Genomic DNA, 72,089 nt, shown 5'->3' with positions numbered 1-72,089 from the left:
CATCCCAGAAGGGACTGCAAAATCTTGAAGCGCATATTCCAAGAAAAGGTCGAATCAGGAGAACTTAACATGGGGACTGAAGGAGTGCACATACACCCTCTCCCGGTCAAGACCTTCACTCTCTCTGAGCCACCCGTCAAGGAAGCAGTTCAATCCTTAATCGAGCATGTCTGCGAATTGTTGTACTTATCAAAGGCTCAAAGAAGAGACATGTTTGCTGCATTGAACCACCTCGTGTCAGGGAAACGCTTATTGATCTAGGAGACATTTACTGAGACTTCAGCAACAAACAAAGAAATGTACTATTGGGGACTTCTCACCACAGTCCATCTCAAAGGAAATGAGTTCAAAACGAGCGTTGATTGATGTTGGTACTGCTGTCAATATTATCCCTATGAAAACTCTTAGAGCCGCTGGTATCACACGACAAGGAGACATTCATGCTCAAGTATCAATCATGGATCACGAAGGGACGCCCAGAGATGCTTACAGACACATTACTCTCAAGGTGGATGGAAACTCAACCTGCACAGAAACCAAATTTTACATAATTCGAGAAGATCCAGGATATGACATGATCCTTGGACGTGCATGGATTCATAATGGAAAGGTAAACCCAACTCCTTCAACTTCAATTACACATTTATCCGTTGAGGAAAGCTCTGATTCATAAGAAGAAATAGAAGATATTCCACCGCTTGAATATCTGAAGGAAGTCAGAACCTTGACAGAGCTGACATAAAAGCCTGAAGAAAACACAAATGCTTTCATTAAAAGGTTCTTCGCTCAGGCAATCCTTATTCCTCCTCATGTGTCCATATTATCAGTTTTCAAATATGCTGCTTTGGTTCGAGGACTTTACTCCACCAACAACTTAGCCATTGAAAAATGCTATGAATGGATAATCTCACCTCAGCAATATTTCACTAAGTGGTTGGATGCAAAGCCTCTCCGAGTCAAAGATTTCACCAATACTATCGTTGCTGAAATAATGGCTGAATTCAACGAGCAGTATCCCAAATATTCTCCTATCCACGAATGTCCATACATGCCGCAAGATTGGAGGGCTTCAACAACATGGAACTCCATTGCACGAAGAATTCCAAACCAACAGAAGATATTCAGGGCGCGGACAATCAAATTTAACAAGTTTCAGGAAGGAGATTTAGTTCTCAAAGCAACTAAGCGTAACTATCATCATGCAAAGAACTCCAACTGGGAAGGACCTTTTATGATCTCTAAATTTGTTGCTGGTGGATACTACAAATTAATCAACATGGAAAGCAAGGAAAGTGTGGTCGTAATACACGAGAATTGGCTCAAGGCCTTTGACGCTTAAGGTGTTGGACGTTCGAGGTACTGGGTGTTCAAGACACGAATGCCCAAAATATTTGGCATTTAGGATTTTCTTTCATTGTATTTCAATTCCTCCAAAATTTTTGCAATACTTGCATTTAGTAATTTGAATTCAACAATTTATCAAAATTCATTTTACTTAAAGAAAATCTCTATCAAATCCAAAGAAAATCGTCAATCATCTACCTATCCAAAACCAAAAAATAAACCTCACATCTCTCAAAAGTTCAGAACTTCAAGATATTATGGAAAGAAATCAAAGAAAATCAGCAAAGAAATATTTTTCGCTCCTCTGCATCCTTCAAGATTTGTAAAGCTGCCTTCTCCATATTCAGCTCTTCAGTCAGCCTAGCAATCTTGTCTTCCTTCTCCATCACAGCATCATTGGGAAAGGGTATGTTATTCTCGCATGAGTCCTTGATAGCATCTATCTTCTTACAAATCCAGTTCACGTTGAAGCCAAGTCTCTCAGAATTCTCCAAGTTGAACTCCCAATCAAAGAGTACATCTGGAGTAACAGTATATCTTTCCCTAGCGCATATATCACTTACAACACGCAAGATAATAGTTACTTGCATTTTTAAGGAATAAACACGCTTGGGATCTCTGGTAACGATGATGTGACCAAATATCCTTCATATCTTCTCGTACAAGCCGACATATCCAATAGGAACGCTGAATCCACCAACTAGTTCGTGGTATGGGAGTGATGCATCAAATGGAGGATCGAAAGCAACTCCTGCACTTGGATATTCATGCACCACTATACGATTCTCGATTACTGGAGCAACTTCCATGGTCATGGAAACAGTTTCTTCAGTTTCTTCTACTCGTGGTTCGGTTTCTTCCTCTACTGAAGTAACAATAATTGAAGTCTCGGTCTCCTTAACAACATCAGTAACAACCCTCTCATGACCTTGAAGTGCAGAAATGGTTGTCTCTTCATCAATAACCCCATGGTTGCTCGAGTTATCATTATTGGTTTCATTATTCTCAACTTCGGTAGTTGGCACCTAATACGAAGATTACATGAGATTAGAGCAATATAAACTTGGAAACCAAATGAAATCATAAATACAGCATATAAGTGATCTAACATCATCAAAGTTCATCATTATGCATTCAATACACGAGCAAATAGCGTGAAAGTCATAAAAAACACGTTTTACGACAAGCTCATCTGAAGAGATTTTACAGTTCCATGTATAAGACGACGAATTGGGAGAAATTGGTGAATTAACTAAGATTAAGTTATATACCATTCTCTTCTTATGTATATTCTCTATAACATATCAAAATTTCATAACGATTGGATGAACGAGTAAAAAGATGGGGCCAAAACATCTAACTACATGCCAGCTGAAAAATTCCTGAAGGTCTCCTGGAAGTTTATTGTTTCGCCGATTCCAGACCCTAAACATGCTCAAAACTCTAAAATCTTCTTTTTAAAAGCTTGGAAATTTCCTGGGCATAAAATACATGGGTAGGTCGCAAAAATCTGACATCATATGAAGATTCTACAGCGTTTTTGCTAAAGGGCTGAATTCTGGAATTTCTGGTGACGTATTTTCGGCAAAACTTTTTGTATATTCACATGAGTTCTCATTCATTCATTCATAAATCGACAAGTTTATATCTCTATGGATAAAATGCGAGAGAAATACTTACTTGGGTGTTCTCTGAAGCATTCAAGGAGTCGTGATTGCCTGTATCAGTATTAAGAGCATCATTACTCTCATTCGGTCTTGAGTTCTGAGAATCCTCTTCATCACCAACTTCCGAAGATGAACGAGCATCACCAGTATTCTTCACTTCCATGGCAACATCCTCCTAGATATATTTTCAACAATTAACATTTTATCCACAAAGCATCATAATTGGTTATACGAAGAAATACTTACGTCAGCCTCTTCTTCAACACTCGAGTCATAAACCGTTTTCCCAGCAACAGAGAATTGAAGTCCGTCAATACTTGATGGAGCAAAGTTCTGCAACGGAATAACAAATATGAGTTTTATAATCCTAATTATGCGGATAAGAAGAAGTCACGGCGAAAGAAATGTTGACAACTCACCAACGAAACAACTGGGGACTTTATGGTATTAGGTAACAACTTATAATTTTTTCTCCTTCCTTCTCCGCCATGAATAATCGCTTCAGTTTCTGAGAAGTCTACATGTATTCGAGGTCTTACATTACGGCCCTCCTGTGGTAAAATTTGATGCAATGATTAAAATACAATTATCATAATTTTATGAAGATTATACAAAAGGTACATACCTGTGAACATCCTGGAGACGTCTTTCGTTTATCACCACTATAGAGATGCTCCAATCTTGGTCGAGTAGAAATCATCTCAACAGAAGGAGGATCTTTCACCGGAGGTTGACCAACCATCACGAAATCATGTAACCGCTCAAGTTGCTGATTCCAAAAGTCTACATAACTTGGAGTTACATACGTAATTCTCTCAGAGTAAGGGAACCAGTAATCGCTTCCTTCCACATGCGTACGGTCTAAATGGGTCCTAAGTTGCTCGACCGATGGTTTCCTTCTTCGAAAAGTCGGAACACACTGATCCAAACCCATTTGTCGAGCTGCTCTATCAATGTTGTATTCCTCCACTGAAGGATCTCCATATATCGTTGATATCAAGTGACTAGGAGTGCAACTCAACATAAAAGATCTCTCGCCATCGCTCAGACCTGCACCAGACGCCAAGTCCATACTCTCTCCAATATTGAAAGTTGTCATCTGGGAAATATAAGAAGGAATTGACACCCATGGGCGAAAATCGAACTCAGATTCATTATCTAACACATCAATGAGACATGTTTTGAACCGAGGCTGCTTTGTAGACCAGCGCATGATCCTAGCATTATCTTTCTCAGAGAAAACATGACGAGCATCAGCATTCGGTCATTGCAAGATAGTACGTGGAATAGGTGCGTAATTCTTAAAATTTTCCCACATCAAAGCTTGTAGAAACATCGTATTGGCATAGCATTCAATACACTGGAGTCTATAATCAGGGAGTCTAAGTTAGAGTACAAAGAACCCAAGAATAGGCTACCTATTGGAAGTTGCTCATCTTGATCCATCTTGATAGCAAAGCGAATCACGAACGGCTTCAACAAATTTCCACTATCTTCAAATACGTCTCTGGACAGCCATAAACATAAGAAAGCAGCAATGGATAACACACCGTCAACGGGACTATCGGGAGCCTCATCTCTTGGCCACCAGCGTGTCAACCAGTGAGCATAACAACACTTGCTGGACACCTTGTTAATCATCTATATTTATGCTGCCAAGATGTTAGAAACTGTCGTCTCCTCAGCTGAGAGACTCTCAGGGAGATTGCATGTGATTGGGAGATGCAACAAAGCAACTACATCCTCTAAAGTGATGGTAAATTCTCTCCATCTGCATATGAAGGTATGTGTCGGAATGCACCAACGAGCAAGTAGAGCCATTATACCTCGCACATCATGAAAAATGAACAAGTCTCCAGATGCTTGAATATCCCTTGTCACTTGTGCCTGATTCAGCATAGCTCTGACGCGAGGGAAACCCAACATATGTCTCGCACATCCGGAGAATTTTTCTAAAGGTCGTCGAGAAAGCTTAAAATCTATAATTGAAGCAAGGAAAAGTCCTCGTTCAAGACAGAATCGGATCACTGTCTTAGAAGTCACCAATTTATTTTGAATAACACTTCTGGGATTTATCAAAAGACGATACGCTGGGGTTTTGAGACGTTTTTCGGTTTCATGCTGAACCTCGAAAAACGCATCATATATATTCGGAACATTCTTGATTCCAGGTGTTTCTTCTTCTTCTTCTTCTTCTTCACCAACGGAAGTTTCATCCATGCATGTATCGTCTCTGGAAACATCATTTTCTTGGGAGTCAGACATCCTTGCGAGCTGTAATATGCACACAAAATTTTACTTCAGTATATCATCCATGCAAGATGCGAACATCAACGAAACGATTGAATGAAGCAATTGGATGATAAAAATGCTCATGCAAGCATCTACAGAATGGTAACTCTTAACTCTTACCCGTTTACGATTCCATTAATAATAGTGATTGTGATAAAGGAGTTAACCTTCAAAACTTGCTCGCTTCTTCGAACCTACAAAGAATGAGCAAAACGTTTATTTTCAAAAATCGAAATCTGATTTTTATAAAATCATGAACATAATTTTCACTATGTGAACATTCACCACTGAGTTATGAGAAAACTCGCACCAAGGCAGTATTTCATCATAAATAATTGTTTTCTTTTAAATAATACTCAAAGTTAAGCTTTGATTTTCAAAAAATATATATTTATATGTATCTATAATACAAAACAGAATGAGTTTTTGACCTTCGATGGTCGGATAACATTTTGAGAGACAAACGTTGCATCCGACCATCCCAGTCTCATCCCAGCGAAATACATCTGAAGGTCGTCGTTTCTGTAACCCCTCACATTATGAATCAAAATTTATTAATATGTAATTATTACATCACCTCTTAACTCAATATATTCAAAGAAACATTAAATGAAATCATTATATATCATACATGCATTAATTGGATTTAGTGGTGGCATGATGAATCTAATGGGAAATGAGATTTATTTGTTTATTTTTATTCATAACTCATAAGTGAGATATGCATACTTATAGACATTATTTTTGCTTGAAACAAAATAGAAAACTATCTTGCAAAGAAACACGAGTACGAAAAAAAATATTATATCAGTCAGATGTCACTAGACACAGGTCTATATATATATATATAAAATCTCTCTTAAGTCAGGGATTATTACTAGTTTCTGAAACTAACGATCGAACGAACATACGTTTTTTCAAACAAGGGTTTTCTACAAAACTCACACTCATATATGCACATGTATATAACTTCAACATGAACAACTCATGAAACTCTCGATTTTTTTTTACGTACCTGTCGGTGTCGTCCGGAAATTGGCCGGACGGTGATCGGACGTCCGACGACGGTGATTTCCGGCGAATATTTCCTGCTTTCCTCTGCTGATGACGTGAAGGGAGGAAGAAGATGAAGGTGGTGGTCGGTCGTGGAGGTGAAATAAAAACCTAATTTCTCCTGCTTTTCGCTGCTGCTGACGTGAAGGGAGGAAGAAAATGAAGATGAAGGTGGTGGTTGGTCGGCGAATATTTCCTGCTTTCCTCTGCTGCTGAAGATGAAGAGGATTAATTCCTCTTATATCAAATTTTATTTCCAAAACCTAATTTCACAAGGATTTCCTTTTGGACCCGGACCCGTGAATCCTAAACCGACCAAGGTTCCATCACCAAATCAGCGGTGCTATACCACTTTACGCTTGTTAGACGATACTCTATCATGCCACTGGGATCTTCGTTCAAGCCATGGTTCGCTCGTGCAATCGAAAATCCGGTAACATCTTATCTTACGACTAAGTTCAATTTCTTATTTCGTTCATAACTAGAAAATCACCATCCAGTGCTGACTGAGGAACATGACCATCCCTCACTAAGCAGGGGACTTAATGTAGATGGTGGATTTTCGACAAAGGTTAAAATCGTAAAACCATAATTGTACATACTACTGATCCAGCAAACAGATGAGTATTGAGGCTCATGTCTCTCATTGAAGCATGAAAGTTCATTCTGCAAGAACCTCTGACTGAGAATACTGTCTCTCAGAGTATATGTAGATGTGTAGTCTCTCAAATGAGGCAACGACATATCTCATAAATACTGAGCAATTTCAGTAAATATTTCTATATAAAATCGATCGATTGGACGTCTCCTAGACAGATTGCCTGCTAGTATAGAGCAATAACGTCTTCAGGATGTAACAATGTTTTCCCTGACTATATAAAAGAAATATGACGTGTCAACAAGCTCATATTACTCGACTCTCAGATAATTAATGCTCCTAGACAGCATACCTGCTAGTATAGAGCCATCAATTAATTATCTCTAATCCTTAAATTCATTAACTGAATATTCGTAAATATTCTACGTTCTTCATAATATTTCATTACTTCAATTCGTGGTTCTTCCCCGCAGAATTACATGGGTTAGTGATAAATATTCAACGTACGGGCATCTGAGCCGCTATCGAGTAAGCCCCGACCAAAATGGTGCAAGTGTACTCAACAATAATGCACTAACGAGCACCTGAATGCACGAACGAGCATTCCAAAATACGAAGGAACGATGAACCTATGCAAAATAGGAAGAAAAAAAATAATAAAATATTAGCTAAGGCGCTAGGGGACTGGGCCCACCGGCTGGCCAGTCATGCCGTGGCTAGTCCCACGCCTAATTCTCTATTTTATTATATTTTTATTATTTTTCCTCGATCTCATTAAAATCCCTTCATTTGAACAAATAACCTTCATTTTAAGGAAATTCCTCAGTTTCATGGTGTTTCCTCCGTATCAAGGAAATAATAAAAAATTAGGAAAGGTGTCGCGGGACCAAGCTCACTAGCCGGCCGGTCATGCCCTAGTTGTGGCCGGTCCCACACCTTGCATTCCTTATTGTTTTATTATTATTATTTCCTTCATCCCGTGAAATTCCTTGGTTTCATGATATTTCCTTCACATCAAGGAAAAGATATAAAATTAGGGAAGACTCACGGGACCGGGCCCTAGCCGGCCGACCATGCCCTAGTCGTGGCCGGTCCCACACGCCTCTTATTTTATTATTATTAATTATCATTGTTTCCTTCATCTCATGGAAACTCCTTCACTGTAAGGAAAACTCATTTATTTCAACAAACTCCTTGATTTCAAGGTATTTCCCTGAAATCATAAAAAATAATATAAAATTAAGAAAAGTGCTACGGGACCGGGTTTATTGGCCGGCCGGCCATGCCTTGGCCATAGCCGGTCCCACACTTCATGATTCCTTATTTTATTATTATTATTTTCATCATCTGATGGAAATTCCTTAACCAACTCTTCAATTTCATGGTATTTCCTCCACATCAAGGAAATTACATAAAATTGGGAAAGGTGTCACGGGATTGGGCTTGCTAGTCGGCCGGCCATGCCCTAGACGTGGACGGTCCCACACATTGTAATCCCTTATTTTATTATTATTTCCATCATCTCATAGAAATTCCTCAGTTTCAGCAAAACCCTGAATTCTTCATATTTTCTCAAATGAATGCTCAAATGCACGCCGGAAAATATCAAAATTCTCAGGACCGAGACACGAACACTTTGGTGACATGAGCATATTACCTTGACCGACCAAGGTTGGCTCTCTGGCTTGCAAGAGGTCGGTCCCGCACATTTTCATCATTTGACCTAATTTGTTCACATTAGGTTCAAACTCTTCCTTATAGAAGAATTTGATTTTGGGTTTATATCAGTAACATAGATCGAAAAATTATACCCTTATAGAAGAGGGGAACATTCAGGACACCTTTTGATTATACATATTTTCTCTTTTCGTATCAATAGATACCATGTGATACCAATGAACTAATACCTAGCATCACTAATGCACAGAGCCTCAACTCTGTCGCACCATGTGTTCACTAATATGCATATTGATACAGTGGAGACTAACTGATAATAACTGTCTGGTGACTGTATTTTGCAAGTCGGTAGTAATGTTGAAGAACATTCAGCAATTGTACGTAGTCATAATGTGCTCCAACTTCGTAAAGAAATTCCAAGGTAACTATTGGATTGTTGTGGGTTAACTTTTTTGTTATCCGTGCTAGGTTGATTCTAATTATTTACAGTGCTAGGTTGGCAAGGAAGTACTTCCTGTCTTCCACTAATGGTATGAAGGCATATCCGTTAACCTTAACGTACCTGAATGTAAGTGATAACATGGTGTAAGAAATGGGTTATAAGATTTGGAAGTTAAATAAGTATTGGTAAAGAAGTGCTGTCTGTCTATCCGGATATATCCGATCATTGATTTCGTCATCCGGCGGTTCAGATTGAGAGTTGGGTGAGGGATATTTTCGTGCGTCGGATCCTTGGTTTCCCGATTCTGCTCCGCTACTGTTAATATATTGGGATTTCCAAAACGTATGATTGGTAAACATATAAGCGTGTTTCACGTCCCTTTGGTTTCCTGATTTCAATCTGTTTTTATAAGATTTCTTTATTATTACTCCCTCCGTCCCTAATAAGATGACTTAGTTATACAGGGGGTTAGTCCTCGAGTGATTTCTGGGGAGTTGAGTGTATTTTAAATCTCAGGAATTTTGAGAGAGTGTAGGGAGTTTGAGAGAGTTTGGTGTTTTTGAGTTCAGGGAGTTTGGGGGAGTGTAGGGAGTTTGAGAGAGTTTATTAGAGGGAGTTTGGGGGAGTTTGAGAGAGTTCACTCCTAACCCATTCTCTTTTAAGAAACAATAAACCCTCATTTGCAAATAACATTGATCTTTAATCAAAAGAAAAAAAAATAAATGAAAATGATCATATCTCTGTATCAATAGTATGTTATTTTGTGCTTTTCCCTTCAATTTAACGGTCTCCATACAATTCTAACTCCCTTTGTTCACGAACATTTTTCCACATTTTCCTGTTGAAGTTTTTACTAACTGTCCACCGAGAGCGACCAAATGTGTCACGTATTTTGATGGAATTAAAATTTGGTTCAAAATCTTTTCTCCGAGCTATAACATTTATTGAATCTTATTTATTTCTAAAATTAGGGTTCTTATTTGGGGTGGTTAAGGGAGTAGTGGTTGGTTATAGGTGGTGATGGTAGTGGTGAGAAAATAGTTTTGACGGTGGTTGCAGAAGTGGTAATGTAATTCAACTCAGGGAAGCGCTAATTGTGAAGACTTCTACATTTTTTTTTGCTGGTGCATCTTACGGGATATGTAGATCTAAACAAATCTATATATCCACACGTTTTCATGGACTCTAGATCACTATCCTAATATTTTCCTAGAAATGTTTCACTGTATCATAATGGCCATCATCTGACAATCATTTCATCATGTTGGGAACAACATTTTTGTTGGTGAGATTTGAGAAATCCGTATGATTTGAAAAGAAAGATTTTGAACCAAATTTGGTTGTGAGACCAAAATACACTAAAATCTCCACTCTTTTGAGAGATTTGTTGTGAGACCAAAATACACTAAAAACTCCTTCGAACTCCCCAAAGCAACCAACTCCCTAGTATTGTAGGGTTTTATGACTAACAGGGAGTTCAAGAGCTTTTTTTAAACTCTCCAGCGACTAACAGGTGTTTTCTAGGGAGTTTAGGAGACTCATCTAAACTCCCCCACGACTAACGGGGATTTGAAGAGACTCCCTCAAACTCCCTCAGGAGTCAGGACTAACAGGAGAAAACCCAAATACATTAAAATCTCTCGAACTCTCCCACGACTAACCCCCCTGATAGTTTGCACAAATTTTAAGACAAGGAGAAAAGTGGAGTATATTTAACTATTTTTTACAATTATACCCTTATGGGCAATAATTAGTAAAATTTAGAAACGATGTATATCTTAAATTATACCATGGTTTTTTATAAACTTTATACCGTTGAAAATCATTTTAAAACACCTATGCAACGAATATAAACATGACTATCAAATTATACATATTTCTTATAGAAAAAATAATCAATTAAAAGGGTAGTTTTAGAAATATCCCTTGATTAGTGAAATAGGTCATCTATTTATGGGACAAAGTTTAAAACCAAGTACGTCATCTTATTAGGGACAGAGGGAGTATATATCACGAAGAAAGATCCAAGAAAAACATCCAGCCTTATGTTTTGGTTTCTGAATCAGTACCAATTCCGCTCGTCGGAAGAAACGAACTCAACCGAGCAACAAAATCACTAATCCTTCTCCAAACATCTCTTTATAAGGTTAATTAGGATCTTGAATTTTCTTCTATGATCCTTATCCTCTCTCTGGCAGAAACCCTAGACTCCTTCTTCTCTGGTTTTCTTATGATGATTGCTCTTTGTGCTTTAGGTTTCTTTTTGTAATTAATTTGTATTGTTTGCTGCATGAAATCTAGGGGGAAAAGTTGAATTGGGAGGAAGAGAACAAGAAGGTAAACATGCAGAAACCTAGAATTTTCTATCTGCAATATTATTATTTTTTTGTTGTAAGTTGATGTTTTTAGTACATTAAAAATCAGATTGGGTTTTCAGATGAGTTTGATCCATTCTTTCTTCTACACTCGGTGAGAGGCACTACCACTACCAACACAACCCAAACTCTCACTTCAATCAATTTTGCTACTACCGGTTTCTTATATCATTCAAATTAAAGATTTATCTTAATTCAAATTCGTCAAACAGTGATGAATTTGATTTTGGGTTTATATCAGTAACACAGATCGAAAAATTATACCCTTATAGAAGAGGGGAACATTCAGGACCCCTCTTGATTATACATATTTTCTCTCTTCGTATCAATAGATATCATGTGATACCAATGAACTTATACCTAGCATCACTAATGCACAAAGCCTCAACCCTGTCACACCATGTGTTCACTAATATGCATATTGATACAGTGGAGACAAACTGATAATAACCGTCTGGTGACTGTATTTTGCAAGTCGGTAGTAATGTTGCAGAACATTCAGCAATTGTACGTAGTCATAATGTGCTCCAACTTCGTAAAGAAATTCCAAGGCAACTAATGGATTGTCGTGGGTTAAATTTTTTGCTATCCCTGCTAGGTTGATTGAAGTACTCCGTGTTAGGTTGATTCTAATTTTTTATAGTGCTAGGTTGGCAAGGAAGTACTTTCTGTCTTCCACTAATGGTATGAAGGCATATCTGTTAACCTTAACTTACCTGAATGTAAGTGATAGCATGGTGTAAGAAATGGGTTATAAGATTTGGAAGCTAAATAAGTCTTGAGGCTCCTGTTGAGTGCATCCATAACACCTATGTTCCTTGATGTGTATCTTAAGTAAGATAGTAAATTTTTATTTCTATGTTCCTTCATTTGGAAAACTCTACATTTCTGTAAGGTTTGAGAAATTGTTGAGAATCAACGCCCAAACTTGGCCAAGTGGAGTAATTACTGTAAAATGGTTTGTAGAAAGATCACTTGCATCAATAGAGCAATATGAATCATCTCACTTGCATCTATATAGCAAAATAAGCATCACCTGGTGCGTGGAACGTGATCATCCTTTAATGAAGTGGAAAACGACGTCTTTGGTGAAGCAACAATATGTGCAGTAAAGGTAGCATACTTTTACAGAGCAGATCATGGTATAATTTTCTGTAAGACAAAACAGTCTAGAAGATTTGAACGGAAGGCATTTCGTAAAACTCTTGGTTGATTCTTCTAGGTGATACAAACTTTCTACTGTTCTTGGACTATTTTCAGTGGGCATCGAGATACTGGGTTTGACTCGGCTCCAGATTAATTTTTTTTTTTCTTTGAAGCATAATTAAGTTATTGTAAGTTCTTCAACCAACACCTCAAACAACAAAAAAAGAAAAAGAAAACATAATAACCAGCTTTTTTTTGAAGCATAATAACCAGTTTTTTTTCTTCTTCTTTGCATATAGACACCGTATACTCCAATATACAACTCACTGTTCTTAATTTCATTTCAATGTTGTTATTGATGTCTTACACCTCTCAATTTGATTTTGTGATTATATTGCCCATTCCTCATGCGCCTCAAGCTATATCCATTTGAGGGGTTGGGAAAAAATGGAGAAAAACAAGAATATACCGTATTTGTTTTTTGAAAGTTACTTATATTGAAGCAGGGAAGACTACAAAGAATTATCTAGAGTGTTGGTTACTCTTACACTGCATTGAGATATTGTCTTCCACCAATATACTAGTACTCTCATTCATAGAATTACAGTTCTGAACTGAATTGGAAAAAGAACATCAAAAAGTAAAAAACTAGAAATGAAAACAGGCATATGCAACCAAACTTGTTTATGTATCCCTTTTTTTCGTGCCTCTTTAGCCAGAGCATCAGCTACTTCATTACATTTTCTGTTCTTGAAAGCAAACCCCAGAAAGTTATTACAGGTCTGAAGAATCCTCACTGCCTCTGAAACTATCGCCTGATTTCTCCAAAAGATGTTGCTGACCTTGTTCTGCGCAAAAAGAATGAGCCTCTCACAGTCCCCTTCAACCCAAAAATTACTTAACTCCATGCTCTTTGCCCAACAAGCAGTTTCCAGCAAGCTCAAAGCCTCTGAATCTTCTGCAGTGGAGGCTCTGATGGACCCAGCTTTAGCTTGTACAACTTCACCTGTTTCATCACGCAAAATCATACCATAACCAGCAAGAGAAAAGTTATCAGACCAAGAAGCATCAAAATTGATCTTTGATTGATTATGTTGAGGCTTTGTCCATCCTACTTCTTTAAGGTCAGTTAAAGTTTGAGCATCGCCATGAGCAACAGATCTGTTGTCAAGAGTAGAATTTTTCAGGGGAGACCAGAAATTGATATGTTTTGTACAACTAGAGACAATTGAATACTAGTGGTTGTTTTGGATTCGAAAATCCTTGAACATCGTTCTTTCCAAATCAACCAGCACTTGGTTGCCATAGTTTCTATTTCACCACTACTATACACTCCTGTGATCCAGTTTTCATACATTTGTGCAAAAGAAAAGTGGCTATCATTATTAGAATTAAAACTAACGACATGGGGAACATTGTAACTGATTTGGCATAGGGGCAATCAAAAAACAAGTGTTTCAGGGATTCACATTCATGTTTCACAGAAAATACACTTCATTGCTATGTCTTTCATATACTGACCTAGGTTTTTCCTAAATGGCAAAGCATTGTGAAGACATTTCCACAAGAAATTTTTTATCCTTTGTGATATATTTAGCTTCCAAAAGGATTTCCAAAAGGCTGTGATTTCTGTCCTATGTGTTATTGTCGATGGGTTCTTGAGTTTTAGATACATGGATTTGACTGTGAAGTTTCCATCATTGGTGAGAAGCCATCTAATTTTATCGGTTTTCAACCTTCCTTGGCAAGTATTTTTCATCTATATCAGTTTGAAAGTTATTCCTAACTTTCAGATCATTCCACTTCTTCGTATTTGAGTCAAGTAACTCAGATACAAGTGTTAAAGGGTTTAATTTAGATTCACAATATGTTAACATGTTATTTTCCATACATGGTATCCATTTATCCGACCATATATTTATTGACTTACCGTCGCCTACCTCCCAGCAACTATGTTTATGAACCAGAGATATCCCATGTAAAATACACCTCCACATCCAAGAAGAGTTATAGTGCTTTTTTGAAAAGAAAACATAAATTTTTTTAAAGTATTTCTCTTTTAGAACAGACACTAAAAGACCATTTTCGTTAGTTGCCAATCTCCAAGTAAGTTTTGCGATCATTGATTTATTCGTCTTGTTAGCTTCTTTAAACCCTAAGCCACCTAGTTCTACAGGATCGCAAAGAAAATCCCATCCAATCGGGTAGAAGTTTTTCTTGTTTTTTTGCTTTCCCCATCAAAATTCTCTTTGGATAGCATCTATTTGGTTTGTTATTTTCTTAGGAAGGGAAAAACACCCCATTTGGTAAATGGGAAGACTCGATAACACAGATTAATGAGAACCGATTTGCTAGCTTGGACCAAGGTTGTGTCATTCCAACTCTGAGCTCTATTTTCCATATTTGTTACAATTTTATCGAAGGTCTTAATTTTCGATCTATCAACAAATAAAGGTGCGCCTAGATAGGTGTCAGAGATGCATATTTTTTTTTATTTTTAGCAACCTTATCATTATTCTTTGATGTTTGGAGTGGATCTTTTTACTGAAAAAGATCCCTGATTTAGAGAAGTTTATCAGCTGACCTAGGCATTGCTAAATTGAGAAATTATGTTGAGTAAATTCTTGCAGCTAACCAGACTGTCTTTAGAGAAAATCAAACAGTCGTCTGCGAAAAGAAGATGAGATCAACACTTGCAGAATATATCGTATTGGTGCCAACCAAAGCTTACCGTAGTGGTAATTTGAAGTAAAATTACTACTTATAACTTTGATTGAGATCAACACTTGAATTCAAATGTACCATCAAGCAAATTAAATTTTCGATCAGGATCTGGGGAACAAATAGTTTTAACAAAACCTTTTGTTGATCTTTATATATATATTGACCGTAGTGATATTAGATTTCCTATTTTAATTCAAATTTCTTTAATGCCATATATTAAAATAATTTAAGGGCCATGGATGCGGTTATAAGCCCCGACTAATTTGATAGACCAACAAAACATTAAAGCATGATTTAGAGGCCACGGCCGGGGATGTAAGCCCCGGCTAAGTTGACAAACAAAAAAACACTAAGGCATGCTTTAGAGGCAACGACCGAGGCTTACAACAAAACACTAAGGCATGCTTTATAGGAAACGGCCGGGGCTATAATCCCCGGCTAATTTGACTCAACCAGCAAAACACTAAGGTCGCATGCCCCAACTAACTTATTGGCTCGATGTTTGACAGTTCTAAGTAAATCAGTTTTTTTAATGACTAAATTTTGTGGGAGAGTATTGACCAGCCGACCAAACAACAACAAAAAAATCGAAAAAGATTGAGCCCCGGCCATAGGCCGGAGTGATACCTAGTATATATATATATATATATGAATGTGCCCCAGTGAACCCGGGTTGAATCACTGGTTGAACCAATGATCCTTGACCCATTATTTATTCTGGTTCGATGCCCGAGCCGGTTTTCAGAACATTGGATGTGTAGTCTCTCAACTGACGCAACAACATATATCATAAATACTGAGCAATTTCAGTAAATGTTTCTATATAGAATCGATCGATTGGACGGCTCCTAGACAATTTGCCTGCTAGTATAGAGAAATAACGTCTTCAGGATGTAATAATGTTTTCCCTGACTATATAAAAGAAATATGACGCTTCAACAAGCTCATATTACTCGACTCTCAGATAATTAATGTTCCTAGACAACATGCCTGCTAGTATAGAGTCATCAATTAATTATCTCTAATCCTTAAATTCATTAACTGAATATTCGGAAATATTCTACGTTCTTCATAATATTTCATTACTTCAATTCGTGGTTCTTCCCATCAGAATTCCATGGGTTAGTGATAAATATTCAACGTACGGCATCTGAGCCGCTATCGAGTAAGCCCCGACCAAAATGGTGCAAGTGTACTCAACAAAAATGCACTAACGAGCACCTGAATGCACGAACGAGCATTCCAGAATATGAAGGAACGATGAACCTATGCAAATAAGAAGAAAAATAATAATAGTAAAATATTAGCTAAGGCGTTAGGGGACTGGGCCCACCGGCCAGCCAGTCACGCCGTGGCCAGTCCGACGCCTAATTTTCTATTTTATTATATTTTTATTATTTTTCCTTGATTTCATGAAAATCCCTTCATTTGAACAAATAACCTTCATTTTAAGGAAACTCCTCAGTTTCATGGTGTTTCCTCTGTATCAAGGAAATAATAAAAAATTAGGAAAGGTGTCGCGGGACCAAGCTCAGTAGCCGGCCGGTCATGCCCTAGTTGTGGCCGGTCCCACACCTCGCATTCCTTATTATTTTATTATTATTATTTCCTTCATCCCATGAAATTCCATGGTTTCATGATATTTCCTTCACATCAAGGAAAAGATATAAAATTAGGGAAGACTCACGAGACCGAGCCCTAGCCGGCCGACCATGCCCTAGTCCTGGCCGGTCCCACACACACATTATTTTATTATTTTTAATTATCATTGTTTCCTTCATCTCATGGAAACTCCTTCACTTTAAGGAAAACTCTTTTATTTCAACAAACTCCTTGATTTCATGGTATTTCCCTAAAATCATGCAAAATAATATAAAATTAGGAAAAGTGCTATGGGACCGGGATTATTGGCCGGCCGTCCATGCCTTGGCCATAGCCGGTCCCACACTTCATGATTCCTTATTTTATTATTATTATTTTCATCATCTCATGGAAATTCCTTAATGAACTCCTCAATTTCATGGTATTTCCTTCACATCAAGGAAATTACATAAAATTGGGAAAGGTGTCCCAGGACCGGGCTCGCTAGCCGCCCGACCATGTCCTAGCCGTGGCCGGTCCCACACATTGTAATCCCTTATTTTATTATTGTTTTCATCATCTCATGGAAATTCCTCAGTTTCAGCAAAACCCTGAATTCTTCATATTTTCTCAAATGAATGCTCAAATACATGCCAGAAATATCAAAATTCTCAGGACTGAGACACAAACACTTTGGTGACATGATCATATTACCTTGACCGACCAAGGTTGGATCTCTGGCTTGCAAGAGGTCGGTCCCGCACATTTTCATCATTTGACCTAATTTGTTCACATTAGGTTCAAACTCTTCCGAACAACTTGGAATTTCATAAAACGATCGTCAGTCAGTCCCATGACCAACCAGGGCCGAATTCATGACCCCTTGGTCGGCCCTTGACCAACCAGGGTCGGTTTTATGACATAAGGTTCAGACGAGCATTATTTCAATAAAAGATTAAACCAGCATTTGATCATCTTTTCACCAACTGGTCTTCAAGAGACTTTGGTATTTTGCTCACTGGAGCATCCGGGAGTTATATGGTCGACTCATCATCCCATGAATCCGGTCCCTCCTTCATTCCGTTGTTGATTTTCAATAAATCATCAATTGATCAAAATTAGGGTTTCGAATCCAAAGCTCTGCAAAACATAATTCTGAGTAGATTGAAACACTAATAATTTTACGTTGATCCCGTGATCAACATTTTAGTTAATTATACTCGGTTCAGTTATCGGTATTTTAAATTAATATTTTATTTGGTTCTGTTACCAATAATTCATCAAACGAGCGATATTTGCTCAGACTAAGGAATATTGGTTTAACTATCAATATTCAACAACCCATTGAATGAGCAATATTTGCTCACCTTAATTATCAACATTTACTCGAGAATTATACCTTAGTCTCAACAGACACGTTCGATTCATGAGTCTTAGAACATTTGCAAATCACGTTCGACTCAGCAATACAAGGACTCATCGTCCCATGAAGTCAGCAACTGACTAACTAAATACACGTCTGCCTTGCAGATTAACAATCACGATATATTAATCGTGTTACATGGGGGGATATTAACTAGGGTTTTCGTGTGGCGGTCTACGGCACGTGTGTTCAAACACACGATGAGAATGTGAGCAAGTCGTGCAATCAGTTGGAGGAGTTAGCAAAGTAGTGGATGGAAAATCAACCAAGTATCCGCACGATGAGAAACTGGTTTTAACACGATTTCCACTTTCCCACTCTTTGACTCCAGTAACTGTCACACTTCATGGGATCAAGGTGTTTACAATTCTAGCAATATAAACAAGTCTCTGAATCATGATTGAAACAACAAACAATTTTCGTAAAACAAGAGCACACGAACTCATCATCTGAAAAAATTACTCTCAATAGAGCAAATTCAATCAACCAGAACTTTTCTTATTTCTTTACGCAGAATACACAACACACCTATAATTTTGATCACCATTGATCTCACACATTTCTCAGCTTCCCTCCTACAGATCGACCCATCCTCTCTTGTGACCGAATTGTCTCTGGAATGGCCATTGTCTTGGTTTAGGCCGGATTCCTACAGATTGATCTCTCAAATTCAAAGCACTGCCTCTTGCAATGCATCTGTGTGAGGTTAGACAGTTCGCTCGGTTCAAGGAGTTTCCTCCGCACAGTCGTCTTCTCAATTCCTTAAAAACCAGCAACTCGTTTTTCCCCATCTACACTATGGACTGAGTCGAGACAATACAACAAATAGGTTCACACTTCGTGTGATCGTCTATGGATACGAAATCGAGACAATACGACAACAAGATAACTTGCGTGATTGACTATGGATACAAGATCGAGATAATACAACAACGAAGTATGATTACTTGATAATAGGTTCGGACTTAACCAAACACTATAGGATTGCTATAAAGTAATTAGGAATTAAGGTTTGTGTATTTTACTTCTAATTATAATAAATCAATTATAATTGCGTAAATAGAAAAGTAAAAGACACAATAAGATTCTGCTTACGAGGAAACCCCAAATGCAGAAAAACCCCGGTACCTTGTCCAGAATTGAATACTCTTAGAATTTAGCCGTTATACGAAATCTAAACCAACTTATTATAGTTGAGACCAAGCAACTAAACCTATAGTTCCCTCAGTATCCCCGCGCCTCCAACTTGTAATAAGTCACGCACCTGGAACAATTCCTTTGGTTTGTATTCCAAACAGTAAAGGAACAAAAAATTTGTTCGGTAACAACTCTTTTCAAACAACGTGATATGAGTTTGACAAAAGGCTTTTCCGTTTGACCAATAAACTCCTTTGTCGGGTTCTTAGATCAATCTATTCAACAACTACCAAAGTAATTGTTTAGACTATGCAATCAATACTATGAATAACAAAGAAATGTATTCATGCCGATCTACGCAACTAATCAATCCAATCTATCAAAATATAAACCGATTATATTTGGATCCCTAGCCGATCAAGTTTTGTGCACAGCAAAGATTATGAACTCAAATAAGAAATCTTCTTTGTCTTCAAATCTTCTTAGATATTCAATAAACACCTGCACATAAACAACTTGAATCTCTTGTGATCAATCACACACAGAACAGAGTCTGTTAACGATGGATTATCACAAGACGTCTTTAGATATACAAACAGTCTAAAGATCCCCGTTGATACTTTGATCTAGTTTTAGTGAATCTTATATCAGAAGAGAAGATTCTCAAGCATAAACAAACTAGGTGCAATCAAAGTTCAACAACCGTTAGTCAATCAAATCAATCAAAAACTAATAATAAACTGCAATTATCTAGTTTCCCACCAACGATACTCGTAGAGCTTCTCAATCCCAAAGAAGTCTTTAAAACGAGCGGTCGTAATAGATTTCGCCTAATTATCTATTTTCCCACCAGTAACAACACAACTAGGTAGTTTTGCTGGCTCCGAGGATTAGTTTGCTCGAAATGCAAACTTCAATATTAATAGACCAAGGAAATATGGACACCTAGGAATTTCCAAAACCGAATATTCTCAAAGATATGCAATAAAGCCAAAATCGGTTTTCATAATTCCTGGAAATGCTCTGTCCAAGTATTTACTGAAATCTCAGTAGAAAATCTCCAATTAGTAAATGCACATTACCAATTTTTATTTTCTAAAGATATACATTTAATTGCTAGAAATTAAAAGCATATAAAATTTAAAACCTTAATTAAAAGATTCTCAATTTATTTCGATCCGGGACTCTCCTTTAGTTATTAAGGAATATATTTGAACAATAATAGGTAAGAATTACTACACGTGTTCAAAGTATGTCGACATCTTTACTTTTTAAATCCCTTTTCATATTTACAATCTTGGAACCGATTTTCCACACTTCCAAACGAGTTTAGAATTGGTTCATCTGATTTCCAAGAACTATGTGATTGATCAAAAACATTCAATCATCATTCATGGGTTTAACGGTTCTACGAAACACAAAGTTCGGTTCTACCTCCAAGTGGCTACTAGGATTAGTTACACTAGTTTCCAAAAATGGCTAACTAGGTACTAGGATCGGTTACCACTATCTCATGGTATTACTTGTGATCGGTGGCACAAGTTATAGGATCAGGTACACCAATTACTAAAACTTGTTAACCTACTACAAGGATCGATTATACATATTGTGATTAGTCCCACCAAGTTCTAGGATCGCTTGCCCAATGACTAGGAATGGTCACACCAATTACAAATATCGTTCATACCATCTCAGGTAATTACTTAAGATTGGTTTCACTAATAAAAGTCATACCGATACATAAGTCAGGCATTGTGAATAGTTTTACCAAGATACATAAACAAGTTATGAGCGGTTATACTAAACACACATATTGGTAATCCAAAGATTTGCAATGAATAACAATACCAATAAGCCTAGCGATTTCCCTTTCGATTCACAAAACAAGTTTATGAATTGTACTTCCTTTAAAAGAATGTAAAAACATTGTTTCCTAGGACGAAATTTTCACCCATACCCATACATAATCACAATAACATTCATACGATTATGTCGATGTATTATATACGAAGTTCAGAAGATATGCGTTATACTTCGTATTATAATTCCTTAATACTACGTCTAACTAGAGTATAATCATTCACAGCTTCGCAGTTATGTTTTTAATATAGCTAATGTAATTTTTAATTGTTGTAGTAAAAAAGATTCGAACTCTAAGACTTGTGAAGATTAAAATTTAAAGATTTAAAGAAAGTAAAATAATATAAACAAAAGCGAGAGTTACTGGGACTAGGATTCCACCGAATTCATATCATAAGGCTAAATTATTTATTTTTCAGCAATTATCGCTTAATAAATAAAATAACATCGACTCTTATTTTTGCCAAGGTAGATTCTCAAAATATTAGCTATAAATCCTAAGCATGGGACATCAAAACATCTAAGCAAGCATGACCCATCTAATGAAATGATAACTAACTAATTAATCAAAATCATAATTCTATTTTAATTAATGCAAAAGTCATTTAGAGAATAAAATAAATCTACCCATGTATGAAATTCGGATTCCTCCGTCGAACCAGTGTAGGGATTTATCTCCACATCACAAAAACACACTCAAAAAGATAACTCATATCTCAAATGGTGTTTTCATTGAAGAAGAGTAATAATACAGGTAATTTGCAACGCTTTATTGTCGTCACAGAATCCACCGTTACAAGAGTTGCTGCAAATTTAAAATAAGCGTGCCAAACTGACTGTTACGAGTGCTAGAAGTTTCACGTTTTGGATTATCAGAATCAATTCTTTGATTCATGATGATTTCTTCTTTAGTTAACGATCCTAGTAGCTCAAATCAGAGCCATGCTAAAAAAGTTACTTTTGCTGAAAAAGGTAGGGAGCGTAAAACCCTAAACCCAACTTCAGTTGATATTTCATTGTTACCAAACCCTACTCTTGTTGGGGGTGAGCATCTCTTGTCATTCCTAATGATTTTTTTCAGGAAGGTTGTAAACCTTTTCAACATAGCTTCATAGCTAGGATGGATTCTACTGGTTTAAAGTTTATGGAGGTTCAAAAAAACCTTGAAAATCAATGAAAACTTCAGAATAGGTGTAAGTTTATACCTATGAGCAAGGGTTTCTTTGTTATTATGTTATCATCAGATTCGGACAAGGAGAAGATACGTGCTGAGAAGTGGTTTGTGAATCAACAAATTCTGAGGTTGATCGATTGGTACCCAGGTTTTAATCCTGATAAATAAAGAACGTCCCATGCAGCTGTTTGGGTACATTTTCTTGGTCTACCTATTGAGCTATGGACTGAGAGATCATTACTTTCGATTGGGAAAATCTTTGGAACTCCAATTGTGGTGGATCAAAGAATCCTAAATCTTGAATATGGTCACTTTGCTGCTATTTTGGTAGATATTGATTTCGCAAAGCATATTCCTGAGTGCATCTCTATCACTGCAGAAGGTAAAAAATTTTGGCAATATATTGATATACCAAACTCACCAAAATTCTGTTTAGCTTGCAATATTATTGGGCATGTTGAAGGTGAATGCAAAAAGAAGAAGAGCATGAAGACTACTGGTTAGGAAAAACAACCAAATAATAAACCTATGAACCAAGTCTGGCAAGCAAAATCAGCTAAAACTAGGGGTGTAAATTCGGGCAGGCCAGACTTAATGTTTGCGAACCCGTAAAAAAATTCAGGCCGGGTAAAAGTAGATAATTTTCTACCCAAAGTCCGTCCAAAGCCCGCTTTTTATACGGGCAGGCCAGATCGGGCCGGACATGCCACTATTTTGAAAATATTATTTTGTTAAAAAAGTTTAAATTTTCAAATGGATGATATTAAAGTTATTTATTTTTAATACAATATCATTTTCTTTCTAACATTGTATATCATAAGTGATAGTATTATTTTAAATTTAAATTACAATGACAAATTTCTTATTTTAGCCTATAATAAATAATTAATTAGAGTACAATTAACATTCTAAATAAGAAAATATATTACCATTAATATTTTGAGAAGGTTAATTATAAGTAAAAACAACTATACATTTTATTTTTCTAGATACACAATTGACAATTATAAAATGGTAAGTTTTAAGTCATTTAAGAGGATATTAAATGATTGATGGCATGAAGAAGGCTTTCAGGCCGGGCACCAGGACGGATATCAGGCCGGGTATCATTATTAATTGAAAAACCCGAGTCCGCCCAATAAATTAATCCAGGCCAGCCGACCCGCGACGGGCCATAACAGGCTTTGGGCTACTTCGGGTACGGGCAGGCTCAGGCGAGTATAGGCAGGTCGAGTGTTTTCGGGTATTATTTACACCCCTAGCTAAAACTGATGAGGAAAAAGAAATTTCTTTGAATTTGGATGAAAAGGAGGATAATATAATTGATGTTGTTGTGGATGATACTCAGTTGGAGGCGGAGCTTGCTAGCTCTGAATCTGAATTACGTGAAGCTCAGTTGGGATTATTACTTCAATGTAAAAACAAAATTGCAGCCAAGGAGGCGCTTGCTGCACGTACAAAATCTGTTCATGCAGACCATGCAGAGGTTACGTAAGTGATAGGATCTATATCTAATACGCAAGATCAGTGTGGGTTTAATCTTAAATCCCAGTCCGTGTTGAATTTGGAATCTCAGCCAAGGTCCGTGAACAAACAAACTTTTGTGGTTAAGCCAAATATAGAAACTGTGAATAAAGATGCATCCAAACAGGATGGTCTCCAGGCCGTAAACAAATCCAAGCAGGATGGAATACAGGCCGTGACTAAACCACCCAATTCTACTCCAGAAATTGTTGTTGGGTCTTCTAATGATGGCCGGACAGCAGTGAAGGGTAAGAACTCTCCTAACAAAGGCATTCCTTTTATTTTTACTTCTTTTACTCCTTTTGTGGATGAGCCAGAAAGAACTGAAGTTGTGGTCAATAACAAGTATGAAGTTCTTTCTTCCGAGTTAGGCTTTACTTGTAGTAGTGTGGCCTTACTTGAAGAAGAAGAACAAGTGGATTCAAGTGATTCAGATGTTAGTATTGGCTCTAAGGAGTGAGGTGAAGTTGATGCTGGTATTCTAGCTAGGAAAAAAGCAAGGAAAATAGCCAAACAAGCTGCAAAAATTATGGGTACGAGATCTTTGCAATCTGATGAGGACTTGGAATCACCTATCAAGGATTCCAAGTCCAATGAGGAAACTCTAGGTAGTGCTGCTGATCCTAAAACTTTAGCAGGGTTAGAAGATAATGTTTTTGATGTGAATAATATTTTTTCTATGGATGAACCTGAAGAGGCAAGCAAAATTCAGAATAATGATGTGCGGGCCAATTTTATTCGAAATCTAGCCTTTAGACAAGATTATTTCAAGGAAAAAAAATGAGCTAAATGAAAGAATGACAATTAAGAAAAAAGCTCAATCTCCTAAAACATTATCCCCTATTAAACTTGTTCCTGGTAACTTTTCTTCTGAGGAGGAAGAAGGTGAATTTTTTGTGGATGAAGATGAAGATCTCTATGGTAATTATGCTTTTGATACGGATATTATGGCTGAAAGTTTTTCCAAAAGCAAATCATATAGAGTAGCTAACAATAGAAGAAAATTGAGAGGAGTTGGCTATAGATTTAGGTAGCTTCTTTTATTTTTATCTTTAGTTATTTCTTTGAAGTTATTTTAACCCCTTTGGTTTATGGGGGTAGGGAGCTTTGTGCTTCAAACTTGTAATTCTTGTAATTACGTTTTTTTGTTATAATAAACCTTGTACTTTACAAACAAAAAAATGTTACGAGTGATGTTTATAAATGACAGTTCTCTGCGACAGTCCGTGGACATTATATTCTTCTTCTTCTTCCTCCCTGGAAATGCAGAACTCGTCTGCAACTTCTTCTACGAACCATAACTGCACCCCCTAACTCTCCATGACCTCTCCTATGACTTCCAGCGATTATTTATAGCCCAACAGCACTGAGAAATCTCTCGTATTCAATGCTGCCATTTACGGTAGAATATTTTCTTTCCTCTTCTCTGCAGATTACGGAGATTTTTATTCTCCTTTCCTCATCTTCTACACGTAAACAGGCTGTCAAAATCTTTCCATCAATGCAAAATATACTCCCAAGAATATTATCTCATCCAAAATTCTTTGATTTAACTTCGAAATATCTTGTTTCCTGTTTTATTCTTTTTCCGGCCATCCACGGGGAATAAATTTTATTGCTTCTTCACATGTTTTGGTGGCGTTGATTTCTGTTTTTTTTTATCTCCTTCCTACTGTCAAACTCCCAAAAACACATGAAGCAATTACTTTGTCACACGCAGAACACAAATAAACTCGAGAAATCCCGTGAGATTCTCTGTTTTCTTCACTCAGTGATAAGTGCATATTTCACATATATTTGGTGTCAATTCCATGCTAGTATTTGTTGATGACAAATTTGCTCTGGCGATTTTAGGGTTCACATTTTTTTTAAGTTTTTTCCGCGCTTTCATCTTGGATCATCGTTGGTGATTTGAGATGGGGGATCTTCCTGATCCACCACAACCAACGAAGGTGTTAACTTATGCTGACCGTCTAAAGGGAATAATATGGCAAAGCGAGGTTGTACCCTTCCTAATAAGGAAGGAAGACATTATACTGGGAGACCAGATTTTTTAACTTCCGTTGAATACCCAAATGTATCTTATTTTCGTTTCAAATAAGAAGCAAGTTTTTGGGGGTTTTCTGACCTCTTTTCTTGCTTCTTATTTTGCTTTGTAATTTTGCTATTCTTTAATACATTTTGGACTTACCAAAAAAAAATGACCGTCTAAAGGGAAAGAAAGAACTACCAAAAACAGTTGTGGATTTATCTACTTTACCAAACCCTACTACAAAGGAAGGAAAACCCTCTATTGTGATTCCGGAGGATTTTTACTTAGAATGGTGTGCGATCTGGAAGCATAGCCTCATTGGCAGGCTAGATTTCAAGGAACTTGTGTTTGCAGACGTGAAGAAAAACCTTCAGTTGCAATGGCAGTTTGGAGATGACCGTGTCCAGTTTGTCCCATTGAATAGAGGTTTCTTTATCATCAAGTTACAATCGCAGGAGGATAAAATTAAGATTTTGGAGGCTGAAAAATGGGTTGTTGCTCAGCAAAAGTTAACTTTAATGGAGTGGTACCCTAGATTTGATGCTGATAAGAAAAGATCCTCTCGTGCTACTGTTTGAGTGAAATTTCCAGGGTTACCAATGGAGTTTTGGATTGAAAAAACTCTTTTAGCTATAGGTAAGACGTTGGGTACCCCTATTGTGGTTGATAAGAGAACTTTGGCTCATGAATACAGTCACTTTGCTTCAGTTCTTATTGACATTGATTTCGCGGAGCTTAATACAGATGATATCCATGTTGTAGTTGGTGGTTTAGATTTTTGTCGGCCTTTTGAAATTCTGAAGAAGCCAAAATTCTGTTCAAAGTGCTGCATTATTGGTCACACTGATGTTGAGTGCCGTAAGAAGCCAAAAAATAATGCTAACAATGTCCAGCAGCAAGGTACAATTGTTATTACTGATCCACAACAAGTTGCGCTACCTACAACTAATGTGCGGAATCACACTGATCCAAATAATGGTGGTGAATGGAAAGAAGCAAGGAGAAAGAAGAAGGGCAAGACTGCTCCTGTCATTCCTGTTGTTACTGAGCAGCCAAATAAAAACGGGAATGCAGCTTCAAGTTCTATGACAACTGTTGAAATTTTGAGCATAGATGACACTGTTGAGTCGGAACAGCGGTTGACGGATGATTTAGCACGATCTAAAGCTGCTATGCGTACAACATCTGTTGTGTTTGAGAGACTCAAGACTGCTTTGGCGCATTCAGTTTTAGTTAATAGGGCAAATTCGTTGAGTACTTCTGCCTTGAATACTAAGTCAGGTGGGAATATCGAATTGGCAAGAACTAGATTTCCCTTACCTGATAGGATCCTTGCTACATCCATGTCTACGCCTATGTGCGATGCTCTTGAACAAAGCTCTGAGTATGTAAATCATAATAAGTTTAATATTCTGAGGGACAACAATAGTAAACATCCGGTGCTAGGAAAAGTTGATGAAGCAGCTAGACAGGCCAAACACAAGCAGTTGATAGCACTCCAGGCGAAAATTGATTCATTAAGAGATCATCACTCCTTGTCAGACTCAGATGAAAATTAATACGTGCTCGCAGGGGTACTTCTTCAGGTATAAAAACCTCCTCAAAAAACTCTAACCAAGTTAAGCTGTCCAAGACAAATAATCCCAAAGTTTAGTTATGCGGGTGTTATTTTGGAATATAAATGGTGTTGCTCGAGAGGCAGCACAAACTAAACTTAGGGATTTTATTAGAGAGTTTAAACTAGTTGTTTTTTGTCTTGCGGAACCTAAAGTGGCTAGTTCTGCCAACTTTAGAATGCGACTTCAGTTGGAAGGTTGCTCTCCAGATGTTATTCATAATGCTTGTTTTTCCAATATTGCTAATATTTGGATTTGTTTATTAGATGGTTTGGTTCCTTCAGTTGTAAATATGAGTAGGCAGGCTATTACTATTTCGGTTGATGGTGTGCACATTTCTTTTGTTCATGCTAGTTATGTTCAAGTTACTAGAAGAAGACTATGACAACAACTTAACTTCCAAGATGATTTTATTCCTTGGCTTGTTATGGGTGATTTCAATTTTATTCTTCTTCTTGATGAGAAAAAGGGAGGACTCGAACCAAGAACTTCAGCTATAAATGAATTTTCAGATTGGTTAGATGACAATAATCTTTTTGAGGCAGATTCTTTGGGTACGAAATTCACGTGGACAAATAGGAAATTGGGTACTAATAGAATCATTAGTAAACTTGATCGTGATGTTATTAATGCTGCTTGGCTTGCAAAAATTGAGAATTGCGGTGTAAAGCTCTACCTAGGGAAGTTTCTGACCATTATACTCTCTTGGGTTATCCTTTTGATGTCCCTAGACCTAAGAGAGCTCCTTTTCGTAATCAGAAGATGTGGTTCTTGCACGCGGATTTTCTTCGTATGGTCAATGAAAGTTGGAATATGCAAGCTCATGTTTCTCTTGACTTCATATTCTCTTATAAGCTCAAGAGACTAAAGGGGGTGATCAAGGGATGGAATCTTGCGGTTTTTGGTAATATTCATTCTCGGTTGAAGCAAGATCAATTGAGGTTTGAATCGACTTCTCTTTGCTCGGATGAAGATCTTAATGACGTTACCAAACTTAATATAATGAAAGATGCTATGGCTAGACTTAGTGAAACTCGACTTCAGTTCAATACTATGCTTAAGCAAAAGGCAAGGAATCAGTGGCTGGTGGATGGTTCAAGCAATACTTCTTTCTTTCATAATAGTATTCGCATTCGTAGGAGTGCTAATACTATTTCTGAATTAGTAGATGGTGCTGGCAATACTATCTCAGACTATGACCAAATTCGAGATCATGTTGTGCATTATTATGAATATAAGTTCAATGGCCAAGAGTTGGACTATGATGCTAGCTTATTTGATTATGAGCATCCAAGCATCTCGGAGGCAGAGAGTTTTTCCATGGACAGAATTCCTTCCCCATAGGAAATCAAGCAAGCAGTTTTTGATTTAGGGGCCGACAGTGCTCCGGGTCCAGATGTTTTTTCTGGTTGCTTCTATCATCATTGTTGGGATATTATTCAGGAGGATTTGATTAAGGTTATTACTTATTGTTGGGATACTGGTCACATTCCAAATGGCATCAATTCAATCCTTATCATTCTTCTTCCTAAGGTAAGAGGTGCAAATACTCTTCGCCATTTTGCGGCCTATTGGTCTTAGTAATTTTTTCTTCAAAATTTTTACTAAAATTCTTGCTACTAGGCTAGGCAGTGTTTTGGATAATTAACCTTGTTTATGAGGAACAGATTGCGTTTATGAAAGGGTGTAACATCCATGAAAACATTAGTTTGGCTTCTGAAATGGTTAATGAGCTTCACTTAAAGCGCAAAGATGGTAATATTGGCCTCAAGCTTGATATTTCTCAGGATTTTGACACGGTGAGTTGGGCTTTTGTGTTGGAGGTTTTTCGTAGACATGGTTTCTCGGAGCAGTGGTGCACGTGGATTCTTAATATCTTGAATTCTGCTAGAATTTCTATTCTTTTGAATGGCAGTCCGGAGGGTTATTTCAAAATTAATAGAGGTTTGCGTCAAGGGGATCCCTTTTATCCTCTGATTTTTGTCTTGATTGAAGATGTTCTTAGCAGAAATATTACGAAGCTTTTTCGTGATAGAAAGATATCGCACATGGTGACTAGAGGTGGTATCTCTCCTACTCACCTTTTCTTTGCGGATGAGATTATGATTTTTTGTAAAGGAAATTTAAAAAGTCTTCATAACCTTGTGGACTTGTTGGGAAAATATCAGAGAGCTTCAGGGCAAACTGTGTGTAGACAAAAGAGCAAAGTTTATTACGGAGGTTGTTCCTTGAGTAGAAGAGCATACCTTGTGGATTAATTGGGGATGAGTGTTGCCACTTTTCCAGATCGCTACTTGGGTGTTCAAATAATGCCAGGTACTGTTCGCTACCATCACATTTCTAATGTGGTTGAAAAGATACAATCTCAACTAGCTGGTTGGAAGGGGTTTTCTTTATCTTTTCATGATCGTATTGTGCTTGTTAAATCCGTTATTGCTAGTTTTTCTATTCACAACATGGCTATTTACAAATGGCCTTGCAAATTCATCTTGCAATGTGGAAGGGCAAAGAATTTCATTTGGACAGGGGATTCAAATGTTAATCGTGCGGTGGTGGTAGCTTGATAAAGTCTGTTGTCCTTTTGAGGAGGGGGCTAGGCTTAACTCGTATGTCTACTATGAATGAAGCTCTTATCATGAAACTTTGATGGAATATTCGTACTTCTAAGAAGAAATGAGATGGTTTTCTTCGTGCCAAATTTTTTGGTAGAAATGGTTGTATGAAAACAACGGGGGTTAAGTCTTTTATTCTTCCAGGAATTAGGAAGGTATACAAGACAGTGGAGTCGAATACTAAAGTGTTGCTTGGGGATGGCATAACTACTTCTTTGTATTATGATGCATGGTAATTGGAAATGAGTATTGCTGACATCCTAAATAACCAAAGTCTGGATAGAAATGTGTTGGTCAGTAAAATTTGGTTTGATGGGAATTAGAATATTCCTGAGGTACATTTGGACCGTATGCTTGCTGCTGGCTTTGATGTGTCACAGCTTCCAGTTCCTAATGGGGGTGATGATTTAAGAGTCTGGATGCCTGAATACAAGGGTGATTTTACCGTTAGCTCAGCAAAAGATCTGATTCGCAACAAGTATGGAAGGCTGGAAGGAGCGTGTGCTACTTATGATGTCATACAATCCAGATTCAAAATCCAACTAGCCAATAAGTGTAGCATGTGTGGAGTTGAAGAAGAAACACTTACTCACGTCCTTTTCCATTGCAGTTTTGCTGGACGCGCTTGGAACTGGATTGGTAATGTTTTTGGTTTAAATGCTAACGAAAATCTGGTGGTTTATGTCAAAGCAGCAAAGGGGAAGAGTGCTATGGTGCGTGATATTTGGCTGCTCTCCAATCTCGTCATCAGGTCTGAGCTTTGGGCTGTTCGAAATAAGGCTGTGTTTGATCATAAGAAGGCGAACTGGAATTTGTTTTTCAAGAGGGTGTTGAAGCTAATTCAAGAGTATGTTGTGAGGATTAAAAGCTTCATGCGAAATTGTGCTGAAGATATTATTATCCTTGATTTTTTCCGGGTGCAGCATAGAAAAATCAAGCAACTCCAACCAATAAAGTGTTTCTGGCAACCTCCGGATGAAAATGAAGTTCAAATATGTCGTGATGGTGCAGTGCGAGGTAATCCAGGTGTTGCGGGTGCTGGCGTTGTGGCAAGAGATGCAAGTTGTTCAGTCCTTGGTGCAATGTCAATTGTCCTTGGTATTACAAACAACTACTTGGCTGAATTGTACGGTATTATTGTGGGTATGGAGTGGGTAGTTAGATGGGGTTTTAGGTGTATTTGCATAAGATCTGATTCTAATAGCATTGTTGAAGCTTTGAAGAATACTAATCTGCCTTGGTTTGCTAGACAAAGATGGAGTTTGTAGACATTATGATTCTATACGGTTTATTCATACCTATAGGTAGGCGAATTTTTCAGCGGATAAGATGGCTAAGCGTGGATGTTTTCTAGCTAAGGAAGTGGGAATGCATTATGAAGGAATACCACATTTTTTAATTTCAGTTGAATATCCAAATGTTTCTTATTATCGTTTCAAGTAGTTTACAAGTTTTTGGGGTTGCTGTGACCTCTTTTCTTGTAAACTATTCTTTGTAAATTTTGTTATCTATTAATACAATTTTTGACTTATCAAAAAAAAAAAAAACCATGCTAGTATTTGTTGGTTTGCTTGCAAATTACTGTATATTACGCTTGTTTTCTCTTATTTGTGTTTTATTAGGTGAATCATCCAAAAGAAGTGAATTGACAATTAATTGTGCAATAAAAGAAGCTAGCTACAAGTAGAGAAGGGACAAAGACCATGTGGAACTCGTTCAAGTAGAAGATTTCTACTTTTCATCTTGAAGAGGACGAAAGGACGAAGCCAATCGCGAAAGAATTGAGTCATTCCGACATCGTATGAGAAAGTTATGAACAAAACAAGAATCTGAAAGAAAAGGGCAAGATGGTCGTTTTAGTGGCTAATGCTATGACACCCCATCGTTCGTTAAGGGGTATCCACTCTGCTAAGGGACAACCATGTTACAAAGGAACTGCTAAATACAGTCAGGTGGTTTACAAAGGGGGAGGCTGAAATTCAAATGATGTTAAAGGCAGACGCCTCTTTTACTCAGGGCTGCCATCTTCTTATTCAATTTCAAAATGGAAAATCCCGCGTGCCGTTCTGCATGGATATCTGTTGCTCGAGCTGCTACCATTGGCAGTAATGAAGATGAGATGGAAGAAGAGGAGTCTGTAACGGAGATTACTCGAGTCTATGATTGTTGCTCGATAAAAATATGAAGTTTGAAGTTGTGGAAAGAGATGGAAGTGGATACTGGCGTTGGCTGCCATTGATTGATCACATGATGATCACAACAGCAACGATGACCATGGTTCAGTGGTAGCTGCTGAGAGCTAAGACGAGAGATTTGGAAGTGACACTGATGATGGCAGTGATGATTCTGTGGTGTTGGATGCCATGAACTGATTGTAATGATCACGAAAAAGAATGATGGAGCTAGTGATGGCAGGAAAGAGAATGAAGCTGCAGATGATTTGCAGCGATGGAAAGAATGGGAGCTGTTATTGATCGATGGAGTGTTGTCAATGGGATAGTTCAAGTTTGTGCTGGGCAGCGATGAGACAGAGAGACAGTGAAGAACGGGACCATGTGAAGATGGCTCAAGTTAGGAGTTGGCTGCATATTAGTCGAGTTAGATACAGAGACAGATGTGGTACGAGGCTGCTGGTGTGGTTCTCATTGCCTTGGGTAGCTTGACCGGAAAATGAGCTCAAGATAGATAAGCTTGCTTCCGGTGATTGTTTGATGCAGTAATGGGTTATTTTGGAGTTTGGAACGTTTTAGGAACTTGGGTCATCGTTGGATTGAAGACTTGAGCGACAATTCAGTCAGGGAAGTTTTGGATTGATACTGCAGCTGGAAAACAGCCACCGACTAGTGCTTTTGCCGTCGATTTTCAAGATGAACGGTGGTGGATTGATACGAGATTAGGGTTTAGGTCGGTTTAGTAGTCTTGGGTGTTTTTCAGTTTCGAATTTCCATGGAGAAAAAGCTATAAATAGTGGGTCGAATAAGCTTCAGAAATCAGCTCCTCACCCTAGTTTTCACGCCCATTACCTGTTCGCAGGAAGTCCCAAGAGAAAAACAGAAGCTTTAGGAGCTCAACTTATGAAGCAGTGGCTAAAGATCTTCGGTAACTATAGCGGCAGCGGCTAACATCCTTCTGCGACTGTAGTTTGATTTCTATCTTTTCTCTTTTTTGATTCTCAAGAATTATGAGTAGCTAATTCTTTAATTGGTTAGGGATGTAACCTAAAATCATAACTATGTTAATTGATTAATGCATTGAGTTTTTCATTCACCCTCTTGTTTATCGTTCAAGTTTTACTAAGCATAATAGTTATATGATTTTGTTCATGTAATATGATTAGTTGTTTTTCATATTTAAGTCGTGAATTAAGTATCGTAATAACTTATCTATCGCTAATTAGAAGCCTTAGGTAATTTTATCAAGAATTCTAATAACTAGTAGCAATTTGTGATCACTAGCGGTGTGAATCGTGAAGGAAATCACAAGTAAAACTTGGCCTAGGTTGAATATATCACGATTGTGTTTGTATTGCCTATGAATAACTCGTTTCATAGATTTTAAAGGTTTCCTCAATTTGAATCTTCTAGCGATAAGCATTAGGTTATTTGTTGGAAAAGGATTCATATAATTTCGATTGTGTAATTTGTTGATTTGTGGAGGCGTAACGAAGTATATACACCGATTGGGGATACTTTAGAGTTATTGGTCACATGAGTGTGTGAATGATAATATGAATGCTTGATTGAATAACATGTGTGGTGATGGACGGCGAATTCCTTAACCAGCTTTTTCCTCTGATATTTTCTTAAACACTTTTATCTTTTATTTTTAATTTAAATTATTTTTAAAAAAACAACAAAATCCCCCCAGTTTACTTAAGTTTTCAAATACGAATAGCAACCCACATCTCATGTGGAACGAATCTGTTCTTATAACTATACTTTTATTTATAATTGTGAAGTGAAAGAACTTAAATTATTTTTGGTCGGCTGACAACCTACCAAATTTTGGCGCCGCTGCCGGTGAGGTATAACGGAATGTTATTTTGTTTTTGTTTTTGTTTTTGATTTCTTATTTTTGTTTTTAATTTTGTTTTTGAGAATCTTATTTCAGGTACTTGATCTCTGGCACCCAAACGTTGGGATTACCCAATTTGTGGAATTTCAACTCGCAGAGGAACATTACTACAAGAACCTCAATCACAACAAAAAGAGATGGTTGGCGGAACAAACAACCAAAATACTGGTAACCAGGGAAACCAAGGGAACCAGGGAAATGGCGGCGCTCCACCACCTCCACCTCCCAAAAGGACATTCAAAGATCTGACATCCCCATCGTTTGATCAACAAAAGTTGCGTGTCAACTTGGAAGATTCAATTGAGCTCAAATCTCAGTTGATTCATTGGTTACCGAAGTTCAAAGGGCTTCTATGAGACGATCCAAATCGTCATTTACTATTGTTTCAACATAGGTTGACAAGTTTGAAGCCAACTGGAACTGATCAAGGAAGAGCTTTACTGACAGCTTTCACATTCTCTTTGATTGATTCTGCAGAAGAATGGTTTTATGGTCTTCCACCTGGAAGTATCACAACATGGAACGAGATGCAGCGAGCATTTTTAGAAAAGTACTTTCCCGCCTCTAAAGCAGCAACTATTCGTAAAACAATTAGTGGGATTGAACAAATTACTGGTGAGATTCTTTACGACTACTGGAAACGGTACAAGAAGTTGTTAGCGAGCTGCCCACATCATCAAATCTCTGAGCAACTCATAGTGCAATATTTTTACGATGGTTTGCTCCAATCTGAGAGAAATCTTATCGATGCAGCTAGTGGTGGTGCTTTGACAAAAAAAATCATTGATGAAGCGACGGAATTGATCGAGAATATGGATGCAAACACGTAGAAATTCAACACAAGAGGTTTATCAATGAGTCGAAAGGTTAATGAGGTTACTTTTTCACCTCACATAGAAAATAGGATTGGTAACATAGAGAAGATGATGCAACAAATGTCCTCAGTAATCATTCCCTCTTATGAAGAAGAAGTTGAACAAGTGAATGCAGTATTCCCAAATATGCAAACAAGCAAGCAGCAGGTCCGATTTTTAATCATTCCCTCTTATGAAGAAGAAGTTGAACAATCCTTATTCGAACACTTATAATCCTGGGTGGAGAGATCATTCCAATTTCAGCTATGCAAACAAGCAAGCAGCAGCTCCAGGTCCGATTTTTAATCGTCCTAGTGGTTTCCAACAACAACAACAACAACCACAACAAGCTCAGAATTCAAAATCATTGGAGATGCTTTCCATGATAAAGAATCTAACCACAATGCTGCAGAAAAATTAGCAAACGACTGATGGTGTAATCAAGGAGTTGCAGACACAAATGAGCACCATGGCAGGTAGATTGAACCATTTGGAGACGCAAAGTAGTGGGAAAATCCCTTCTCAACCTCTTAACCTAAGAGATTCTGTCAACGTTGTGACATTGAGAAGTGGTACACGAACTGTGCAACCAGAAGATGCTGAGAAAAATAAAGACCCTAAGGGGCCGGTTTTGGATACAGGGATTACCGACCCTTTCCAAACCAAAGAGGTACCTAAAACAAACTCTAAACCTCCTATTTCCACTTATGTTCCTACTTTACCTTTTCCTCGCAGGTTTGATAACTCTAAAAAGGCGGAACAAGATAAGGAGATTTTAGATATTTTCAGGAGGATTCATGTGAACATTCCACTGATAGATGCGATTAAAAAAGTCCCTAAGTATGCGAGAATTCTTAAGGACTTGTGCACCAATAAGAAACGGTTGACTGGTAATGAGGTAATGAAAGTGGGGGAGAATGCTTTAGCTATCTTGCAAAAGAAAATCCCACTTAAATGTAAAAACCCCGGTAGTTTTGATATTCTTGTTGTTATTGGTAACACCCAGTTTAACAAGGCTATGCTTGATTTAGGAGCATCAGTAAATGTTATGCCTGCTAACACAATTAGATTCACTTGATTATCATTTGATCTAGAAGTGTTAAGATGAATGTGGTTAATACAAAATTTTTCATACGGCTAACTTCGATTAACTGTTATTAAGCCAAATCATTATACATGTTTAGTTACGGTTACCCATATCTAACTGAAAGTATATTTCATTTGTGTGTAACAAGATAAGAGCATTTAACAGTGAAGAGATATTTCTTTGGTTTTAAGCAAACTTAGTTTGAGTCTTAAATCAGGTTTTCATCTAACAGTGAATATTGATTTCTTTGTTTCAAAGTTCTCAAACCCTGATTTGAAGACTATATAAGGGAGAACTCTAGCAACTGGGAAACCTAATACCCACACCTCATGTGTGATACTAGTTGCGACTAGAGTCGATTCTCCTTTAACCTAGGTTTTTCCTAAAACCATTATAGGTTAACAACTTAAATACTTCATTGGGATTCTGAAGCCAGACCCAACTATTTTCTCTGTAGTTGCGTGTTCAGATCTTACTTCTTCTATCGTATTGAGTACTATTTTCTCTAAGATTAGCTCGAGATTTATCTCCGATGGGTAAGATATAAAAAGTAATCACAAAGCTCTTCGTCTCATTCTTTTTGATTCCACAATAACTTGTTCTACTACCATATAGTTAAGTTATTGTGAGGTGATTTATATTTCTAGGTTGTTCTTCATGAATATAAGATCGGATTATCAATTGGTTCATGTTCACCTTGATTTATCAAAAGACTGAACAAAAACTTCATAGGTATTTATGTGGGAGACAGATGTATCTATCAGAATAGACTTTTCTGTGGGAGACAGATTTGTTTATCAAGTCTCCGACTTTCGGTCGTAGAAACTCTTAGTTGTGGGTGAGATCAGCTAAGGGAATCAAGTGCATAGATTCCTGTTGGGATTCAGAGGAGTAAGGAACGCGACTGTACCTTAATCAGTGTGAGATTGGTTAGGGTTCAACCACATTCCAGTCTGAAGTTAACTTGTAGTAGGCTAGAGTCTGTAGCGGCTTAATACAGTGTGGTGTTCAAATCTGGACTAGGTCCCGGGGTTTTTCTGCATTTGCGGTTTTCTCGTTAACAAAACTTCTGGTGTCTGTGTTATTTCTTTTCCGCATTATATTTTTATATAATTGATATATCACAGGTTGTGCGTAGTTCAATCAATTGGTAAATCCAACCTTCGGTGGTTGATTGAAATTGATTGACACTTGAACATTGGTTTTTGATACCGTTCAAGTTATTTCTCATACCAATCGGGCTCACAGATTTTTATTTGTTCGATTGCAGATTGTGTTGAGAAACTGAAATATAACTCTTGGATATATTTCCTTGATTGAGTCTGACTGTCTAGTTGATTCTCTTGGAATTATATTGGAGTTAGTCCATACGGATTGCCGAACGGAATATTGGGTGTGGTTGTTAGACCCCCGCTCTTTCACTACTATCCTATTAAAGTATTTATGTCTCTATTTGATACCTGGCTTCCTAACAATGGTCCTGCAAACTTTAATCTTGGCTTCACACAGTATCATCACTTGTTACAACACATGTGCACTTTTCTTATTACTCAACTTCTTTGTCACCAATATTTTTGAATACTTATCATCGAGATCTCATTCCCATATTTAAACCAACCTGCTTTGTTAATCTTTTTAAATACTTTACCAGATCATATTCTTCAGTTACCTGTTAATCTTCTAAGCTTCTGGATTTTTCTACACTTTACCATGTATGATAATATCAACAATATCTCTCAACATATGGAAGGTGTCAACTTAGCAGATCATCATGATAAAGCTAGAGTTGTTACTCACTCTACAACAACTTTATCTCAAGGAATTAAGGATTGGAATATCTGTCTTACAGGTAAACCTGGTATTATGTTATGACAGAATGCTGAAAAGGATGCAAAGTATATTTGGCCTCATCTTAAACGGGATAATCAATGGAAAATTATGGTAAGATCTCTTGAACCTAACATCTTTGTCATTCGATTTTTTTCAATTGAAGATAAAGATGCAATTTTGTTTGATGGAGCATGGAACTTTAATGGATATTTGATTGTTCTTAGAGACTGGCACCCATCTTATCCTTATCAAAAACTAAACTTTGACACTTCTCCTTTTTGGCTTGAGTTCAAATATCTCCTCCTTGAATTTAATTTCCCTGAAATCCTTCAACTTTTTGGTAATATAAGCGGAGAAACTGTTGTTGTAGAACCTGATGGTATTCATCCCACTAAACCAAACAAATTCAGAGCCTTAGTTATGATGAGAGTTACAACACAAATGATAAAAGGAATTCATGCTGCTAAAGCTCTGGGTGTCGCAAGATGGGTTGGGTTTCATTTTGAGAAGCATCCATACAAGTTATGTGATGAATGTAAAGTTCCTGATCATAATACCCGATTTTATGGAGATAGAAAGACTCGGAAACTTAACATGGAAAGAACTGTGGGAAACTTTAATCCTGCTTTGGAACCAGCCATCTTACTAGAAAGAAATCCTCAAGAATTGGCTGACTTGTTTATGCAGCATGGTCATCAGAGAAGATCTTACTTACAGGAACCAACTTTTGTTCAACTTGGTCATTTAGATGGAATGCATATTTCCTACTTTACTACTACAGATTCTCAATCAGACTCCTCAATTGCACCAGCTGACAGGGCTATGCCTCATCCTCATGTTGCTTTGGTACCATCAAGCTCTAATTCTGGAACTGGTTGTCGCACTTTCAGCCGTCGAAAAAGATGCAGGAATATGACCAATGTTGTTTTACTTGATGATGATACATCCAGGAAACCACTAGCAACCATGTTTCTACAAGTAACCATCCAAATGTTACTACCCAAGCTTCTACAAGCCATCCACCTGAAAATCAATTTTTAACTGAGTCGATGGGGGAAATTAGATATGAGACAGCTCGAACAAATGTTAATTTTGAGCCAACTGATTCAGACATTGCTGCAAGGACTCGATTTTATAATCGTAATATCACTGATGCAGATCAACATGGTAATGCCTATCACTTTTATTCTAGCTTTCAACTGCATTTTAATTTTTTCCTGCTTTCTTAACTTTCCTTTAATGAAGATTCTTTCTTGGAATTGTCAGGGTTTTGGAAACCCTTCTACTCATGACTATCTTCATTTTTGTATTAACAAGTACAACCCTGATATTTTATTTTTATCGGAAACTAAATCTCAGGAGTCTAAGATGCATTTTTATTTACAACAATTTAAATATCCAAATTCTTGGAATGCATCTTCTGTTGGTTTGTCTGGTGGAATTACTATTGTATGGAAATTAGGTGTTCATCTTGAGATTATGCATACAACTAGACATGACATTCATGCCATTTTGCATACTCATTCTCATCTTCTTGATATTTTACTGAGTTGTATATGTGGATTTCATGATTCTTCTGAAATCAAAAGCAATGGCAATATCTTTTAGAAATGCATCCTCATGTTGATTTATCGTGGCCCGTGGGTGTTACTTGGGATCTTAACTTCACAATGACTGATTCAGAAACTCAAAGTTCACATTCTTCTTATCACCAACACTCTAGATTAATTACACCTATTATCCAACAATTAGGTTTCATTGATTTAGGATTTTCAGGTTCGTCTACAACTTGGTCTAATCATAGAACTGATGCTCATGTTGTTGTTAGGTTAGATAGGGCTTTAGCTAATGTCTGTTGGATGAATGCTTATACTACAACTTCTCTTCAACATATTCTGAAAAAACGGGGGTCTAATAACCACACCCAATATTTCGCTCAACAATCTGTATTGACTACCTCCAATATAATTCTGAGAGCACCAACTAATAAAGCGAGCTCAATCAAGAAATATATCAAAGAGCTCGTATCTATGTTTCCTAATGTAATCAACAAATCAAACAGATAGAAATCTGTGAGCCTGATTAATATAAGAAACAACTTGGACGGTATCAAAAACCAATATCCAAGTGTCAATCAGTTTAATCAACAACCAAAGGTTGGATTCACAATTGATTGAACTTACGCACCAACCTGTGATATTTCAATTATATAAACAAATATAATGCGGAAAAGAAATAACACAGACACCAGAAATTTTGTTAACGATGAAACCGCAAATGCAGAAAAACCCCGGGACCTAGTCCAGATTTGAACACCACACTGTATTAAGCCGCTACAGACACTAGCCTAGTACCAAGCTAACTTCAGACTGGAATGTAGTTGAGCCCTAACCAATCTCACACTGATCAAGGTACAGTTGCGTTCCTTACGCCTCTTGAACCACACGGATTCTGCGTACTTGATTCCCTTAGCTGATCTCACCCACAACTAAGACTTGCTACGACCCAAAGTCGAAGACTTGATAAACAAATCTATCTCACACAGAAAAGTCTATTGAATAGATAAACGGGTACGCATACCTAAGTAGCCGGACTGAGTTTGGTTACGCCAGTACGCGTACGGGTACGCATACCATTTTACTCTTCCAAACTCCAGCAGAAATTCACGGAACTTGAACTTCCGCCAGTACGCGTACGGATACGCATACTTAGTTCCCGGACTTCCAACAACCAATCAGTACGCGTACGAGTACGTATACCATGATTCCCGGTTTTGGACTTTACACAAATGTGAATACATACTATGTTTATATCCAATAATGGTTACATGTTCTAAACCCTCATTTCAATCATTGAAACATTCTTGGAAGACGACAATAGCTGTCTCACACAAACTATTAGTTTCAAAGCAATTTTCAATTGATCGAATGATCAATACGAAACATTCCGAGTCTACATCAAATGACTGTCTCACACAAATCATGTAAGATGCTACAAGGCGATATTCACATGATCATATTTTGATTTTCGTCAAGAATAAAAGATGAACTTGGTTAAAGCGAAAGCTTACCAACACATATTCTGAGACATAGATAAGCGAGATAAACTCGGCTCGAAATACCAAATGTGTGTAATTGAAGTCTATATAGGAAATACGACTTTTTGTCTCAAATAGGAGATATAGTAGATAGACTTTTGGGTGATAGATGAGTTCGAGTCTCCACATACCTTTTGTTGATGAAGTTCCACAAGTTCCCTTGAGTAGTTCTTCGTCTTCATTCGATGAACGTCGTGAAGTCTAAAGCTCAACTACACTTACTATCCTAATCCGAGACTTAGCTATAGGTAGACTAGAAATCAAGACTTATAGTTTTGGCAACTAAACTTGACAAACAAGCTTGAGATAGCAACGCTTGCGAGTTCGACCGAACAGTGCTCTAACATATTCCACCTGTTGCTTCAATTCGTTCTCCGATTTGATTATCTACTTGTCGATTGGCCCTAGAAATATTCCTTTTAGTCTCTACAGATGCTGGTTTTCTCAAGATTCTTGTACTGATACTATCAATGATAGTTGGACCCAAAGTTTCTTAGGTTCCCTTCTTATCGGTTTACTTTCAAACTGAAGTATACTAGACAAAGACTTTGGCTTTGGAAAAAACTATCTTTTGGAAATATTGAATCTAGAATTCAGGCAATTCATCAAGAGATACAACATTTTACTAGCTTAAATATGCCCATTTCTCATCCTATCATCACTAACCTCACTCACTCTCTTGGTTGTTGATCCAAAAAGATTTCTACATGCAAAAAGCTAGAACACATGCTCTTGAGGCAGATAGAAATACGTCTTTTTTTCATGCTACAACAAATTACAACAAGAAAAGGAATCAGATAGATGTACTTCAGGCTTCTTTTGGCATTGGCATGATTGTTCAGATGAGATTGAAAATACTCTCCTACAAAACTTCTCAGCTATTTCAACAACTGCTAATCCAACCACTGATACTTCTATTTTATCTCAGTTTCAGAATTGTGTTACAAATACTTCTTCAAATACCTTCTGAACAGGAAATAAAAGAAGTAGTTTTTCAAATCAAGCCATGGGCTTCACCGGGACCAGATGGATTCCAAGCAGCTTTTTATCAACAATGTTGGTCTACTGTAGGTAAAGTGGTAACTTCAATGGTTCAACAATTCTTTACTCATAAGTTTATGCTTCGAGATATTAATTAAACTTTTCAAGTTCTTATACCTAAAACTTTACATCCTCAAACACCTAATGAATATCGACCTATTAGTTTATGTAATGTTAGTTATAAGATTATTTCAAAAATCATCTCTAACATATTGAAACCATTACTCAATAACCTCATTTCACCTACACAATGTGCATATGTACGTGGCAGACACATTCAAAATGATGTTATCATTGCACATGAGCTCATACATATTATGAAGAAAAAAAGAAAAGGAAAAACTTCTTTTATTGGCCTTAAATTAGATATGTCAAAAGCCTTTGACAGACTCGAATGACATTTCCTTTTGACATTTTTCAGCAACTTGGATTTCATCAGGACTGGATTCAGCTAGTTCGACAATGTATTTCCACAACAAGTATTTCTGTTCTGGTCAATGGGAAACCGTCTGCTTCCTTCAATCCTTCTCATGGAATTCGTCAAGGTGATCCACTATCACCATATTTATTTCTCATCATTATGAAAGCCTTCTCAAGAATTATTCAGTCGCAAATTTTACAAGGAAATTTAAAAGGAATCAAAGTGGCTAAAAACAGCCTAGAGGTGAGCCATGTTTTCTTTGCAGACGATTGTTTGTTATTTCTTGAAGTTTCTCCGACTTATCTTAAAAATTTGCAACATATTTTGGATCAATTTGCTAAGGCTTTTGGTCAGGTAGTGAATCTTCAAAACTCCACTATCTTCTTTAGTAAAAATGTTTCCCCTTCTCTTCGTCATCATTTTAATAACATTCTTCATATGGAGATTATGGGTCTTGGTGAAAAGTATCTAGGTATACCTTTACTCATTCATCGATCAAGAACGAAAAATTGTCATCCTATTTTGGAGCACATGTCTGCAAGACTTCAAGGTTGGAGTAGTAAAATTATCAATCAGGCTGGTAAGACAATACAACTAAATTTTGTTCTTAGTACAATGGGAATGTATCAAATGCAAGTTCTGAAGTTACCTGACACTATCATTCATCATATGGATCAAATCCTTTGAAATTACTAGTGGAACAGTTCATCTACTCATAGGAATAGACATTGTATATCTTGGTCTAAGATGAATCTGCCGAAAAGATTAGGAGGATTAGGCTTAAAACAACTTCATCATTATAACTCTGTATGTTAGCCAAATTAGCTTGGCACATAATTCATAATCCAGATGATTCATATGTGAAATTCTTAAAGTCTAAATACTTTCCTTATCATGATCTTAAATATGAACCTCCTCCTAACAATAATAACTCAAGCTAGATTTGGCAAAGTGTTGTTCATGGTATACAGGTTGTTCAAAAATTCAGTAAATGACAGGTTGGTGACATCACAACGATTAACATGTGGAAGCATAATTGGATTCCAAGTGAATCCTCAGCTTTGTGTTCATGGAATGCTCTCAATACTTCTGATATTCAATGGGTCTCTCAACTAATTCACATACATCTCAGTGGAATGTTCATCTTCTTTATCAGCTGTTCACTCCAACACAGGTGCATTCTATCTTTTTTCTCTCAACTAATTGGTTCACATACATCTCAGTGGAATGTTCATCTTCTTTATCAGCTGTTCACTCCAACACAGGTGCGTTCTATCTTAACTATCCCTTTGCATTTATGTGATATTAACTCTCCATCAACGCCATCTTCTTTAACCACTTCTTTTTGGTTGAAATTTTGGAAGATGAAAATTCCATATAAATTACAAATATTTATGTGGAAAGTTATTCAAAATGCACTTCCTGTTAAAGCAAATTTGCACATAACAAATGCAAATGATAATAGTTGTGTCCTCTGCAATACTCTGCATATAAAAGATATCAATCACTTATTCCTTACTTGCCCCTTTGCCAGTGCAATTTGGAAAGCTTGTCTGCCTCAACACTTTAATTATATTCAACAGTTTTCTACTCTTCAAGCCTGGATTGCTTCTTGGACAACAGATTCAATCATCAACTTTACTTCAGACACTCCTTTACATAGCATAATTGCAACTATTTGTCATATCTGGGAATGCAGGTGTAAAGTTCAATTTCAACAGGAAACAGTTAAACCTAACTCTGCTTTGCTGCCTCTTTTCAAGTATCTATCTGAAATAGTTAATATTACTCATGCATCTCATACTCGTCATTCTACATGGCATGTATACCATTGGCATCCTCCTCCACCAGACACTTTAAAAATCAATGTAGATGCTTCATTTTATAAGCCTTTTCATTTGGCTGGTATTGCTATGTTAACAAGGAATTCTACAGGCTCTTATGTTACAGGAAAAGGAGTTCTTAGAAGAGTAAGTCATGTTCATTATCTGCAAATGCAAAACAACTGGAACAAAGTTATCTTTGAGTCTGACTGTAGAAATGTAATATTATCTGCAAATGAAGGTTTGCTTCCCTACTGGCAGTCCTCTCCTCTGCTAAATAAGTGTGTTAAGATGTGTAACAATCATAAAAACTGGTCTTGTGTCTATGTCCCTAGAGTGTGTAACAAGGTGGCAGATTGTTTGCCTAAATCTGTCCTTAGAGGTTATAATCCTGGAGAATGGTGGCAAGTTCCATCAACTGCTCTCTCTGAAAAACTTGCTTCTGATGTAACCTTTCCTTAATATATACTATCTTTCTCTTTGTCAATTTTTTTTTTTGAAGATTTGTGTCTTGGAAGCTTCCGCATAGAATATCTGCAGGAAACTTGTGTCTGGGTTATTCGTTATCCAAACGACGAATCAATTACTGTAGTCACTAACTCACTAAGTAATTTTCTTATTACCCAGTTATTTTGCTCAATATTATTTCCAAGTTTAGCTTGTATCCAAAGTTTTGATGGGAATAAATCAAACAAGTAAAAGGTAGATACTACTGAAACCAGTTGTACATACACATATGCACAGTTACAGGGTGGTTACTTTGTAAACCTTAAGGAGAGACAGATAAAAAAATGTGTAAGATATATCGCAACAATTTGATTTGAAATATAGGAATAACCTGGTAGTTATGATGGAAAACAAAGCTGCCTCATTGGCGTTAGCTGCCTAGCAATTGGGAGGGGAACATGTGCCCTAATCAACGTCCCATCTTCTGTGTATTCCTGTAGACAAGAAACAAGTTAATAAAGTGTTTCAAAGTAACCATCTTTGCATACATGGTATTGCAAAGTAACCATCTTCTGTGAGAGTGTGTACAGCTGATCATTACGGCGGACCATGAAAGTTATAATATTAGGTAATAGTAATTGGGAATTGCGAGAATCAGACCGATCGGAGGCTGATAAGTTCGACAAAATGTTGTCATGTAGCTTCCAAGTGTTTGAATATAAGATAGTCTGTTGATTAACGAAACAAGTGAACAACATCCGATGAAATGCTTTGGGATATATACTTACAGTTCCCTCTACCATTCCAACCCTATGTATTGTATTTAGAAGTTCCCCTTTATCGAATGGGATGAGGGCTTCCACCCATACCATAGAGTCCTGATGAGATGCATTATAATTTTCAGTTAAGCGTTCATTCTCAAAATGAATAAACAGACTTCAACAGACTTGCAAGGAACTTAATGAATGAAGTCAAAACCAAACCTTGAGTTTTGATTGAACTGCGTCACAGAAATCCTGTAGCCCATCACCACTAAGAGCAGATACACAAATAACATCTTCTCTTGCGTCTGCTTCAATCTTGAGGTTACATGGGTCACTGACTTTATCAACCTATAAATTAAGTAACATAATTCATTATAACTTCTACCTTCTGTTTATCTTGGCAGGCTTGAACTCATCAGACAAACTCAAAAGGAGGGAACAGTTGACATTACTAATAAATTTTACTCAATACCTAAATATTGAAGTAAATAAATAAACCAATCTGGTTAAGAAAAATGCACAAGATGGCCGTTAACAGCCTAGATGCACACAAAATTTACACCATATCCTAGATGCTTAGCATTGTAGAAAAACTAGCTGTACCTTGTTCCAGATTATCAATTTTGGTATTGATGAAACATTCAGTTCAGATAGGACTTTGTCAACAGCATCTATCTGCTGCTGTGCAAGTGGATGGCTGAAAAGGCAATGTTCAGTTCGTTTAAGCTGTTCACATAGAAAATCTAGCACGAGGCGAAGGTAAATAAGTCAACAGTATAGATCATTTAAAATTCAACTTTTACCAAATTATACCTAATATCCACCACATGCACCAAAAGTGATGATTCCGATATTTCTTCCAATGTCGCTCTAAAAGCAGCAACCTGTGATAAAAAAAATTAGTCATGTAAGGCTCTTATTCCATAAGCATGACAAGGCTGATGAATCTTGAGCCATAATTGCTCATTGTGGGAAGGAATTTGGTTATGATAACTAATTGGACAAGAAAGAACTCACAAGTGTAGTTGGCAGCTTTTGGATGAATCCTACAGTATCCGTCAGAAGGAATTCCTTACCGTTCTTCATCTGCATGGCAAGCGGAAGAAATTCGTCTCATTTAGTTTTTACAGAAGTGTAGCTGAATCTGCAGAATCAACTCATCTGATAAAAGAGATGGACTTCTGTTTTCCTTGCTGTGCATGAGATTCTTATGTTTGAGGCAGATCTAACTAAAAATATTAGAGGACACGTAAATTTCGACGCAGTAAAGCACTAATGTATTTATCATACCTGCACCCTTCTAGTAGTTGGATCAAGTGTAGCAAATAATTGATCCTCAGCAAGAACATTGGCTCCAGTCAAGTGATTTAGAAGTGTACTCTTTCCAGCATTTGTGTACCCAACCTGCAGTATGTCCTTTGTTAAGATGAAGGGTAGATATGGATAGTCACATAGTGGCTTTTGCAAACTCAACCTGATGTTAATCTATAAATGTGCTTACCAGAGATACTACAGGGACTGGAACTGAAAGACGGCGTGTGCGGTATTGCTTACGATGTTGTCGAACAGAATCTAATTCTTTCTTCAGAACGCCAATCTGTAAGGATGGAAGGATTTTACAAGTCCAGAATAGAGATGAATTGCTTAGACAAGCAAAAAAAAAAAAAATGCTTGGATCAATGTGTCTCACATGGCTATGGTTTAGGTGTCCTTGCTTTTACCACGTTGGGGGAACTTGGGGATGATACTTTATGTTTCTTTAAGAGATTGAAGAATTGTCAAGTTAGTAATGATGTCAGTAGTGGTGTTGGGAAATTTCTTTTTTATAGACTAGGCATCGCTATCCAAAAGGGGGTTGGTGCTCAGCTTGTTGTTAGGCTACCAACTACAGTTTTGTACGATCCTATTGATTGGTTTTTATAATCAGGAATTATTATTTCCTTTCTAAAAAAAAGAATCATCAATGCAGTAACCCACCAACCACAGTTTAAGACTTAAGTTTTAAACTGGTAGAATTTCCAACATACTGAATAAGATTAAATACCAACAAACTGGCAACATGAATAAAAAAGGGATAAGAATGGTGGAAACTGCAGAAGAATCAAGATGGGTTACATGTTGAAGTATCAACATCGACTTCATAAAATCTGGTGCATACAAGAAACGAAGGTCTATGGAGAAATCTAGAATGTCCAAAAGTCTGGTTATGTTGTTTCTTAAATAGTTTAGTTAAGCTAGAGTGTCCTAGTGTGGGTTGTTCTAGTTAGCTAAGCATGTCAAGTTTGAGTCCCATCTAGTGGCTGACCATGCGGAGGAGGAGATACTCTCGGTCAAAATAGTGGAATTGTATAAATGCCCCTACTATTTACGGGCTTTCATAAATATCCCTACCCATTATATTTATACCCTCCATCTTTTAGAAGGAAACCCGAGAAAAAAATTAATTCCATTTTTAACATGTATACTAGTAATGGGAAATTAGTCGTTTCATTCCTTTTCTTTTCAGATATAAAATCTCTCTCTCGTCCTCTCCCAAGTTCCCGACGACAGCCATCACCACCACTATCACTGTCACCATTTCTTTCTGCCGCCAGTTAATGATGATGGTGGTGGTGGTGGTGGATATCAACTCTATGTCTATTCATTTAAATGATTTTTCTTTCTAGATTCACAATGTCCTGTTCAATTAGTTGATGACGATGGTGGTGGTGGTGGCGGTGGTGCAGAACGATGTCAAATATATGTTTTATTAGTTGATCGTGGTGGTGGTGGAGACCTAATTCATTAATCGATGGCGAGTAATTCATTATGTGATATACGTTCTTCACCATAGAAAGAATTTTTGCTTTCGTTCATCTTCAGTTTGGGGTTCGATTTCAACTGATTTTTTTTGGATTCGTTCAGGGCTAACATGTCTTCCATTTTACAGGTATGATTCTGATTTTTTTTTTCTTTTTAGTTTGATTTGATTTTGTTGTGCGCTATGGGCTACAACTTTGTTTTCAGGTTGGTGTGAAGCAAGAATATAAAATGTTGAAGGAAGGAATTGGGAGTATATTGTATAGGTGTGGCATATATGATAGATGTTTTGAGTAGGGACTGATCTAGATGAGTTTTTAGATTGAGCTGATAATTACATCTGGTTGACAAAGGGGAGCATTATCCATTCGAAATGCATATTTACATTGGACTTTGCTAGGGAATAATACTATAATCATAACCTAAAATGCTTGTTCATCAGGGACTTTATAAACAAATGTTTCGATAAAAGTGGTCATGTCTTATGGTTCCTAATAGTGTTTTTAATTTTGAATAAGCAAATGGTCGTTCATGGCAAGTGGTTTAACCTCATTCTCATGTCTTGTATTTGAATGAATGGAGCTTGCTCTTTGGAAAGACTAAGTTGAAGGAGCTCGCTCATTACGATGCCGAGTGGTACTATATAGGAACAGTTAATTAGAAAACTCAAATGTCTTGATACTACGCTGTGTTGATATTTTTATTCTTTTATAAATTGAAGCGGAGTCCTCTAAAGCTATAATTTGCTTTACAGGTATTTGCTTCCTGAATATTTTCGACATGGAAAAGTGTCGGATAAACGGATGTATATGCACTTGGTGTGGTACTGTTAGAGCTAATAACATGCCATGGACTTATTGAGGCAAAAAGAGCTATAGGAGATGAGAATCTAGTTTTATGGGTAAGTTAATGTTATATCTAGATACTTATTAACTTTAGCTAATTATGTCTTTAGGGTAATGAAAACCGTCAAATGCTTTGAGTTTCAGGTGTACGAAACTTCTCCAGCCTGATCATCCCCAATACACTTACCCATCCCTGCACTAGAGACAGATGCCCACTACGGACTGATTACAAATTGATTTATGTATGTTTGCTGCGTAGTCGTTCTCTTGTTCCTCTTTTAGTCTTTTATATTATGGTGCACATCCAAAATTAATCCTCATATCAGAAACTTTAGTTTAGCTCACTTGTTGTTAAACGAGACCACATCCGGCACATGTTAAAATTTAAATAGAGGATGAATTTCCTGTCGGTCTCTGTTGAGTCTGCGACTCATACACGAGCCAGGGCCGGTTTTGATCATTTAGTTTGAGTTACATTAACATGTTTCGAGAAATCAGCCTCTTATTTGTGGCATTTTTTCTTTTATTAACATGTTTTGAGATATGTATTATCTTGGTCAGAACTGAATTGTGTACTTACGCACACTCTTTATACTTAGCATTCTTACCTACTTATACCATGTTAATTGAGTAACTAAATTATTCATGCAAATTGTTGTTGGGTTTACATGTTATCATGGTCTTTATAGATGAAATGTGGCACAACATACTGCTTTTACCAGCCATATCATTTCAGATGATATGTTTTGCTATTTGAATTTGTGAATTGTAAACTCATGTTATTTTTTTGTTCTTATTTTTTTCGGTGTTTATTGCAGGTACATGAGAGCTCATCAATTTCCTTTTTAGGTCGCATTTGTTGTTGGTTTTTCAATTCTTGAATCCTTGCAAACTATATGGTGTCTCTCAAGATGAACCTGTGGTGTAATGGTATCACACCTGACTACAGTCAGAAAATGCGTGTTCAATTCACGCCAGGTTCACTACTTTTAGTACTTCAATTTTGAGGATCAACTTTCGTTGTTGACACTAGATTTTGGGGTCAGCTTTAATTGTTGACACCATGTTTTGGGATCAATTTTGGTTGTTGACACAATACATAGTCTGAACATTTTCTGTATTTTTAATTTAAAGGATCAACTTCAGTTGTTGACAATATGATTCTTTTTTATTATTTTCTGATTGTTGTTGGGGATCAACTTTGGTTGTTGACACTAGATTTTGGGGTCAACTTTAGTTGTTGACACCATATTTTAGAATCAACTTTGTTTGTTGACACCATACATAATCTGAACATTTTCTGAATGTTTAATTTAAGGGATCAACTTCAGTTGACACCATAATTCTTTGTTATTATTTTCTGATTTTTTTTTGGACCGTTTTCTTTTCGGACCGTTCTTTTTTTTTTCTTTGTTTTCATATTTTTGTTTTTGGGATCAACTTCGGTTGTTAATACCATATTATTTGTTTAATTTTCTAAATAAATTTTCTGGTTTTTGTTTTGGGAATCAACTTTGGTTGTCGCCTGTAGACTGGTGGTGGATTGGCGGCGGTGACTGTGGTGGTGGCGGCGGTGACTGTGGTGATGGAATATTAGTGGTGGTGGCGGTTGGTAGGTGGTGGTTGTTGAGCGGTGGTGGTGGAGTGGTAGTTGAATGTTGGTGGTGGGGCTTGATATGCGGTGGTGCAAGTGGTGGTGGAATAAGGGTGGTGGTGGCAATAGCGAAGCGGTAGAGAAAAAAAATATTATATTTTAGAATAAAAGAAATTTTATATGAGTAAGGATAATAAGGTAATCTATTTTTAAATGGATAAGGTTTTTAAAGGATAGTGGTATATTTATTGTTGTACAGGGGTATATTTGTTGGGTGTCAAAACTAAGGGTATATAGTTAATATACCCCTCAAAATAATATACATAAAATTCCTGCCAAATTCCTTCCCCATTTGTAAGACCTGTAAGTAAGAGAGCTAAGGCTCTTCCTACCCTCTAGTTGTGTAAGCCAGTCGACAAGTAGATGAGTGAGGGTAAGTGATGGTGTAGTGAGAGAGAGGTGTCCATGAGTAAGTTGTGTAAAGGTGTTTTTCTGTGAGAATATTAAGTTCTGTGTTTGTGTTAGAGCTTGAGCGTGTCGAAAAGAGATAGCAAAATAAGTTGTCTGATTAAGTAATAAAATTATTGTTGTGCCGAAACTATGCCAAAATCCCGTCTCATTCTCTCAAACTTAATATGGAAGCTTACACACATAATCTCATACCAGATTGGTTGAATGTGAGAAGCATAATGGACAGAACTTATGAGACCATTTCATTAATCACAAGCAAAAAATTCTACACACTTTGCCCAGGCACACAATAACCTCACATGCTCAATAGATCACACAACCTCACACACGCACCACCCCACTTTAATTTCTTAGTTCACTCGCTAGAACTACAATGAGGGTCTAGCCTCTTCACTTACGGACCTATTACACATTTTAATATGGCTGTTACTTGAAATTTCTAGAGATGTTTTCTCTAAACCAAGAAAACACAACTTAGACAAAGGAAGACATTTCTTGACAGTTTAGATTTCTCTAGAGAAGGTTGATATTGAACACTTAAAAGTGGTCTCAAAGCTTTAAAAATTCATCATTATGTTATATAATTTTTAGGAAAACTTCAATATAGATAAACCATTCAAGGTTTCATGATACACGAAATTTTAATTTACTTACTTGAGTTCGCAAGATACGTTTATCCACTTCAATTTGTTTTTCACCCATACCCTTCACCTGCCCACCAGACTGACGCTCAAGGTGAGTCCACATTTTTGTGAGTCGTGGTAGTTGGTATTCCATCTGTGCTAGTGCAACCTACACATTCTTATTGGTGTTAGTACAAAACTCACCCAATTGTTGCATAAGCATTGCACATAAAACATCCTATATTTGCCTGCAAAGCTGCTTCATGTGTTGCAGCCCGTTGGTTGAAGATATCCAGAATAAGAGCAGTGCGGTCACAAACTCGAACCTTCCCACCAAAAGCTTTTTCCAAATTCCTCAGTTGCCTAGAAGTTGAGTTTTACAACATGAAAGAATCGGTTAGCTTTTCCTTCTACATATATCTTTTCAAGTGTAAGCGGACACATCTATATGGAATATTACGTAACGGGGTAACCTCTATATAATCAATCATCAATAGTCAGTATAAAAGGTACATGAGTGAAAAAATCCCTTAAGGATGACAAGTAGTCTGGATCTCTTCCAACAAATTCCTACAAGTTGTGCATGGTAATCCAAGGATATTCCTCGCAGGGGTGGTTTTAAGTCGAAGTTCCGTTCCTCTACCTTGTACTGGAAGGAAATGCAGACTACAGTCTCTTCAGTATTTGAGTTAGATATCTAAGTTTCTACAGAAGTCTGGAACTTTCAAGCTAGAAACTCCAGCAACAGATAACAGACCATATATGTGCTAGATTTAAGGAAAACTAAACTTTAAAAATGGTAACCTTTGCCTTATACATGACACCACATAGACTTGAATAGGAGTAAGTGGAAAATGATAAGCATTCTCACCTTAAATAATTCAGTTCAAAATGAAAAACTAGGTTAAGCAACCTACCCTGCTGAAAGTTCATCATCAAATATTACAGTCTCCACATCCAATGCATTAATTGCACTTTTGATTTCGACAACCTTACCAGAACCTACATAAGTCCTCGGATTCGGAGTAGCAAGCCTGTAAAATAAGAGCACTCATTTCATTCAAATTACCAATCAAGTAAATGAATCCATCCAATTCATTCAAACATAAATATAATAGGAACTGAAGCTGTAAATTTTAGTTCATGCATAAAAACATATTAGAGCGCTCACTTCTGATATGTAGAACCAGCAACTGTTAGCCCAGCAGTATCAGCTAATTGGCCAAGTTCTTTGAGTGATTCTTCTGAGCTGAATGAACCATCAGAAACATTTTTGAGCTCAACACCAACTAAATATGCTTTCTCTGCAACAACCTGAGCGAGGATTCAATATCTAATATATCAGTACAAATTCTTTTTTGCAGAAGACAGATATTTATTCCAAATTTATAAACGAAGAGAATACCTGTTTGCCATTTCTCAACTTGAATATATTTTCCTCTTCTTCATCTGCTTTCTTAGAATCTTTTTTCACCTTACTTTTGATTTGTTGTTGATTAAGGGTTTCTTGTTGTTCTTCTTCATCATATTCAACCAGAATTGGAACTTCCTTATTACTAGTGATAAGACTCTCTCCTTGATTTGACTCAGTAATAGACAAATCGATATCAATTATCTCAGTAGATGTTTCAATTTCTTTTTCAATATCTTCTCTTAAAACTCTAACAATCGATGATTTTCTTCCTTTACAAATTGATGAAGAAGATGTTAACGTTTTCTGAAGTGGGTTTCTTTGGATTTTTTGGTAACTAATAAGTGATGTTTTTCTTGAAGATCGAAGAAATGGTGGGTTTGAAGAAGTGGGGCAGAAGAAGGATCCACTCATGGCAAACATGTTTAGGATTGGGCGCGAATACCCAAAGACTCGTCTTTGTGTGATAATATCTACCCGGTGGGAAACCAAAACTTGGCACCTCACCTTTGGGTTCTAGCTCGATAGGTTTGAGGCTATAATCCAACTCTTTTAAAATCGTAACTCATATAAGTCCCCACGTTGAACGGTGATCCTCACCCACTGTTACCCATTCTTAGAATTGTTCCATTCCATTTCCGGCCCGCGAGTTATAACCTCAAAGGTATCACTATTCATCCACAAAGAACCCATCAAAACAAAAATAACACAAAAACTCCGTCAAAACAAAAGTAACACAAAAACCCCAAAGAATTTGATGAAGGTTTCGTCATAAAATTTGATGAAACATCATAGAATTTGATGAAACCAATTTTGAAATTTAGGGTTTTTGTATCAGTTTTTAAAAATTTGGGGTTTTGTATCAAGTTTGTTTAAGATGGGGTTTTAATGGATCCAAACATTTGAATGGGATTTTTGTACCACAAGTTTGGTCGCCTTGGGTTTTTATGACTAGTTTTGTTCCACTTTTCCTGAAGAAAAAAAACAAGGCTTTTCTTGATGGAGTTTTAAGAGAAAAACATGGCTTTTTCTTCCTGGCTTGATTGGGGTATACCCGGATTAATTGGGGTATACCAAATGAGACAAAATAAGGTCATTTTAAAGTAAAACACAAAGCCCCTTAACCACATATTTACAAAAACTGCTAATCTACCCTTGATTAATTAACACTAATAAATGTGATTAGGGTAATTAATTTAATTAGTTAATTAGTTGATTAAATTTTTGAAATTAGGTTTTTGAACTCATGGATGTGGGTAGGTTTTTGAGATTTTTTATTTTTTTATTTTTTTTGAGAATTCTACTTGTAACGGAAATGAAATCGTACTACCCAAACACTTATAAATATGGGATTGTAGAACTGCTGGGTGATTTTATACTCAAAATTATAGAAGGAATCAACATTTTTAGTTCTGAAAGTATGAAAAGTCGGTAAGGTCGACAAAAAAATACCCTGCCGACTATAAAATTTTTGACATACAGAGAATGGTGTTACAAATGCATGATTAGTCGGCAAGGTATTAATTTCATAACTTGCCGACTAAACTATGGTCGGCAAGGTATTAATTTCATAACTTGCCGACTGGTCGACAAAAAAATACCCTGCTGACTTTTGGTTCGCTTTGATTCTTCGTTTTTTTTTTTTTGTTTTTTTTTTTATCATGTATAGTTAGAGTTTAGAAGAAAGATTTTTAATTTTTTTTGAATATGTTTTAGTCGGCATGGTTGTTTTAGTATGGGCAATTTGATCTTTTAACACATTTTAGACACCCCTTAGCACACTAGTTTGGATGGGAATAAAATGGGTATACTCCAATTCGGCCAGGTTTTTCTTTACAAAATAAAGAATTTTTTTTTGTTTATTATCCCGAAAAAAAATACAAAAACAAAAAACGAAAACAAAGAAAAACATTATTAGGGTTTGCTTCTTCTTCATCATAAACTGATGATCAGGTAACTAAACAATTGTGTAGGAATAATCTTATTTGCTTATTTTTAATTTTTCATCTCTGTTTCCTAAGGGCAATGGCTATGGAGTGAGTGTTCTCATTCAATATGAATGAGTATCACTGGATTTGATCAAATTAGATGCTACTATGGAGTGAGAGTACACACTCATTCATCAATAATCACTCATGCACTCACTGGAACGAGTGAGTGGGCGAAAGGGGAGACTAAGTGGCTGATTTTTTGGTCGTCTGGAAAAAAAACACATTGAGCGACTGAAAATCTGCCTCCCAAACCTATTTTTAGAGTTTTATTAATTTAAAACTCTTAGATGCGAGACCCACAATTAGATTTTATTATTAAAAAAGAGAAAAACTACGAGGAGGCATATGTTTAGCCGTTTGGAGAGAAAAAATCTCTCCAAGCGGATAAAGATTAGCCGCTTAGTTTATAAATTTAGACTCCCATGGGCAGGAAACACTCTTTCACGCGGTCTCTCACTCAGTTCAGCAATGAATGAGTGTTAAAAACACTCACTCCATAGCCCTTGTTCTAACCCAACAGATCTGTTCAGGTAATCTGCTTAATTATCTCATCCTAATCTGCGTAACTCTAATCATCTCTCTTCTTCTTTTCGGTGATTTCCTAACCCACCATTTATGCCATGGAGAAACAAAGCAAAGTCCTTCTCATTTCAAAATCCTAATCTATTAACTAACTCTTTTGTTTATTCTCTCTTCTTATGGTTCTAAGGACTCTGCTTTGAGTGTTAATGGTTTTTCCAACTATGTCACCATCATAACCGGCAGTAGCACCATTAACTCCACCGTCCAACACCAATTTTTTCGTTTTCTCTTTTATCCCCTTCTCAATTATAACCCTAAAAAAATGGTAAGTTCTCTCTTCCATTTGTGCATTTATATTATTTAGGGTTTTAATATGGGTTCTCACTATTCATTTGATCATGAAAGCTTGTTGTATTTGAATGTGCTAAGTTTGATCTGTAAGTTTAGTTATTTTCTCGGGTTTCTGTTTGGATGCATGTTTTGATTTTGTTATTGATTTCCTATTTATTTTAATTTTGTAGGTGATGATAAGTTAATTTGAATATAGGTGTTCTCTAATTTGTAAGTTCAAGCTTACTTATTTTTTTTGATTTTGGCATGCATTTCCTAAGGCTGTTTGTTTAATTTTCTTATGACTTTAATTTAGAAACTACAAAATAAAAATGTTTTTCTAAGATACCAATTTGTAACTAGCTAAGGTTAAAATTTGATTGATTCTTATTTTCATTTATTTTTTGTTTGTTTTAGATCAAAAAGATTGTTCTTTTTGTTGTTTATCTGCTGGTGGAACGTTGAAGTTGCTTTTATTTTTTGGTGGGAAGAATAATCTTTGTTGCTCAAGAAAAGGATCGAGGATCGTTTGTCTTATCGATTTTTTTGTTGTTTTTCTTCGGCAAGCTTAGGAAAGCAACATACATTTTCTACAAATGATTTTTTTCCTGATTATTTGATTTTTTTTTAGTGAAATCATTTGTCTTATCGATCGTTTTGCTTAATTTACTTATGTTTTTATTTAGGTTTTGTGGTTAAGGGTCTACCAATTCGAACCATACTGAGATTTATGTTTTTTCCATTTTTATTTGTTTTGTTCCGTAGGATAGGGTTTACCATTATTTTGATTCCGTTGTTTTCTATTTTTTGTGATGTGTTTTGCTTTCGCATGTGAGGGTTTAAGTGGTTCAAACCAAAAAAGCAACACAACAAGGTAACTATTATTGTCTTCTTCTTATTATTCATTTAATTTGTTGGCCAGGGTTCATTTTCCTAAACTTCAACTCAGTTGTATTTCTTCAGTCGAACATAATCACTTTCCCCCAAACAACGATCATATGAAATAGTTAGTTGTTGGTTTTGTGAACTATGTCGATATAAATAAGATGAACTCAATCGTCTTTATTTATTTTGTTAGTTCACTTCCATAAATCATGATCAACTCCAATTGACTTCACTTGCCCATAATATCTTATCTGTAGCCTTATTTGAACATTAAGTAGCATACCCATTTGAGTAGCTAGAATCGTTTGTATGAGACCATTCCTTACACTTGGTAAAGCTATAAGACCATTACAACATTTTCTTTCTGAAATGCAAAAGTCATGCTTTCCTTATTTAATATAGTAGCTCTGTACAAAAAAGTCTTAACGATTTATATTTACAAAACTACTTATATGTTTTTTGAAGTATGCTTCACACTGAATTTGGATAACATTCTTAGCTCTATCATGGACCTCGAACCATTTATATACATTTTTACAATTGCATCACCCTATCACTATAGTGCATACGCTCTCGAAGCATGGTAGATCTAAAATTTAAATGGGACTATGTGAACTGACACATCCTTTTGGTATCATATTTATTTTTGGCGTCACAATTTCTCTTTGGTAAAATAACTATGGATTTTTACATGGTATTGTCTGGCAGAGGAGATTTTTAACTTAAAATAGTTTCAAGATGTCGATGTTCTATCATCTGGGTTCATGGTTGAAATTTTGTTGGCTTCTTTGTATTTGCGTCTTTTTATGTTATTGAATAATAGCTTTGTTTGTTCATTTTTCAATTTTAAAGAGTTTCAGTAGCTCTTTCCATTTAGTTTCTTACTCATGGGTTGTCCAGTTTCATAATGCATAGCCTTTAAGTATAGAAAGGATGTTAGAGTCGATGTGTACGTTGTATTGTTTTCATTTACAGCTGTTTATAGATACTAATTAAATATACAAAATTGTGTTTTATCTTATCTTTCAGAGTCTATGCACCTTCTCATGATCATTTATTTGCATTGATTGTCGAATGGGTCATAGAGTGGTTAAATTAATTTGGAATTTAAGATGTTATAATCTTCTTTTAGATTCATTGCCTGAGTGTCTCATTATTTTTTACCACACCTCATATATGTCATGCAAATACAGACTACTGTTTTGTAGATTTATTGAATATTATGCAGAACGGAGCGTTTAAAATGCATATTAGAAGTTGATTCCTTTACCATAAGAAATAACAAGTTAAAATACAGTTTAGCAACTAGCGAAGAGGAAGTCATGGCCATTATTAGTCATACGTTCATTTATGCCATATGATATTAATATGAAGTTTCTTTGGGTGTTCAAACCACCATTTATAAGGTGGTATTTATTGCTATCGATTTTGCTTCTTTTTTTCTTAGAGTCATGTCTTACCTGTTTCAGGGACTTTTGATTTACCATCTCAATTGGACACAAGATCAGGATGCCTAGAAGAAACCATCTGGGTTAGGCTTGAGAAACTATCTGGCTTAGATACACCTTGAAGTTATGTCTTACATGTTTGCGCATGCATTTGTTGGATCTGATAGTTTCTCAAGGGGATTTCAAGAAGCCTAGAAGAACCCAGATCAGGTGATACCTTTCTCATTGTATTTTGTGCTTTTTTTTGACCTGTTGTTTTTAAAATGTTGACACATGTTTCAATTGCTTTGTTGGGGATAAGGACTGGAATGATATCAAGTTTGCAGTTGACAACAAAGTAGATTTTTATGAGGTTTTCTTTGTAAAAGATGCAAAAATGATCGATAAATTGAAGGTGTATCTAAAAGGTAAAGTCCAAGAACAGTAACACATTCTTAAAAAGTGACCTCCGTTCGTCTTTTGTATTGCAGGTATCTTTGAAATGTAGTCAATTTGCAGTTGGCGATGTTTCTTGCTTTTGAAAACATATCAAATGATTTTTTTATCCGTCTTTGATGTTGACTATTCTTTTTTAATAATAAAAATAAGCAGTTATGTGTAGAGATCAGAAAATTTATTTTTATTGTTTTTCATTGCAGTGAGAATTCCTAATTACAGTTTGCTTCGGGGAGGGGGGGGGTCCAGAAAGTAAGTTAGGTTACTGTTTTCATTGTAGTATTATCCATAACACTAAACTTGGATTTAGATTATAATAATACGGATTGTATGGTGCCACTTTCACATACTGCTCTAAAACTGAAGTGTATCCAAAGAAATTTCCATTACATACCAGTTTTCCCTTATTTAGAATTAATCTCATTTTTCAGTTTACTATAAACATATTATTATTTTTCCACTTTCACAAAGTCTTTACAATGAATACAGAAATGTGCTTAGATCATTTTATTTTGATTCATTTTGTAGAGAGACTGCCAAAATTTTGCTACCAAGAATGCAAAACTTTGACCGTGTTTGCAACCTATGGATAAACAGTAAGTGCATCAAAACACGACTCAATGCCCATGTGTAATGGATGGGTATTTAGATGATTAAAACAACCAACTTAAGTTTTCATATAAGTGATATCTTAGTAATTTCTCATTCCAGTGTTTCATGTTTTGGCATTTTTAAAAATGCAGTGTACTTTGCATTAGTGTATGTGGAAGGTATATTGATTTAGTCATGTTCACTTCAATTTAGTGTATTTGCAGTCATATGGAATTGCATTACTTTAACATCCATAGTAACTCAAAAATCATATCACTTATCCTAGAAAAAAGAGGAGGATATATGTACTCTCAGTATGAGGGTATATTCTTATGCCTTAATTATATCTCTCACTACCCATGCAGGTAGAACTATCCAAGAAGGAATGTCCAAATACTTACTTGGGATGAATTTACCTTTGCAGGTATTAGTCATCGATGACCATTTGTCCATTAGCAGGACTATATAGTTACCCCTATAATGGACACCGAAACGTCAAAAATACTATGTCCAAAACCTATCAATCTCCACTTCTAAATCTGATGTGTGAGTATATATATATATATATATATGTATGTATAGATGTATGATACTGCTAAACTTTACAATTCACGTTTCATTGTCTTAACTCTCTTTTGTTGTTGCTGTTGTAGGATCAGGTTTATTTTATATCTTGCTATGTCTTAAGGGTGCTCACGTACCCAAGAAACAATAAGGTGCTGACACTTTTCTTTGTTTGGAGGTGTAAGCCATCTTCTTTAATTCTGTTTTTGGTGGTCTTTTTTGTTCACTATCATTGTTTTGGTGGTCTTTAGAGTAAAATAGAAGATATAAGGTGTTGGCACTTTTCTTTGCAGGATCAAGTTCATTTTATATTTTTATACAGTGCTCATGTACCCAAGCAACAATAAGGTGCTGGCACTTTTCTTTGTTTGGAGGTGTAAGTCATTATCTGATAATATTTTTGATTGTCGTTGTTTTTTTAGTAAATAGGATTCAAACTCTAAGACTTGTTAAGATTAATTTTAAAGGAATAAAATAGAGAGTTATTGGGTCTAGGATTCGGCGAAACTCATATCAATAGGTTCAATTATTCATTTTCAAACAATTATCGCTCGACAAATAAAACAACATCGACTCTTATTCTTGCCAAGGTAGATTTTCCAAACATTAGTTATAAATCGTAAGCATGGGACATCAAACATCTAAGCAAGCATGACCCATCTAATAAAATAATAACTAATTTTTTCAAATCATAATTCTATTTTAATTAAGTGCAAAAGTTAAATAGAAAATAAAACAAATTCACCCATGTATGAAGTCCGGCTTCCTCCGTCGACCCAGTGTTGGGGTCTAGCTTCTCATGATGAAAACACACTCAAAAAATATAATTAATAGCTCAAATGGTGTTTACAATGGTGAAAATGAAGAAAAATTAGACACAACAATTTTGCTCTACCAAAACTCCCCCCTCTTTTTTTCCTCTTTGGTCCTATTAGCACCCTATTTATACACAACAACCCATTACTCAAACATCTTTTCAAAATATTCTTCCATAACTCCATCATATCTTCTCTTTGATGAAAGATATCTCAGGAATAATTTCTTTCTCCATTATCACACATCTTCCTCTATTTGCTAGAATAAAATCCTGGGGATATTATTTATTTTTTATTTATAAATAAAACCACAGATTTTCTTTCTCCTTTTCAATAAAAACAAACTCATCAATATATTATCTCTTTTAACTTCAAGATATGAAAACTTCTTGTATAATAGGCAACAAGATATCTTTGCCTTAAATCTTTGAGATCTCCCATAAATTATGTGAATCTGTTTCAAATGAAGAAGAAGAGGGTGCCTTTATCCATTTGTTCATTTGTTGGGTGTCTTTAACAAGTTGGGTGACCGTATCTTAAATGATGGGTGCCTTTATCAGTTCCTCTGGCTGCTTTTAACATTTTTTTCGATCTATTTTTCCAAAAGAGCTTATTTCCTTGAAAAGACTTAAAACAAGTTTATTAGTGATAAAATGAGTCCCAGCTAATGTATTTATGGGTGAAAATGCGCCGCACTTTCGTGCTTATCATTATCTTTATTTATTTATTTATTTATTTTTGTTTTGGTGTTCTTTTTGTTCACCGATCCTTAATAAATTGATTGCTTAAAGTAATCATCGATACAAGTGATCAGTAAATAGTAAACAGTAAGAACTTTGGTTTCCCCTTAATCATGACTTTTAAAGCAGTTGGAATGTTGGTTGCACTTATCATTTAACCTATAGTATTTTTTTACATAGAAGAGGACCATTAACGACGGTTTAGTATTTTCGTTCATCAATTTTGTAACTACATGAGAGTGGGAAGTCTATTCGTTAGGTACAATTTTGAGTTGGTATATATATACTTAGGAATTGCTTAGGCATTTGTCTATAACTGCCGTAGCTTTCCATTTTGAACATCACATCTCAAACTAGCTCAGGTAACAATCTTTTCTTGAAATCTTTTTCTCCTATATTGAGTACTTGCTATCTTAGCTCAAATGGAAGAGCACATGGTTTTCAACCATGTAGATGTGCGGTTTGACTCCCACATATGGTATTCTTATTTGAGTAGGCTAAAACCTTACATGATTCCGATAACAAGATAGAAAGCTAAAGACACCAATCCACATCAAGCATAGGGATTCTATCAAATCTGACACCTTTAGCTTCTTCGACTTAGTTGCAGGACAAAAACTTGGCGACACCAAATAAAAAATGTATTGGGACGGGGGCGAGGCGAAGCCGAGCCACACCAAATAAAAAATGTATCGGGACGGGGCAAGGCAAAGCTGAACCACACTAAATAAGACATCTTAAGCGACGGGAGAGGCGAAGCCGAGCCATACCAAATCATAAATTCATCGTGACGGGGACGAGGCTAAGCCGAGCCACACCAAATCAAAAATGCATCGGGACGAGGGCGAGGCAAAGCCGAGCCACACCGAATCAAAAATGTTAGGCGATGGGTGAGGCGAAGCCGAGCCACACCAAATACAAAATATGGTTAAAAGAAAAAGATGAAATGGCGAAGCAAGTTTGCGGAGCCTCCCGGCGTAGCAGGGGCACAAAATCTAGCCCCCTATAATTTACACTTTTATTTACGTCCAGTTGCTTGTGTATTATGCAACCAGGATCCTTGAAATCCACGACCCTATTATCATTTATGTCACATGTCCATTTAACGGCCTAAAATTTTCATGGGACATGACCGGCAATACTATGTGGTTCAGTGAATCAATTTCACCAAGAAATACTCAGCCTTGCATACTTGCGTCAAAGTATGCATCTGTTTCACTCTTAAGGCATTACACAACGGAAGTATTTTCTTCTTTCTCTTTAACTCTTTATGCCCCCATAATCATAAGAGGTTGCCATGGATAAATGTACTCAAACAACTTCACAAGATCAACAACATGATGAACACAAAGATATAACACAATAAACCCGTTTTATTGCATTAAGGAAGATTATATAAACAAGTCCATCACATGGACCAAACAGGCCATTCACCCTCTTTGGTGAATGCCTAACACTCTCTACAAACAATGGTTCTTCTCTCAATTGAACAACACCAACATTATTGATTCCTAGACTATTTATACTACTAGGATCAGGCCAAAACTTCTGTGAAACTGCTTGCACATCCTATAGACAACCACATGTCCACGGGTAGTTTTCCTAACCGCCAATTTGTTTTTCAACTGCCACCTTTTGTGTTGTCATGCAGATTTAAGCCACACTTGTTTTGAACGGTTAGGGACACTCTAATAAGATTATAAAATTACTTTATAAACGTTCCAACTTGTATCACATCATTGGCATGCTCGCAAAGCCAGTAAATAACACTTGGGCCATAATGCGCCATTTTTGTGCCACTTCTGCGCCTCACCCCATTAGGCCTTGATCTGAACTTTTTTGGACACTTTAGCTAAGCCAAATTCATGCCAACATGATTTCCAACTTATGCCAATATGTGTCATATGCTCATATGTGTTATTCTTGCTTTACTTAGTCAATTGTTCGACAACAGTGATGCATACTCTTGCATCACTAGCTTTTTTGCACTGTCCAAGCTTTGGCTAGCCTTGGACTAATGTTTAGGGAAACTATTGATCTATTCTTCACTCTTGCACCATCCTTGAGTTTTGGACAACTCAATTCCATGGATATGCATCAATGCCAACATCGCATGTTGCATTTGTCAACTTGGCCTGCCTTGTCTTCCTTAATGAAGCTTTATAGTATCGGCTGATAAGCTTCATTACTTGGCCAATGACTCTACAGTGTAGCACCACCTTGGTGCTTCACTGGATCTGCAGGGTCTTGCTATCTTAGCGCTTGACATTCTATGCAGTGTCGCGCCATCCTGGTTGAACACTAACTTGGTCGGCTATGCTGTAATGCGAACCTTTGCGCTTCACTAGCCATGCATGTTATAATTTACCAGGTTCGAGCCCCGCCAGGAGCATCCAGCTAAAATCCAAAAAACATAAACCTTTCCATATTCTTCTAATCTTACCAAATTTATAAATCCTAATAAAAAAATAAAAGTTGATCTTTTTGCCCGATTATCACCCATTCAACAAAGGTAAGATAAATCTCGATCAATCGATTCTATTAAACTGATTTATTCATTTATTTACACATCTAAAACCCATTTTTGAAAATCAAAATCTCTGATTTCTACCCAAAATCAGTTTCTATTAAATTGATTTATTCATTGATATACACATCTAAATCCATTTTTGAAAATCAATATCTCTGATTTCCACCCGGAATCGGTTTCCGTGGATCCATCGTATCCACCAATTTTGGGTTATTCTTCGCCTCCATAAAGAACATGCAGCAGAATCAGTTTATAAGATTATTATCATCGACCGGTTCTGGGTAGAAATCAGAATATATAATGACATAACCAGAATCGATTTATAAGTGCATGAACATAAACTGATTCTGGGTACTTTTTTTTTTTGAATTTTGAATTTTGTGCTCTTCCAATCATTTTTTATAGGGCTATTTAATGTTTGTTACCCGTCAAATGTCTGATACATTGCTTTGGTACCCAACATTTAAAATATTAAGGGATGGTACGTGGACTGCTAGTCGACTGTCAATGACTCTGTTTGACTACTCCTTATTATATTTTTTCTATTTATCATTTAATTTTTATTTATTTTTACAGATTTACCCTTACCATATCTGAGAAATTTCCAAATGATTTCATTTCCTTGTAAACAAACGAATATCATGGTTAGTTGAAAGTTGAAATGATTCAAATCTCAAAATTAGAGAGAATAAACAAGTATCAAAGAGAAATTATATGGTAGGAAGAGAATCTTCGAATGAATCTATAAATTGCATTGCACCATTTAAATTATTTCTTCAGACTTCATTTTCATCATTACCTTCTAGTGAAGGATTTGACCACAGATGATAGAGAGCAGCATCATCATCTCTTACCTATTTGTTGTTACTTTCTATCATACACCATCTTCTTCCTCCTGCCCTACCTTTCTATTTTTGCGCCTCTCAAAACTCATGTTAAAGGTATCTTCCAGAGCTTTTGCAATTTCATTTTAAAATCCAATCTAACTGTTGATGGTGGATTTTCATTTAAGGCTAAAATTGTAAAAAGCCAAAAAATTATGCGCTGACATCATGCAAAGGATAGATCCACTGATAAATGATGAATACTTCTCCACTTTACTAATTCATCCAGGTTGGAGCATGTAGCAACAATCTCTTATACCTTGTGAATTTATAGCGTTATCAATTAATACATGACTAGCCTTGTATTTCTTATTCCGCTGAACTCTCATTATTAGTGCGGCATGACGACTGAATGTTGCTCTCAGCGGAGTAACATGAATCTCCAAACGTTGATAATGAGGTATGCACGAAATAATCGTACAGGCTACATCTCTCGGTGTGTTATACTAGCCCGATTAAACATATTTGAATCTGGACTGTCCATATCAGTCTCAGAAACAATCACGGCCACACAAATCGGCCGCACGATTTAACCAGCCTAGACGATCCTCATCAGGAGCAGGCTACTACATTAATGACCACCAGCAGGCCCACTTATGCCCAGGTCGGTCGAATACCTACCATGCCTCCCAAACTACCACCGAACACCAGCCTGAAGCTGAATGTCCAGACTGGTATGGAGCAGGTTGGAGGAATTGTACAAACAAAGGCCGCCTATGGCAGTCTCAAGTTCATCACGTCCGTCCAATTTCACCGGCGTGGTTGGACGGCGTGGATCATCCCAAAGCCGGTCGAACAAGCGACGTGGTGTACACTGGCGGACCTTCTTCCTACCTGCATGACCGACTCTTCCTTTACCTGACCAGATTGCAATATATGTTTGTCCGAAGTTGTGTCAGCGTGAAGAATTGAGGGTCGCAGGAAATTCCACTAAAGGTCCCAAATTGATCACGACCATTCAATTTCACCGGCATGATTGGATGGCTTAGATCGGATCCATAGCCACCAAGCAGGTATTGGCGAGTTTACCACCGGCCCAACATGGGCCCACATGGTCGGCCTCCCCAAAAGAGAAGCGTGGCTTGCCAATTCGTCCATCCAAAGCAGCGTGGACGTGAAACCCTAATTAGGGTTTGCGGCACATCACATGTGTCGCAAATCAGTCTCAACCATCCATCTTCGCAGGCATAGGTGGAGGGTGTAGATGAAGATTCAAAGGGCCCAGAGCATGTCAACACAATCACCATGGGCCCGCCTACATGCATGACTAATCGATCAAGACCAACTATGGTTGGTCGTCTCGATTCGTGCACCCAAACTAGGCATGGCCACGCGTTTTCAACTGCAAATCGATCTCGACCACTCAACTTTGCCGGAAAACTTGAGTGGCTTAGATCACATTTTCACGGGACAGTAAGGTACAGACGTGTACACTGGCATTCCGACTGCACGCCTGACTGATCGGCCAAGACCGACCATGGTTGATCGTCTCGAAACGCGCGCCCGAAGTAGGCACGAAGTGCGATCTTCATTCCTTTGCGGCATGGGATTTCTGTCGCAAATAAATCTCAGCCGTTCCTCTTTGCCAGACAAATTGAGTGTCTTAGATCGCATCTCCATGGGACACTGAGGTACAGACACCTACACCAGCATGCCGTCTACACGCATGCCCAATCGGCCCTGCCAAAAACGTGTCCTATGTTTGGATTCGACCAAGCTAAAGGTTGGTGTTCGAGCACCTCCTAAACCCTAATCTGATGGTCGCAGATGTGGGTCGCAAGCCATCTTGTCCGTCCAACTTCACCAGGTTGTACGAACAGCCTAAGACAGGAGTTAGGCGACCAGTGAGGCATCACCATGATCATTGTCCACCACTCTTCCACACAAAGTGATCGGCCAAGTCAGGACTTACCTGTACATCCTCCAAACGATCACTCGAAGATGGCTGGACGTGATGCTATTTTAAGATGCTTAATCCGCGATTTACTCCGTTAAGCCTTAAAACAGCGATGCTTCACACATGCTGAATATATTCGATGCATTACCTGCATAAAATACACACGATACTTCACAAGTATCGACTTCCTAAATAACTTAATTATCTAATCTAGCATCACATGCTACTTTTTTTGGGTCCCACGATCCACACATTCGAGACATCAAACATGTCACAAACTGGGGGATACTTACTAGAGTATTGGTCTGGCGGTTTGCAGCATGCAGCGCACAACGTGCCATCACAAGAACGTGTCAGGAAGACATGGACGGTTAATGATGATGGGAGAAGTGGGCAAGACTGATCGTGTGACACTAACACACGCAACTCCACTACTCCATCACTACACTTTCTCCACTTCCCATGAGAGACGTGGGTTAGGCTCAATGACTTGTATAAATAGGTTCTCCTCCCTATTTCCAAGACAGAACAATACAATAGAAACCAAGTGTTGATACAACCGTATCCAAACACCAGAACTGATAGCTTACATTCTGCAAGCCAGTTCAGCTTTCTGATACAAGTCATACACAGCCAACACCTCCACAATCTCAACACCTTCTTCGCTTCCCTCCATAAGATCAACCCCGTCTCCTTCACATTGTGACCGAATCAAGTCTGCAACGACCATTTCTTGGTTTCGGACGGAGTTGTACAGATTGATTTCTCGAATCACAAGCATTCCCGTGCAGTGCATTTGTTTAGGGTTTAGATTCATTTCTCATCCACACACCCCAAATTACCAAAACCAGCAGAAATAGTTTTCACCCATAAACAATTGGCGACCACAGTGGGAGGTTAATCTCTCGGTCGTAAAGTCAATTTCTTCAAAATCCGATTCAACTTTATCAATTTCGAAAAGGGTATATCTTAGGACCAATTTAATCATCAATCCATTTCAAGATGGTAGAACCCCAGGTCTGGATCAGCAATCAATTCTGATGGAGCTAGTGTGGATAACACTCTCGATATTGATGTTCCTGTCAATGGAGCTATTGTGGTCAATACATCTCTTGGAGCCGTCACTTCTACCACCAACGCCAGCGGAGCAGGAGATGTTCCAGTAAGTGTAACGCCTCCCATCACAAGAGCCAGAGCAGTCACGGATCCCGACATCTCCTCAAGTGTAACACCTCCGGTGGTCACCAGAGCAACAGATTCCACTCCTTCGTCAGGACGAGGAGCCGGATGGACGAGAGGAGGACCATCTCCCATTACCATCGCAGACTTGATAGAGAGGCGGGAAGTTCTTGCTAAGACTCAAACGGATATGGCTACAACTCAGAAAGAGGTACTCACTTTTCTTAAAACATTAAATGATCGATTGCCACAAGAGCCGCGACAGCCCCTGGAGCCAACAAGGAACGCATTCAACGCACCCGGAGAAGGTACTTCAGCGGCGCGGTCCTACATGGATCTGATCAAAGAAGCAACATCAGATATGAGCGGTCCTGTCATGGAGACTCCTACACCGGGGACTCATCCTCACAACGATCCTCCTCAAGTCAATAGTTTCACTATGAACCAGAGGCCGGATCAGGAAGCAGTTTCTCTAGGAAAGTTTATGCGAACTTTAGCACCTCTCGAAGAATCAGCGGGCGGAGACGTTTTGCTGCAATTAGGTAACCACCGTGCCCTACATGTCACCCCACACATCAATGATTCAGAGTTCAAGAGGTCCCTTATCGACACAGGAGCGTCTTAGGATGTGATTACTCTCAAGACTCTCAGGACATCCAAGGTTCGCCAAGGAAAGGTCGTACGGAAGCCTACTACAACGATGAGCCACGAGAAGTAGTACCGGATGCTCTACGACAGCTGCAGGATGGTACCAATTCCACAACTGATGAGCTCGAAGTGGTCAACATCGGGGATGAGGAATATCCTAGGCCTATCTCCATCAGTTCGACCTTGTCTACGGAGGAACACATGATACTTGTGCAACTTTTCAAGGAATACCAGGACATATTTTCCTGGACGTATGAAGAAATGCCAGATTTATATTGGTCACCCATCATCTACATGTCATACCCGGATCTAATGCGGTTGCAGTTCAGACACGAGGAAAATGGACAGATCAGGTGCTGCATGGATTTCAGAGACTTGAACAGATGCCGCCCCAAAAAAGATTCTCCTCTACCTAACATCGACATGTTAGCAGATGCAACCAGCGGACATGGAATGTTCTCCTCCATGGATGGATGTAGCGGCTACAACCATATAAGGATATACGAGCATGACGAAAGTAAGATAGCTTTTCGAACTCCTCTCGGAAATTTTTATTATACTGTACTGCCATTTGGTTGAAAGAATGCCGGTGCAACGTATCAACGCTCTATGACGGTAATCTTCCACTGCAGCCGATACCTCAAGAGAGCGCCTCAAGAAGATAACGATGTCCACGCGTCATGTCGAGCAAAATTCGGGCGAGTCACTCTATCAGACGATGGTGCATGTCTACCGTGCTATGTTGGAGAATCTGCGCTTTTGGTCATCCTCTGGACTTCGTGAAGCTGTTGAACACTCATCTACAACAGCATCTGCCCTGCTAGAAAGAATCAGTTTCGCAGAAGCAGCAAGAGGAAAGCCACCGAGATACAACATCATGCGCGTCCAAAATTGCCAACTTCAACTCTAGTACCACATGCAGGACTGCCGCAATAATGAAACAACGTCCAAGATATTCTATATCTGGATCGACGGTAACTACATCAATGAGAGACGCTTTCAGAATTTGTCTCCCGTGGAAAAGGTAGTTTTGTTACCAAAGGAGATTGCACCTGGGACTTAAGAGGGTGCCAAGTTCGTACAAGTTGCCACCATGCCTCTCCCTGCCAGTCTCTTCTGATCACATCTGCTGCCAAGAACTGTTGTTGCTTGTCGATTGATACCATCCAGAGCTTCACCATATCAACGACCATTACGTACAAAAGACCCGTCGGGCATACAAGATAGAACCATGTAAACCACGCTTGGGGACTGAGGCTCAGCACGAAGTTCCTTCACCGTCAGTCAAGGACTTCTTCAACACGAGAGAGATGGTCAATCAAGAAGCATGGAATTCATAAAAGTAAATCAAACTGAAGAGGAATCCACTTCAACCCTCCCTCCATCAGAAGATGCTTCAATGGTCTATTCAAGAGCCGCCTCAACGCTCTCTTCGGGACCCATGTTCGCTTCAGAATCCTGCTTCAATGCTCTCTCCAGGAGCCACCTCTACATTTGCTTCAGAAGCTGCTTCAATTTTCTATTAAAGAGCCGCCTCAACGCTCTCTCTGGGACTCACGTTCGCTTCAAAGTCCTGCTTCAACACTCTCTCCAGAAGCCGGTTCAACGTTCGCACCAGAAGCCACTTTAACATCCTCTCGAGCCATTTCAACACGCAAGCTACATCAATAATCTTCTCTTTGGTCGAGTTATCTTTGATGTACTCATTGCTCAACATACGTCTCATCCATCCTTCATAAGGGCCTAGCGGAGCATGACAAACTTTGAAGTCGATAGGAGAAGGGTTATCTTGTGGAACAGATATTTTCATATAGTTGAAAGGACACGGTGAACAACTCATCATCTATGTTCGACATATCTTTGAAGTTGTCAACACTCCCTAACTTGGCATCAGCATTATCCCCAGAAGACATCTTAGCAGGACCCCTTTTGTTCATCCTACAATAAAATAAAAGCGGGGGAGTCAGTACTTGTATGAAAATGCATGGGATGTGTAGTCGCGCACGACAGGACATACATTCACGTTAAAATACACTAGGCTGGGCAAAGAAAACAAAGCTGGTATTGGGCCACGTCAGCAAACGAGACCGGTGTTAGCCAAGTCTGCAAAGCCGGTGTTGGTAAAGATCGCAAGGCTAATATCCCATCACGTAAGCAAGACTGATATCACGTGACGCAAGTAGGACGATATTGGGTCACGTCAGGCCGGTATTGGTCAAGTCTGATCAAGGTCACAAGGCTGGTACTGGTCCACGTCAGCAAACAAGGCTAGTATTGAGCCACGTTAGCAAGCAAAGTCGGTGTTGGTCTAGTCCACGAAGCCGGTGTTGATCAAGGTCACAAGGCCGAACGAAACAAGACAACAAGGCCGGCGTCGATCGAAGCAGCGATGTCCGTCAGCAAGGTCGGGGTTCGTCAAATCAGCAAGGCCGATGTCGATTGAAGCAGCGATGTCCGTCAACAAGGCCGGGGTTCGTCAAATCAGCAAGGCCGGTGTCGATCGAAGCAGTGATGTCCGTCAGCAAGTTCGGGGTTCGTCAAATCAGCAAGGCCGATGTTCGACTTCCTAAATGACTTAGTTATCTAATCTGGCATCACATGATACTTTTTGTGGGTCCCACGATCCACACATTCGAGACGTCAAACATGTCACAAACTGGGAGATACTTACTAGGGTATTGGTCTGGAGGTTTATAGCATACAGCGCACGACGCGCCATCACAAGAACGTGTCAGGAAGACATGGACGGTTAGTGATGATGGGAAGTGGGCAAGACTGATCGTGTGACACTAACACATGCAACTCCACTACTCCATCACTCCACTTTCTCCACTTCCCATGAGAGACGTGGGTTAGGCTCAATGACTTGTATAAATAGGTTCTCCTCCCTATTTCCAAGACAGAACAAGACAACAGAAACTAAGTGTTGATACAACCGTATCTAAACACCAAAACTGATAGCTTACATTCTGCAAGCCAGTTCAGATTTCTGATACAAGTCATACACAGCCAACACCTCCACAATCTCAACACCTTCTTCGCTTCCCTCCCTAAGATCAACCCCATCTCCTTCACTTTGTAACCGAAGCAAGTCTGGAACGTCCATTTCTTGGTTTAGGTCGGAGTTGTACAGATTGATTTCTCGAATCACAAGCACTCCCGTGCAGTGCAT

At 37.5% G+C, this 72,089-nt stretch overlaps 2 protein-coding genes and 1 long non-coding RNA gene across 6 annotated transcripts; 1 reads left to right on the top strand and 2 right to left on the bottom strand.

The window, feature by feature from the left end:
- The first annotated feature begins 11,080 nt into the window (after positions 1 to 11,080).
- LOC113342172 lies at positions 11,081 to 12,888 on the top strand. Its single transcript, XR_003356486.1, has 2 exons — positions 11,081 to 11,219; positions 11,375 to 12,888. It is a non-coding gene; the product is annotated as an uncharacterized LOC113342172 (long non-coding RNA).
- A 299-nt stretch (positions 12,889 to 13,187) lies between these two features.
- Positions 13,188 to 13,951, bottom strand: LOC113342254. The gene is made up of 2 exons (XM_026586851.1): positions 13,890 to 13,951; positions 13,188 to 13,755 (listed from the first exon to the last, which is right to left on the bottom strand). The coding sequence occupies exons 1-2, from the start codon at positions 13,949 to 13,951 to the stop codon at positions 13,188 to 13,190; spliced, it is 630 nt and encodes a 209-aa protein (XP_026442636.1).
- Positions 13,952 to 43,406: 29,455 nt separating this feature from the next.
- LOC113342288 (GTPase HflX-like) lies at positions 43,407 to 53,963 on the bottom strand. Of its 4 annotated transcripts, none has more exons than XM_026586879.1 (14): positions 53,453 to 53,963; positions 53,219 to 53,361; positions 52,965 to 53,081; positions 52,296 to 52,410; positions 52,079 to 52,216; positions 47,217 to 47,312; positions 47,006 to 47,119; positions 46,733 to 46,801; positions 46,529 to 46,599; positions 46,319 to 46,412; positions 45,935 to 46,063; positions 45,740 to 45,829; positions 45,343 to 45,445; positions 43,407 to 43,434 (listed from the first exon to the last, which is right to left on the bottom strand). In XM_026586879.1, the coding sequence occupies exons 1-13, from the start codon at positions 53,879 to 53,881 to the stop codon at positions 45,350 to 45,352; spliced, it is 1,701 nt and encodes a 566-aa protein (XP_026442664.1). In that variant the 5' UTR covers positions 53,882 to 53,963; the 3' UTR covers positions 43,407 to 43,434; positions 45,343 to 45,349. The 4 variants fall into 4 exon arrangements, with proteins under 4 accessions (XP_026442664.1, XP_026442662.1, XP_026442663.1 ...); XM_026586877.1 differs by lacking the exon at positions 43,407 to 43,434 and adding an exon at positions 44,102 to 44,368; XM_026586878.1 differs by lacking the exon at positions 43,407 to 43,434 and adding an exon at positions 45,007 to 45,038.
- Between the last annotated feature and the right edge of the window lie 18,126 nt (positions 53,964 to 72,089).

This window comes from Papaver somniferum, unplaced genomic scaffold, assembly GCF_003573695.1.
Source record: "Papaver somniferum cultivar HN1 unplaced genomic scaffold, ASM357369v1 unplaced-scaffold_35, whole genome shotgun sequence".
NCBI classification, from domain to species: Eukaryota; Viridiplantae; Streptophyta; class Magnoliopsida; order Ranunculales; family Papaveraceae; genus Papaver; species Papaver somniferum.
The sequence above is the reverse complement of the archived record's forward strand: the minus strand, read 5'-3'. Positions and strand labels throughout refer to the sequence as shown.

Coding starts and splice junctions, on each gene's coding strand:
- LOC113342254 (XM_026586851.1), bottom strand. CDS start 13,951: ATGTATGAAAACTGGATCACAGGAGTGTATAGTAGTGGTGAAATAGAA. Junction 13,756..13,889: donor ATAGAAACTATGGCAACCAA/GTGCTGGTTGAT, acceptor TCTTGACAACAG/ATCTGTTGCTCATGGCGATG.
- LOC113342288 (XM_026586879.1), bottom strand. CDS start 53,881: ATGTTTGCCATGAGTGGATCCTTCTTCTGCCCCACTTCTTCAAACCCA. Junction 52,411..52,964: donor GATGATGAACTTTCAGCAGG/GTAGGTTGCTTA, acceptor CTCAACTTCTAG/GCAACTGAGGAATTTGGAAA. Junction 47,120..47,216: donor CAGTCCCTGTAGTATCTCTG/GTAAGCACATTT, acceptor GACATACTGCAG/GTTGGGTACACAAATGCTGG.